This window comes from Oncorhynchus keta, chromosome 20 (assembly GCF_023373465.1).
Source record: "Oncorhynchus keta strain PuntledgeMale-10-30-2019 chromosome 20, Oket_V2, whole genome shotgun sequence".
NCBI classification, from domain to species: domain Eukaryota; kingdom Metazoa; phylum Chordata; class Actinopteri; order Salmoniformes; family Salmonidae; genus Oncorhynchus; species Oncorhynchus keta.
In genome coordinates, this window is record NC_068440.1 from 4,103,643 (window position 1) to 4,175,554 (window position 71,912).

Genomic DNA, 71,912 nt, shown 5'->3' on the forward strand with positions numbered 1-71,912 from the left:
GGTTGAATCTGTGTTTGAAATTCACTGCTCGACTGAAGAACCTTACAGATGTGGGGGGTACAGAGATAAGGGAGTCAGACCCCTTGGCTTTTTCCACATTTGTTACGTTACAGCCTTATCCTAAAATGGATCAAATATTTTTCCCCCTCAATAACCTACACACGATACCCGATAATGACAATGCAAAAACGAAAATATCACATTGACATAAGTATTCAGACCCTTTACTCAGTACTTTGTTGAAGCACCTTTGGCAGCGATTACAGCCTTGAGTCTTATTGGATATGACGCTACAAGCTTGACACACATTTATTTGGGGAGTTTCTCCCATTCTTCTCTGCAGATCCTAACAAGCTCTGTTAGGTTGGATGGGGAGTGTTGCTGCACATCTATTTTCAGGTCTCTACAGAGATGTTCGACTGGGTTCAAGTCCGGGCTCTGGCTGGGCTACTCAAGAACATTCAGAGACTTGTCCCGAAGCCACTCCTGTGTTGTCTTGGCTGTGTGCTTAGGATAGTTGTCTTGTTGGAAGGTGAACCTTCGCCCCTGTCTGAGGTCCTGAGCTCTCTGGAGCAGGTTTTCATCAAGGATCTCTCTGTACTTTGCTTCGTTCGTCTTTCCCTCGATCCTGACTAGTGTCCAAGTCCCACCCACTGAAAAACATCCCCTCAGCATGATGCTGCCACCACCATGCTTCACCGTAGGGATGGTGCCAGGTTTCCTCCAGACGTGACGCTTGGCATCCAGGCCAAACTTGGTTTCATCAGACCAGAAAATCTTGTTTCTCATGGTCTGAGAGTCTTTAGGTGCCTTTTGGAAACCTCCAAGCGAGCTGTCATGTGCCTTTTACTGAGTAGTGGCTTCAGTCTGGATACTCTACCATACAAGGCCTGATTGGTGGAGTGATGCAGAGATGGATGTCCTTCTGGAAGGTTCTTCCATCTCCACAGAGGAACTCTGGAGCTCTGTCAGAGGGACCATCGGGTTCTTGGTCACCTACCTGACCAAGGCTCTTCTCCTCTAATTGCTCAGTTTGGCCAGGCTGCCAGATCTAGGAAGAGTCTTGGTGGTTCCAAACTTCTTCCATTTAAGAATGATGGAGGCCAATGTGTTCTTGTGGACCTTCAATGCTGCAGACATTTTTTGGTACACTTCCCCAGATTAGTGCCTTCACACAAACCTGTCTCGGAGCTCTATGGACAATTCCTTCGACCTCATGGCTTGGTTTTTGCTCTGCACTGTCAATGGTGGGACCTTATGTAGACAGGTGTGTGCCTTTCCAAATCATGTCCAATCAATTGAATTTACCAGGTGGACGCAACAGGATGCACCTGAGCTCAATTTCGAGTCTCATAGCAAAGGGTCTGAGTACAAGTATTTCTGTTTTTATTTTGTATAAATTTAAAAACATTTCCAAAAACCTGTTTTCGCCTTGTGATTATGGGGTATTGTATGTAGATTGATGAGGGGGAAAAAACAATTTAATCAATTTTAGAATATGGCTGTAACGTAACAGACTGTGAAAAAAAGTCAAGTGGTCTGAATACTTGGGCGCCGACAGACAGCTCTGCTTCTAGCTCCTAAGTAACTTTGCAGTATTATATTTTTTGTGTGTTATTTCTTACATTATTAGCCCAGAACGTTTTTTATTTTATTACATACAGCCTTAATGAACTTTTGGATATCAGAGCGGCAGTAACTTTGTTTGAACTCCCCAGGGCAATTGAACTTCCAGATGCTGCTCCAAGATGCCGCAGGCGAAGAAGAGGTATTCGGTGTGGACTTGAAGTCTGACTCAGGAGGCACACCATCCACAGCTTCCGAGTACATTACTCGCTAAATAAAGTAGAGTCTCTGAATAAAGTAGACGAGCTCAGGGCGAGGATCTCCATACAGAGAGACATCAGGGACTGTAGCCTACTCTGTTTCACGGAATCATGGCTCTCTCGGGATATACTGTCCCTGTCCATACAGCCAGCTGGGTTTGCAGTACATAGACATGAATAAAGAACTCTCCGGGAAGAAGAAGGGCGGTGGTGTAACTTTCATGATTAACTACTCATGGTGTGATTGTAATTACATACAGAAACTCAAGTCCTTCTGTTCATCTGACCTAGAATATCTCACAATCAAATCCCGACTGTATGACCTCCCAAGATAATTATCTTATAGTTATAGTCACAACTGTGCATATTCCCCCTCATGCCGATACCACGACGGCCCTCAAGGGACTAACCTGGACTTTGTGCAAACTGGAAACTACATATCCTGAGGCTTCATTTATTGTAGCTGGGGATTTTAACAAAGCAAATTCGAGGAAAACGCTACCAAAGTCCTATCAACACATTGACTGTAGTACTCGCTCTGATAAAACACCCGACCACTACTACTCCCCCTTTTGAAATGCCTACAAGGCCATCCCCCACCCTCCCTTTGGCAATTCCTATCACGACTCCATTTTGCTCCTCCATTCCTACAGGCAGAAACTCAAACAGAAAGTACACGTGCTAAGGTCAACTCTGGTCTGACAAATCTGAATCCATGCTTTAAGATTGTTTTGATCACGCAGACTGGGATATGTTCCGGTAGCCTCTGAGAATAACATTGATATACACACGGACACGGTAACTGAGTTAATCAGGAAGTGTATAGGGAATGTTGTTCCCACTGTGACTATTAAAACCTAACCAAACCAGAAACCGTGGATAGATGGCAGCATTCGAGCAAGACTGAAAGCGCAAATCATCGCATTTAACCATGGCAAGGTGACTGGTAATATGGTTGAATACAAACAGTGTAGTTATTCCCTCCATAAGGCAATCAAACAGTCAAAACGTCATTTCAGAGACATAGTGGAGACGCAATTCAACGGCTCAGACACAAGGCGTATTTGGCAGGGTCTACAGACAATCACGGATTACAAAGGGAAAACCAGCCATGTCGCAGAGACCAACGTCTTGCTCATGGACAGGCTAAACACCTTCTTCGCCAGCTTTGAGGATAACACAGTGCCACCGACGTGACCGGTCCCACGGACAGTGTGCTCTCCTTCTCCGTGGCCGACATGGGTAAGACATTTAAACGTGTTAACCCTCGCAAGTCTGCCTGCCCAGACGGCATCCCTAGCCGCATCCTCAGAGCATGCGCAGACCGGCTGGCTGGAGTGTTTACGGACATATTCAATCACTCCTTATCCCAGTCTGCAGTCCCCACTTTCTTCAAGATGTCCACCATTGCTCTTGTACTCAAGAAAGCAAGGTATATGAACTAAATTACTATCGCCACGAGGCATTCACTTCTGTCGTCAGTGCTTTAAGAGGCTAGTTAGGGATCACCTCACCTTACCTGACATCTTAGACCCACTTCAATTTGATTACCGTCCCAATATATCCAGATGATGCAATCGCCATCAACTGCACACTGCCCTATCCCATCTGGATAAGAGGAATATATAAGTAAGAATGCTGTTCATTGACTATAGCTCAGCATTCAACACCATAGTACCCTCCAAGCTCATCATTAAGCTTGGGGCCCTGGGTCTGAAACAGGCCCTGTGCAACTGGGTCCTGGACTTCCTGACTGGCCGCCCCCAGGTGTTGAGGTAGGAAACAACACCTCCTCTTCGCTGATCCTCAAGACAGGGTTCCCACAAGGGTGCGTGTTCATTCCCCTCCTGTTCACCCATGACTGTGTGGCCACGCACGCCTCCAATTCAATAATCAAGTTTGCAGACAACACAACAGTCGTAGGCCTGATTACCAACAATGACGAGACAGCCTACAGGGAGGAGGTGAGTGCACTGGAGTAGTGGTGCCAGGAAAATAACCTCTCACTCAACGTCAACAAAATGAAGGACCTGATCATGGACTTTAGGAAACAGCAGAGGGAGCACCCCCATCCACATCGACGGGACCGCAGTGGAGAAGGTGGAAAGCTTCAAGTTCCTCGGCGTACACATCACTGACAATATGAAATGCTCCATCCACACATTCAGTGTGGTGAAGAAGAAGAACCTCAGGAGCCTGAAGAAATTTGGCTTGGTCCCTAAGACCCTCACAAACTTTTACAGATGCACAATTGAGAGCATCCTGTCGGGCTGTATCACCGCCTGGTATGGCAAGTGCACCGCCCACAACCGCAGGGCTCTCCAGAGGGTGGTGCAGTCTGCCCAACGCATCACCGGGGGTACACTGCCTGCCCTCCAGAACACATACAGCACCCGATGACACAGGAAGACCAAAAAGATCATCAAAGCCATCAACCACCCAAGCAACGGCCTGTTCAGTCCGCCATCATGCAGAAGGCGAGGTCAGTACAGTTGCATCAAAGCTGGGACCGAGAGACTGAAAAACAGCTTCTATCTCAAGGCCATCAGACTGTTAAATATCCATCACTAGCCAGCCTCCACCCGGTTTCTCAACCCTGCACCTTAGATTCTGCTGCCCTATATACATAGACATGGAATCACTGGTCACTTTAATATTGGAACACTAGGCACTTTAATAATGTTAACATTCTGCTTTACTCATCTTGTATGTATATACTGTATTCTTTTCTGCTGTAGATTAGTCAATGCCACTCTGACATTGCTCATTCTAATATGTATATATTTCTAAATTCCATTCTTTTACTTTTAGATTTGTGTGTGTGTGTTGTTGTGAATTGTTAGATAGTACTGCACTGTTGGAACTAGGAACACAAGCATTTCGCTACACCTGCAATAACATCTGCTAAAAATGTAAATGTGACCAATAAAATGTTATATGATTTATTGCAGTGTGAGTTTTTTTTACCCATCTACCAATAGGTGCCCTTATTTTCGAGGCATTGGAAAAGCTCCCTGGTCTTTGTGGTTGAAATTCACTGGCCGACTGAGGGACCTTACAGATAATTGTATCTGTGGAGTAGTCATTCAAAAATCTTGTTCAACACTATTATTGCACACAGAGTGTGCATGCAACTTATTACGTGACTTGTTACGCACATTTTTACCCCTGAACTTATTTAGGCTTGCCATAACAAAGGGGTTGAATATTTATTGACTCAAGACATTTCAGCTTTCCATTTGTTCTTAATTTGTAAAATATTCTAAAAACATAATTCCACTTTGACATTATATGGTACTGTGTGTGTAGGCCAGTGACAACATCCCAATTGAATCCATTTTGAATTCAGGCTGTAACACAACAACATGTGGAAAAAGTCAAGGGGTGTGAATGCTTTCTGAAGGTGCTGTATATGCATCAGCTAATACCAACTCGGAAAGTCATTGTAGGATCGTGTAGGGGTCTTCTTTTTCCCAATATTGCATGTCCCTTTGGAGTGGAAATCTCTATATCCCCTGGTATAAACTGTACACCTGAACACATCAAAACCCTATCAGTCCATAATCTCCATCTCTTACTGACTCAATGTCTAGTATTTAAGCTCAAGGCTTTCTTGGCATAGTGCCCTTGTACAGGCTTTGATCAACTCTGTTTATACTATGTACGCATCCCAAATGGCACCTTTTCCCCTATAATAGTGTACTACTTTTGACCAGATGGTGCACAACCTGCACTATATAATGAATAGGGTGACATTTGGGATGAAGCCTATGTGTGTGTTTGATCATGAAAACAATTTTAGCAGCAAACTATGAGGATCACAAGACATCACCCTTGCTGCATTTAGCAAGACACTCGCTGTGTTCCCTGACTTCTACTACTCATAATTATTGTAGAACTGCATTTAGCCGGCATATACTCAATGGTCTAAAGTACTTAAATAAAAATATTTTCGGGGTATTTGTACTTTGCTATTTATATTACTCTTTTTTTAATTTTCCTATTTTTCACCCCAATTTCATGGTAGGTATCCAATTGGTAGTTACAGTCTTGTCTCATCGCTGCAACTCCCGTATGGAGAGGTGAAGGTCAAGGAACCCTCCCCTAACCCGGACGGGTCAGCTGCGACAGAGCCTGGACTCGAACCAGGATCTCTAGCGGCACAGCTAGCACTGCGATGCAGTGCCTTAGACCACTGTGACACTATTTATATTTTTGACAACTTTTACTTCACAACATTCCTAAAGAAAATATTGTACTTTTTACTCCATACATTTCCCCTGACAACCCAAAGTACTCGTTACATTTTGTATGCTTAGCAGGACAGGAAAATGGTCCAATTCACACACTTATCAAGAGAACATCCCTGGTCATCTCTACTGCCTCTGATGTGGCGGACTCACTAAACAATAATGCGTTGGAGTGTGCCCCTGGCTATCTGTACATTTTAAAAACAATAAAATGGTGCTGTCTGCATTGCTTAATATAAGGACATTTAAATGACTCATATTTTTACTTCTACTTTTGATAGTATATTTTAGAAATTACAGTTAATTTTGATACTTAAGTATATTTAAAACCAAATACTTTTTGACTTATACTCAAGTACTATTTTACTGGGTGAATTTCACTTTTACTTGAGAAACTTTCTATTAAGATATCTATAATTTTACTCAAGTATGACAATTGGATACTTTTTCCACCACCGCATAGACTTGCAATGTCATTTCTTCAAAATTCCTGGGAAGCAAAGGACCATACTTGCGGCATTCCGTAAGTTACCCAATTTGACATGAATGAACCTGATAACTTATTGTTCAAACCATATCTGTGCAAACAAGATTTTATTGTCTCAATTACATTCACAGAAGGCTCATGATAAGATCATTTAGCTCATTTTAATATACAAAATATCAGGGACGCAACTTTCATTGGGGAAATTGCATTTTTGTCCACCCCAGTTATCATTGGAATGTGATACAAAAATAGGCAACATTAGGACCATGCGGACACCTCAAAGCAGTCAGGTAGGCTGTTTGGAGTGTTTATCCAACTAGATTAAAAAAAAAATATATATAAAATACAGTTCCAGGCAAGATTTTAGACACACCTACTCATTCAAGGGTATTAATTTATTTTTACAATTTTCTACATTGTAGAATAGTGAAGACATCAAAACTATGAAATAACACACAAGAAATCACGTATTAACCCAAAACCTCATCAAAATATATTTTATATTTGAGATTAATCAAAGTAGCCACCCTTTGCCTTGATGACAGCTTTACACACTCTTGAAGAGTTCAACACTTTTTTGGTTACTACATGGTTCCATATGTGTTATTTCATAGTGATGTCTTCACTATTATTCTACAATGTAGAAAATAGTACAAACAAAGAAAAACCCTTGAATGAGTAGGTTTGTCTAAAATCTTGCCTGGCACTGTATACATACACTACCGATCAAAACTTTGGGGTCACTTAGAGATTTCCTTGTTTTTGAAAGAAAAGCAACATTTTTGTCCATTAACACAACATCAAATTGATCAGAAATACAGTGTAGATATTGTTAATGTTTTAAATGACTATTGTAGCTGGAAACGGCAGATTTTTTATGGAATATCTACATAGGCGTACAGAGGCCCATTATCAGCAACCATCACTCCAGTGTTTCAATGGCACGTTGTGTTAGCCAATCCAAGTGTATCATTTTAAAAGGCTAATTAATCATTAGAAAACCCTTTTGCAATTATGTTAGCACAGCTGAAAACTGTTGATCTGATTAAAGAAGCAATAAAACTGTCCTTCTTCGGACTGAGAATCTGGAGCATCAGCATGTGTGGGTTCGACTACAGGCTCAAAATGGCCAGAAACAAAGCACTTTCTACTGAAACTCGTCAGTCTATTCTTGTTCTGAGAAATGAAGGCAATTACATGAGAGAAATTGGCAAGAAACTGAAGATCTCGTATACAAAATCATATGCAAAATATACACACTCACTGGTGCTCACATCACACTTCAAACTTTTAAAACCACATGATTCACATTGAGCAAATTACATGTTTCTTCCCTCTCTCTCGAGATATCAATGACATGATGGGATAGTCCTTTAAATAAATAATAACGCAGAAATTTGTTTTTCAAACAGGCGTATCAACATTGATCTGAGTTAATGGTTTACACATGGACCATGATGAACATAATTATCACCTTACCTAATACCACTTTCAAGTGCTGCGGGCCCTATATTACACAATATTTCACCATCCTCCTTCCTTTAGCTTCAGCTAAAACTGTTGCTGGCTTCCTCCTTAAAGCTGTGACTAACCACAGTCCTTGACTGAGAGCCTAATTCAGCCCCAACCCCACCCGTTAACAACGCACTCATCCCAGACTCCGCCTCCCCCTGACAGTCTGCCTGCTCCACTTTCACCTGACCGCCCTGTGAAAAAAAAAAAAAAAATCTCCCCCTCCTTGAACCCATAGGCATAACCATCGTCCATGTCAGCAGCCGCTGTGGTGTTACTACTGGCAGCGGCTCCATCGTAGCTTTCGGCCAGTCTCTCACAGCGTGCCTGGTGGCGCAGGAAACTATCCCTCCAGATGACCTTCTTCCCACACAGGCCACACTCATAGGGCCGCAGCCCGCCGTGAGTCTTCAGGTGCTTGGTCAGGTGGTGCTTCATCTTGAAGCTCTTGGCGCACACGGGGCAGGCGAAGGGCCGCAGGTTGAGATGCTGCATCTTGACGTGGCGGTCACGCATACTCTTCAGGGTGTAGGCCTTCCCACAGTGGCAGAAGTGCACTTTTCCTGTGTAAGGGGCCCCGGCAAGGGAGATGGAAGAGGAGGAAGATGGGATGGGGGGTGAGGAGGAAGGGGGGAATGGAGCAGGAGATGGGGACAGTTGGCAGCTGGAGGTGGAGGTTGGGGTACCACCACCATGGGTCATGTTTGCCCCATTGGGCCAGTTCAACCCTGGGGCCCCCAGGATAAAGTCATTGTCATCAGGAGAGGTAGGTACTAAGGGTCTCTGAGAAACTTGTCCGGTGCCATCCTCAATCTCATCATAGGTTTCCCTTCCAAAGGCACCATCCGCAAATCGGTCAAAGTCCACTTCCCCCTCGTCGTTTTCTCTTCTGTAGTCTTCTTCTCCAGGTTGCGGCCTAGCTACTTGCTGAGACCAGGGACTCGCCTGCCACTGCTTTTGGGTAGAGGGTGTAGAAGCTAAGCAGGAGGGTCCAGGAATCACATCATCTGGTTCCCCAGCAAGGGGAGAAGTCGGGGCTGAACTTCTCCCCAACTGGCTCTCCTCTTTCTTCTGCAGCTCCCCTGAGGTCTTTTTCCCCTCTGGCTGTCCTCCCTCCTCACCTTGGTGTACACTAGATTGGAAGTCCACTGGAGAAATACAAACAGAGTGATGTACAATGGACATAGAGAAATATATAAAGATAGTGTATTTAAGGCACTGGGAGGTGTGCTTATCACGGATAAGTGCTTATCCTCTCGTAAATATGAGACACATGTTTAAAGGGACATTCAGCAGTTGAAACAATAACAATGCGAATCCCCGCCCCCGGTTTCGGTAAAAAGCTAAGGGATGGGGCTAGATAAATGTAGCCACTCTCAAAAACATACAGAGCTATGGATGCAAGGACTGACATCATCCATGATATCAAAAATATAGTTGTAACCATGTTTTGAGGCTATATAGTCTTTGTTTACATTACTTTGTGTACAAACATTGCAGTAAAACAAGGTTGTATTTTGGCTTCTGATGGGGTACGTCTTATAAATGAATGACTTATAAAATAATGATATGTTACCCAATGATTATTGAAGAATATAACTTAGAAAGAATATATAATATATGAGCTTTTCTTTAAAAAACATTAAAACATTTAAAATAACATCAATTTGATCAGAACTAAAGTTTAGACATGGTTAATGTTGTAAATGACTATTGTAGCTGTAAACAGCAGATTTTTTTATGGAATATCTACATAGGTGTACAGAGGCCCATTATCAGCAACCATCACTCCTGTGTTCCAATGACACGTTGTGTTAGCTAATCCAAGATTATCATTTTAAAAGGCTAATTGATCATTAGAAAACCCTTTTGCAAGTATGTTAGCAGAGCTGAAAACCGTTTATCTGATTAAAGAATCAATAAAACTGGCCTTCTCAGACTACTTGAGTATCTGGAGCAACCATCAGTAGGTTCGATTACAGGCTCAAAATGGCCAGAAACAAATAACTTTCTTCTGAAACTCGTAAGTCTATTCTTGTTCTGAGAAATGAAGGTTATTCCATGCGAGAAATTGCCAAGAAACTGAATACTACTCCCTTCACATCTCTGCATACTACTCCCTTCACAGAACAGCGCAAACTGGCTCTAACCAGAATAGAAAGAGGAGTGAGAGGCCCCGGTGCACAACTGAGCAAGGGAACAAGTACAATCGAGTGTCTAGTTTAAGAAATAGACACCTCACAAGTCCTGAACTGGCATCTTCATTAAATAGAACCCGCAAAACACCACTCTCAATGTCAACAGTGAAGAGGCGACTCCAGGATGCTGGCCTTCTAGGCAGAGTTCCTCTGTCCAGTGCCTGTGTTCTTTTGCCCATCTTAATCTTTTATTTTTATTGGCCATTCTGAGATATGGCTTTTTCATTGCAACTCTGCCCTTTAATATTATAAACTTGGATTAGCTAACACAACGTGCCATTGGAACACAGGAGTGATGGTTGCTGATAATGGGCCTCTGTACGCCTATGTAGGTATTCCATAACAAAATCTGCCGTTTCCAGCTACAACAGTCATTTACAACATTAACAATGTCTACACTGTATCTCTGATCAATTTGATGTTATTTTAATGGACAAAAAATGTGATTTTCTGTCAACAACAAGGACATTTCTAAGTGACCATATACAGTTGTGACCATACATACACTTAGGTTCGAGTCATGAAACTTGTTTTTCAACCACTCCACAAATTACTTGTTAACAAACTATAGTTTTGGCAAGTCGGTTAGGACATCTACTTTGTGCATAACACAATTAACTTTTCCAACAATTTTTTACAGACAGATTATTTCACTTATAATTAATTCACTGTATCACAATTCCAGTGGGTCAGAGGTTTACATACACTAAGTTGACTGTGCCTTTAAACAGCTTGGAAAATTCCAGAAAATGATGTCATGGCTTTAAAAGTTTATGAAATCAGCCAAGACCTCAGAAAGAAAATTGTAGATCTCCACAAGTCTGGTTCTTCCAAACGCCTGAAGGTACCACATTAATCTTTACAAACAGTAGTACGCAAGTTTAAACACCATGGGACCACGCAGCCATCATATCGCTCAGGAAGGAGACTCATTCTGTATCCTAGATATGAACGTACTTTGGTGCGAAAAGTGCAAATCAATCCCAGAACAACAGCAAAGGACCTTGAGAAGATGCTAGAGGAAACAGGTACAAAAGTATCTATATTTACAGTTAAACGAGTCCTATATCGACATAACCTGAAAGGCCGCTCCGCAAGGAAGAAGCCACTGCTCCAAAACCACCATAAAAAAGCCAGACTACAGTTTGCAACTGCACATGGGGCCAAAGATCGTACTTTTTGGAGAAATGTCCTCTGGTCTGATGAAACAAAAATAGAACTGTTTGGCCATAATGCCCATCATTATGTTTGGAGGAAAAAGGGGGAGGCTTGCAAGCCGAAGAACACCATCCCAACCGTGAAGCACGTGGGTGGCAGCATCATGTTGTGGGGGGTGCTTTGCAGCTGGAGGGGCTGATGCACTTCACAAAATAGATGGCAACATGAGGGTGGAAAATTATGTGGATATATTGAAGCAAAGTCTCAAGACATCAGTCAGGAAGTTAAAGCTTGGTCGCAAATGGGTCTTCCAAATGGTCAATGACCGCAAGCATACTTCCAAAGTTGTGGCAAAATGGCTTAAGGACAACAAAGTCAAGGTATTGGAGTGGCCATCACAAAGCCCTGACCTAAATCCCATAGAAAATGTGTGGGCAGAACTGAAAAAGTGTGTGTGAGCAAGGAGGCCTACAAACCTGACTCAGTTACACCAGCTCTGTCAGGAGGAATGGGCAAAAATTCACCCATAATATTATGGAAAGCTTGGGGAAGGCTACCAGAAACATTTTACCCAAGTTAAATAATTTAAAGGCAATGCTCCCAAATACTAATTGAGTGTATGTAAACTTCTGACCCACTGGGAATGTGATGAAAGAAATAAAACCTGAAATAAATTATTCTCTCTACTATTATTCTGACATTTCACATTCTTAAAATAAAGTGGTGATCCTAACTGACCTAAGACAGGGAATTTGTACTAGGATTAAATGTCAGGAATTGTGAAAAACTGAGTTTAAATTTTTTGGCTAAGGTGTCTAAACTTCCAACTTCAAGTGTGTATATATATATATATATATATATATATATATATATATATATACACACTTGAAGTTGGAAGTTTAGACACCTTAGCCAGGACTTGGACATCGATACGGTGTGTGTATATATATATATTACACACACACACCGTATATTTAAAAAAATATATATACAAATATAAACACTTTATAAACACATCGATGTCCAAGTCCTGTTTACATTTCACATACTAGGACTACTTACCAGAGTGTCCTCTCAGCTCAGGACCCTCCCTCTTCTCCTCTTCCAACTCTTTTCCCATTCCTTCACTTGCTTCAATCACTCTTTCAGTCCCCTTCTTCTCCTGAGGATCTTCCCCATAGCCACTTCCTCTATCCCTGCCATGCAGCTTCTCAGTACTTGGTGGTGCTGCCCTTTGTCTCAGTCTAGCTCGCAGTCTCAATGCCTCACCAGGAAATCCCCCGTGCCTGGTGTGGTTATGGTCCAGTCCTCTCCCATCGTGATGGCTTAGGTGTGCTTTGCTGTGGCTGGACATCCACACCTCCTCACAGCTGGAGTAGTCACTCTCCCCAGCAGGGTGGGAGTCCAGCTGTGAGTCAGCTAGGTGCTGGACAGGCATGGACATGGCTGGCTGGGGTGAGGGCCTGGGGTGGCCCCACCTGGGGAACTGATGGGGCCTCCTCCACGTGGCCAATGGCGGCAGAGCATTCTGCACCTGGCCGTAGGTCCTCGTCTCCTTCTCTTTCCCCTCTCTCTCCATGTATAGGCACTCGGTGCTGCTTGGGGACTGCTGCCTTGAGGAGGCACCATGGCGTGTGGCAGCTGCAACATCCACAGGGTTGCATTCTGTTGGGGGTCGGGGTCTCTTCAGGATCTCTGTGCATTTGTCAACAATATGCCACATCTGGAGAAAGCTGGCTACCGTTACATAGTTGACAATGTCATCACGCACTATGCTCAGTCGGCCGGTGTAGACTGAACTCAGGACACTCTCAAAGGCCACAGGGTCCATGACAGAGGGCAGAGACACTGTCGTCACATTCTTCAGCAACACCTGGTGGAAGTAATGAAAAAAACCTAGGATTTCAAAGCTATTTTTCCAGACAACAATGCACATGACAGAGCAAAGACACAAACTACTATTGTGTAGAGACAGGCAAAGACAGACGTCTCTCTCTAATACACTAGTCACGGAAACCCAGACCTAGGCAACTGCAGTGACTAGCCTATGTTTGGGATCAATAACGGACTCTCTTCAAGGGAGGGTCCTCTTCAGATAGAGGAAAAGGAGGAGTTAGCCTATGTCTATGCTGTTAACGTACAGAGAGACTATTAGTACACATGCTCATAAACACAGACAGACCTGATCGTGAAAGTATGGCGAGGAGGCAGCCAGCACACAGCGGTGGGCCCTGAACACCTGTCCCTGCACCTGGATGGAGAGGTCACAGAGCCGGCCCTCCTCCCGCTGTCCATTCAGGCTGTCCAAAACTGCTGCACGCACACTGGGGAAGCATACTTGGACCACCGGGCCAGCAGGGGCACCAGAGACAATGCAGTCCTGATCCATTGTGCCTAAAGAATAAATAAGAATAAAATCCTGTTAGCTAGCTAGCATTTACGTTTAGTGCTATCTGGGGATCCTTGGGATGTCCAAAAACCATAACCTGAACCCCTACCCTTGTTGGGTTTTGAGAATGTGAAATCTACTTATTCATGTCACTGATGGAATGCTAAGGTTTAGAGGGCCTACACCAGAAGGGTTATAGGAGGAAGGTGTATAGTGTGTGCAACTAAGCTTGGAATGTGTTGAGTGCAGGGAAGCGATTACATGTGGCAGGCATTGATAAGGGGAGACGGGTGGAGATCTTAGAAACTAACAATGTCACTGAGGGAGAGAGGGTCATGTATAACGTTTACATTATGTCAGGATATGTTACTGTTAACCCGCAGGGATCTTATGGGAGGGATCCTCTGGGAGGAGAAGACACACAGTCTGGTATCAATAACCTAGACAGCCTTGAGTTGGGGAGGAGTAAGCACTATGGGGTTGAGGTCAGGTTAGATGAAGTGAGGAAGAACAGATATCACTAAGGTTCTGTCGAACAACAGAGATGCATTGGCTGTTCAGTTGAGGAGGTGGAGACTCAGTACAGTAGGTTCACGTTGGTTGCCACGTTGGTTGCCATCCGCCAATAAACCCCACAGAAGAAAAAGAATTGAGGGTGACAACGGTAGACAGTGTCCTTCGTCTCCTCCTGTCGGGCATTGTTTTCCTGCAGTTTTGTTAACGACGGCGAGGGCAGGTGTTCGGCCGGCGGGAGCAAAGGACATTGTGTGCTAGCTAGCTAGTCCTAGGAAAACTGCGGTACACAGCATGCGGGAGCGACACCGTGAGCTCGCTAACTACTAAGTTAGCGAGCACACAGTGTATTTAACTAGCAAGCTAGCTAGTCAGTTAGCACACAGTGTCGTCCCCACCTCCCGACTGCTGTGTACCGTAGTAGCTAGCGGGAAGTGGGGATGACCGGTAGGCAGTGTCCTTTGCACCCGCTGGTTGGGGCACTGATTTCCCGCTGTTCTGTAAAATATGGTCAGGGCAGGTGTTCTGCCGGCGGAACACCTGCCCTGACCATATTTTACAGAACACTAGTGTCGCCCCCGCTAATGTAAACTCACTCACTTTTGTACATCGCCTTGGTCCGTACAACAAAATCAATTACATGACCTAAACGCTTCCCGTTTCTGCATAATTCAACAAGACAATGAGCTCTGTCGGGTCTTTATAAAAATGGCGGGTGGGGAAGCGAAACTAATGCGTGATAGTGAGAAGGAAAGTTGTCGTGTGGGAAAACAGCTTTTTTTCACTCGATCTGTCCAATTTATCACCTTATCGCCTCTAAAATGTAAATAAAACACTATAAAGAGTTTATATAATGTGTCATTACATACTTATTTGAAGGTTTGTGTCGAATTTGATTCAGGTTTTTAGGGCGGTGCTAAAGTGATCTTCAGAAGTAAACAGCGGCTTTGAGAGTCATGATCGCATGCAATGATGATGCAAAAAATGACTAGGTATCCGTCCTCACTGTCCATTTCTTGTTTTTAAACGATGAGAGAAGTGCTACACCTGGTGGAGAGAGGCTGTAAAACATAATTAGTTTTATGCGTGCTGTACGTTACGGCATGACACATCACAATGTAACTGAGGGTCAGTTTGATCAACTTTTCTCCAATATTATAGAGCCATTACCATGTCGATCAACGCTTGAATAGAAACGTAGCTCACACCCCAGATTTTGAAGTCAACACAGTCGCTAGTTTTCTTTGCAGCCTCGTTTGAATGTCGCGGTCGCGCACATTTGTACGGAATGGGGTGAGTTTACGTTAGCTAGTAAGAAGGACTCCAGTACACAGCAGGTGGGGGTGACACTGTGTGATAACTATCCAGATAGCAACCTAGTAAGGAGAACTCCGGTACACAGGAGGCGGGGGCAAAAAATAAATACTTGCAGTAACTGGTATTTTGGATGCAGTATTTGCAGCATATTGCAGTTATACTGCACTCTGACTGCAATCTTTTTTTTGTAAGGGCGGGCTGGATAAGCTGAAGTGGACTCGGCCCTAGTACCATTAGCCGGAATCCAGAGTAATATGATTCTGATGGATTCGGTGTCACGGTCGTCAAAAAGAGGAGACCAAGGCGTAGCGTGGTAAGTGTACATTCTTCTTTAATTAAAGAACGAACACTGAACAAAACAAACCGTGAAGCTAATATGGCTAATGCCGACAGGCAACTAAACATAGAATAAGAACCCACAAACTACCCAAGGAATATGGCTACCTAAATATGGTCCCCAATCAGAGACAACGATAAACAGCTGAGCTGCCTGTGATTGAGAACCAATCTTGGCAACCACAGACACAAACACCTAGACTTACAAAAAACCCTAGACAATACAAACACTAAACAAACCACCCTCGTCACACCCTGACCTAACCAAAATAATAAAGAAAACAAAGATAACTAAGGTCAGGGCGTGACATTCGGGAAGAGCTCGGCCCACATGAAGCCCACCCCCCTGATTCACGCAAACCCTGCTGAAAAAGAACATTACTCGAATTTGTATAATTGTAAATTGTTAGTGTCTTAAAGTTGGGCAAAAAAGTATTTAGTCAGCCACCAATTGTGCAAGTTCTCCCACTTAAAAAGATGAGAGAGGCCTGTAATTTTCATCATAGGTACACTTCAACTATGACAGACAAAATGAGAAAAAATTAATCCAGGAAAATCACATTGTATGATTTTTAATGAATTTATTTGCAGATTATGGTGGAAAATAAGTATTTGGTCAATAACAAAAGTTTGTCTCAATACTTTGTTATATACCCTTTGTTGGCAATGACAGATGTGAAGACTTACAGAAAACATTTGACAAGGTTTTCACACACTGTTGCTGGTATTTTGGCCCATTCCTCCATGCAGATATCCTCTAAAGCAGTAAACACACCTGTGGAGTGAGGGGCATTCTTCTTACCAAACCACATGACCTTTGTTTTGGAGGTGTTCAGAACAAGGTTAAGCATAGAGAAAGCTTGTTGGACACTAAGAAAGCTTTGTTGTAGAGCATTTAAAACAAAATCCGGGGAGGGGCAAGCTGAGTATAAGACTGTATCATCTGCATATAAATGGATGAGAGAGCTTCCTACTGCCTGAGCTATGTTGTTGACGTAAATTGAGAAGAGCGTGGGGCCTACGATTGAGCCTTGGGGTACTCCCTTGGTGACAGGCAGTGGCTGAGACAGCACATTTTCTGACTTTATACACTTTGTAGCGGGGCAGGGGAAAAAGAGGGAAAAAGAGGGAGAAGCATTGGGGATAATCACATTAAAAGGGGTGGGAGATGAGGAAATTTTGGATGGGCAATGAGGCATGGCTAAGTCAAATAGGAATCCTGACTTAATGAAGTGGTGATTAAAGAGCTCAGCCATGTGCTTCTTGTCAGTAACAACCACATCATCAACTTTAAGGGACATGGGCATATATGAGAAGGAGGGTTTATTCTCCAGGTCTTTAACCTTTTTCCAGTTAGACCCACAGAGAGAGAACTGCTCCTTAAAGTAACTAACTTTGGCCTTCCGGATAGCCTGAGTGCACTTATTTCTCATTTGCCTGAACGAGAGCCAGTCAGCCTGAGTATGCGTGTGCCCGAGCCTTTCGCCAAATGCAACTCTTGAGGTGGAATAACTCTGCAAGATCACGGTCGAACCAGGGGCAGAACCTGTTTTAATTCTCATTTTCTTTATGAGGTGTGTTTGTTGACAATATCACTCGAAATATCAAAAAAGAAGGTGGGGATCGACAGAGGGGATCAAGCTGATTCTATACCATCTTACAGGGACCAGTTCCTCATTAAAGTTTTTTGACAAGCGTCTATGACAAATCAGGACAGGTTATTTCCCTGAGCAGCCATTACGAACACAGGCTGTAAAACATTGATCACTAAGGATATTACAGAAAACACCAGACTGATACATATCAGGATTATTTGTGAGGATAACATCGAGAAGAGTAGCCTTTTCTGGGTGTTTGGAGTCATACTTTATGGGATTGGTAATAATCTGAGATTAAAAAGATTTAGGGAGTTCCATTCCTTTAGCACTTGGTCAGGTGGTTTAAGCATGTCCCAGTTTAGGTTACCTAGCAGGACAAATTCAGACTTGTGTAAGGGGCCAGGGGAGAGCTTAGGGTAGGGTACAGGCTGGTGCTGGTGGAGGACGATAGTACCCAGCAACAGACACCAAAGAGCTATTTGAAAGTTTAATACTTAAAACCGGCAAATCAAATTGTTTGGGGACAGACTTGGTGGAGACAACCGAGCACTGAAGGCGATCCTTGGTAAAGATCGCCACTCCCCCACCTTTGGAAGAGCTGTCTTGCCAAAAAGACCAGAAAGGTTAACATCAGTATTCAAAACATTCGTCCTTAACCACATCTCAATAATGACCAACACATCTGGATTGGAGCTGTAAACCCACACTTTCAATTGATCCATTTTAGGTAATAAGCTTCTAGTGTTAACATTCAGAAAAGACAGTCTTTTACGGGAGCAGAAATCAGTGAAGCAAATATCAGAGCACAAGTCAGAATTGGGGCGAGCAACAGTTGATGAGCCATTTCCATAGTACAGTCGTGGCCAAAGGTTTTGAGAATGACACAAATATACATTTTCACAGTCTGCTGCCTCAGTTTGTATGATGGAAATTTGCATATACTCCAGAATGTTACGAAGAGTGTTCAGATGAATTGCAATTAATTGCAAAGTTCCTCTTTGCCAAGCAATGAACTAAATCCCCCCAAAAAAACATTTCCACTGCATTTCAGCCCTGCCACAAAAGGACCAGCTGACATCATGTCAGTGATTCTCTCTTTAACCTCTTGCTCCTACCTGACACGCAGGCGTCCCATCTAGACATCTGGAAATGCAAATGCGCTACGCTAAATGCTAATAGTACTAGTTAAAACTCAAACGTTCATTAAAATACACATGCAGGGTATTGAATTAAAGCTACACTCGTTGTGAATCCGGGCAACAAGTCAGATTTTTAAAATGCTTTTCGGCGAAAGCATGAGAAGCTATTATCTGATAGCATGTAACACCCCAAAAGACCCGCAGGGGACGTAAACAAAATAATTAGCATAGTCGTCGCTACACAAACCGCACAAATAAAATATAAAACATTCATTACCTTTGACCATCTTCTTTGTTGGCACTCCTAGATGTCCCATAATCACTATTGGGTCTTGTGGTCAATCCTCAAGAGGCGGGTGGACAAACAAAACCCCACAAATTCTGACAAACTCCAAGCATTGATTATGCAAGAATGGGCTGCCATCAGTCAGGATGTGGCCCAGAAGTTAATAGACAGCATGCCAGGGCAGATTGCAGAGGTCTTGAAAAAGAAGGGTCAACACTGCAAATATTGACTCTTTGCATCAACTTCATGTAATTGTCAATAAAAGCCATTGACACTTATGAAATGCTTGTAATTATACTTCAGTATTCCATAGTAACATCTGACAAAAATATCTAAAGACACTGAAGCAGCAGACTTTGTGGAAATTAATATTTGTGTCCTCAAAACTTTTGGCCACGACTGTAGGTTTATAAATTGGGCTGCTATTATTTTATATTCTGGTCCACTTTGTAATGATGGAAGTCTGGGCAGAGAGCTCGTTTGTCAACAAATTCTAGCTCCAAAATAATTCTTGCCCTTTGAACCCTGAGCTCCGGCCATTGTTTTCATATGGAGAGACTGGGCAATGAGCCCAATTTTTTTCCCTACTTACGCAGACATAAGCACAGTTGACACCATCGAAGTGCAGATGTTTACGTTCTACATGAGTTGTTCTTTTTCAGTTTCATGCTAAGAACAGATTGTAGTGGTAAAATAAAAAGGGATACATTTCTTTGTACCATTTAGAGGACATTGAATTCCAAGCATCACTCCAGTTATAAGAGGCACTGCGAAGGATTCGTTTCAATTCATTTGGTAAGGCCTCATTTGCGAAGGCTAGTGTTCTAGCTCAGCCAATGTTCTTTGGCCATTTTTCAGCCTTGGGTGAATATTGACGTGTTATATTGTCCAGCCGAGTGTGAGATAGAGAGGGGGAAGAGAGATGATGATGTCAACATTGTCGTGCTAGCTGTGTGTGTATATGCAAGAGAGGGGGATGGTACATGAATACACAAAACATTAATTGTTTGTGTGTGTAAGACAGTAAACTAGGCTCATTCTTGAAACTTGTACCCCCAATATGGATGTGAACATTTTCCTGATTCATCACAGATTTTCTATTTGAAAATACCGTACATTTTGCCAATCCCTGCTCTCCATCAACACAAATTCCAAGGTTACACCTGTCAACTGGCCTTTTCAATTCTTGATTCTCTGTTTTTGCATGGATCTTCTAGCTTGGATGGAAGGAACAATTGAAAGGACTACAGAAGTTATCCAGCCTGCTGACTAAGAAATGTAAATAGACAGCAAAGCATAGGCTCTCTCTCTCTCTCTCTCTCTCTCTCTCTGTCTGCCTAACTGGCAGATTGCTGAGGGGCAACATAGTCAATGTACTTGCGAGGCTAAGTCTAACTTAGTGAAGACCTTAGGTAATTGTTAATAATGATTAGTCTCGGTCTTTACATTTCCTGAAATATGTCAATGATATGATGCCTCTACAGCAGTTACCAATGTCCTATTCTGTCACGTTCCACATCCTGCCACAGTCATGTAAAGTTTCTCAAATTCTCTCTTGCTCATTCTCCCTGTTGCTCAATCAAACACGTGTGCAGTTGCAGAGAAGAGGAAGAGATTTGCCAATTACACCCATTTCTAGCACTGTTTGTTGCAGCAATGGTATGACGGGACAACCTCTGAACAATATCATATTTTATTGTCTCTTTACACACTACCGTTCAAAAGTTTGGGGTCACTTAGAAATGTCCTTGTTTTTTGAAAGAAAAGCACATTTTTTGCTCATTAAAATAACAGCAAATTGATCAGAAATACAGTGTAGACATTGCTAATGTTGTAAATGACTATTGTAGCTGGAAACGGTGGATTTTTAAAGGAATACCTACATAGGCGTACAGAGGCCCATTGTCAGTAACCATCACTCATGTGTTCCAATGGCACGTAACCATACTATCAAATCCTCACTGCAAGTTCTCTAGCTACAGCTTCACTTGCAACATTGTATCAACTAACCTATTCTGTGCCCTCAGTTTCCTGGGCCAGTGAGCTCCGGACAGACAGCTGTTTTTTTAGGACGTTTCCACTGGATATATGGGATCATCAGATCACGATATTTCACTTTGAGACTTGGTAATTATCGACGCCGAGGGAGCGAAACAACGCCCCTCTTATATGTAGTCCATGTATCTGAAGCTGTATGGCCGGAAATAGTGTCATGTCATACTCTTTTGATCCAGACAGCATCAGATACATGGTCTACAAATATTGAGACAGAGGGGCGCTGTTTCGCTCGCCCGGATACGTCTTTCTGTCGGTGCGCGTCTCAGTCAAATAAATGAACAATATTTCCATATTTGATTTGGACGGGCAAGGAAGGTAAGGGCGGGCCAGACCCCTAAAACGACCCTGAGTTCTGGGAACCATTTCGCTCCATCTTCCCCCACTGTCGGCCGCTGGGCGTGCTCTCATCACCATCTGGTGGTGAGTGGAATGTAAACGCCAACCGGATGCTTCAGATTTATACAACCGGTGAAACATTTGGTTCTATCTGTGGTGTGGCTAGCTAGCTTGTTAACATTATCTAGCTACATTAGCTAGCTAGCTACAACCAGAAAGGGTTGAACGGCCCAACCGTAATCTTCGCAGCCCTAACTGTGCGCAAATTTATTGTCAGTCTAATATAGCCAGGAACAGTGAACATTAGCAAGACCAATAATTGTTTGTCTAGTCCATTCAACCCAGTGCACTCAACTCGTCGTCAGTGGCTAGCTAGTTAGGCTAGCCAAGTTAGCATGAAACAAAAATGTGTGCAATTCTATTAGCTTCAGTTAGCTAATTACCTCTTATCAGGTTCTCCAAACGCGAAACGAGTCTTCAACATATGCCAGTGATTTCAGCTAAAGCACATTCTTTGCAGCGTTGTTCAATCACTCAGTCCTTCTCGTTTGGTAACGCACACTCAACTCGACACAGTTCCATCATGTCAAGTGGGTGTAGGGTGGGAGTGTAGAGCTTGTCTGCGACTGCCCGTCATGTACCAAGTTCCAACCATTGCTAACTCATGTCGTTACAGTAGCGCAGAACTAAAATAATGTAGGTTTGGACAGCTATCTACCCCTCTTTATTTATTGTCAATATACCCAATTCCTAGAGCTATCCATCCATTATCAGAGGCTGATAATCATTAGAGGCATGGTCATTATAGCCTTGGCACTTTTAGTGATGAATTATCTACTTATTCATCTATTTATGAGGAGTTTATGCCTATCATCACAATTAACATAATAAAAAAGACAAGAATACTTGTGACTTGATGATTTTCATTTAAAAGAATGCAGACTACTTAACCTTTATTCGTGATTTTACAATTAGAATATCCATATAAAAAGGCTGGCTGCTACATTCTTGTCCCTTTTTTCATTACCATAAGCAGTTCACTTTGCAGAAAAATTCCTTGAAAGTATAGGGAGCATTACTTTTTCCACCGTAACCAGCGATCAGCGTTTACCCACTTATTGTTTTTACCACTACAGCAATGACCATGTGGTAAAGGGACCAGCACACTGTGTGCTTTGAGTTCCACCCATAGACTTAGATAGACATTGCTTTATTGTATGTCCCATTATGGCATCTCTGAGAGCATGGGAAGTGCCATTGAGGCCATCTCCATTTTGAAGTAGTCCATTTTCTCCTTCTGCTACTTCTATGAGTTGGCAAGCAAACTGAAAGGGTGCATACTGCCACCTGGAGGGTGTTGTTTGAACAGGTATAAAGACACTGCCACCTGCAGTAAATGTGTTTACTGACAACAAAGCCCTGAGAGAGACTACAGGGATTATACTACCAATGTAGCGATATCGTTGGTAACAGCTCCATGGTGTGGCATGAACCAACAACCCTGCTAAGGGTGATCACACTGTCACCTGTGCCATGAAGATTCAGACCTCTTGGCATATAGTGTAGAAGATCCCAATGAGATCTGGAGCAGTTGCAATCATTTTCAATGTATTTCCAATTGTCAGGGGAAAGGGAACAATAGCAGAACACATGGCAGTCTCATCTTGCTTAACAGTTCTTATTCCTGGACAGAGTCACACACAAGAAGAACAATCCCAACATAGGTATGCTAAAACTCCCCATTATGAGTAGTGAGGTAAACTGGGAGTGGTGTGCCTGGGTGCTACTGTGGAGCAATTTCAATACCAACAGAAATTGTATTTGAATTCCATCATTTTTAATTATTGCACAAATGTAATCATTAAATTCAAAAAATGAACATGTGTTGTATAATTTCAAACTGAATTGAATGAGTATTGCATTGTTGTTTTAAAATTAAATTCCTCTTTAATTGAATATTCAAGTTCAATATTTATATATTCAGTTTCAATATCGTAAATATTGCATTCATAGTCTTTGTATCAAGTTTACAAACTATCATTTCAAGTTTATCAAAATGTCATATATTCAACTTCCTCAGATTCAGTTTTGAAATTCTGTTCTCTAAATTCAGATTCAAAACCAGAGAAAACATTATAGCCAGGAAAGGTAGAGGAGACCAGATAGAATCAAATAGAAGCTTCTGGCAGTTTCTCAGTTGTGGAAAAAGGACTCAATTGTCATACTTGAGTAAAAGTAAAGATACTTTAAAAGAAAATTACTCAAGTAAAAGTGAAAGTCCCCCATTAAAATACTACTTGAGTTAAAGTCTAAAAGTATTTGGTTTTAAATATACTTAATCATGAAAAGTAAATGTTATTGCTAAAATATCAAATGTAAAAGTATAAATCATTTCAAATTCCTTATATTATGATTAAAACTAGACGGCACCATTTTATTAATATTTTCTATTTATTTAAGGATAGCCAGGGGCTCACCAACACTCAGACATCATTTACAAACTAAGCATGTGTGTTTCGTGAGTCCACCAGATCAGAGGCAGTACAGATGACCAGGGATGTTCCATTTATAAGTGCGTGAATTGAACCATTTTCCTGTCCTGCTAAGCATTCAACATTTACCAAGTACTTTTGGCTGTCGGGGAAAATGTATGGAGTAAAAAGTACATTATTTTATTTAGGAATGTAGTGAAGTAAAAGTAAAAGTAGCCAAAAAATATAAATGGTAAAGTACAGATGCCCCAAAAAACTGTAATTTAGCAGAGAAAATAAAAAATAAGGCCCACAATGGAAATAAATCCACAACTTTATTAGGGTAATCCCTTTTAAAGATCTTTGTGTATATACAGTACAAGTCAAAAGTTTGGACACACCTACTCGTTCAAATGCTTTTCTTTATTTTACTATGTTCTACATTGTAAAATAATAGTGAAGACATCAAACTATGAAATAACCCAAAAAGTGTTAAACAAATCAAAATATATTTCTATTTGAGATTCTTCAAAGTAGCCACCCTTTGCCCTGATGACAGCACACTCTTGGCATTCTCTCAACCAGCTTCATGGGTTAGTCACCTAGAATGCATTTCAATTAACAGGTGTGCCTTGTTAAAAGTTCATTTGTAGAATTTATTTCCTTCTTAATGCAATCGAGCTAATCCGTTGTGTTGTGACAAGGTAGGGGGGTATACAGAAGATCGTCCTATTTGGCAAAAGACCATGTCCATATTACGTCAGAACAGCTCAAATAAGCAAAGGGAAACGACAGTCAATCATTACTTTAAGAGATGAAGGTCAGTCAATCCGGAAAAATTCAAGAACATTGAACGTTTCTTCAAGAGCAGTCGTAAAAAGCATTAAGCGCTATGATGAAACTGGCTCTCATGAGGATCGCCACAGGAAAGGAAGACCCAGTTACCTCTGTTGCAGAGGAAAAGTGTATTAGAGTTAACTGCACCTCAGATTGCAGCCCAAATAAATGCTTCAACTGTTCAGAGGAAACTGTGAATCAGGCCTTCATGGTTGAATTGCTACAAAAAAACACAACTAAAGGACACAAATAAGAAGAGAATTGCTTGGGCCAAGAAACACAAGCAATGGACATTAGACAGGTGGAAATCATGACCTTTGTTTTGGAGGTGTTCAGAACAAGGTTAAGGTCAGAGAAAGCTTGTTGGACACTTAGAAAGCTTTAACACAAAATCCGGGGAGGGGCCAGCTGAATATAAGACTGTATCATCTGCATATAAATCAATGAGAGAGCTACCTACTGCCTGAGCTATGTTGTCAATGTAAATTGAAAAGAGTGTGGGGCCTAGGTTCAAGCCTTGGGGTACACGCTTGGTAACAGGTAGTGGCTGAGACAGTAGATGTTCTGACTTTATACACTGCACTCTTTGAGAGAGGTTGTTAGAAAATCAGGCCAATGACCCCGCAGAGACACCAATACTCCTTAGCCGGCCCACAAGAATGGAATGGTCTACCGTATCAACAGCTTTGGCCAAGTCAATAAAAATAGCAGCACAAAGGACCTTCCGGGTGGCGCAGTGGTCTAAGGCACTGCATCGTAGTGCTAGCTGTGCCACCAGAGATTCTGGGTTCCAGCCCAGGCTCTGTCGCAGCCGGCCGCGATCAGGAGGCCCATGGGGCGGCACACAATTGGTCCAGTGTCGTCCGGGTTAGGGAGGGTTTGTCCGACAGGGATATCCTCATTGCGCACTAGCGCACATTGGTGCAGCTGGCTTCCGGGTTCGATGTGCATTGTGTCAAGAAGCAGTGCGGCGTGGTTGGGTTGCATTTCGGGAAGATACATGACTCTCGACCTTCGCCTCTCCTGAGTCCGTACAGGAGTTGCAGCGATGAGACAAGACTGTAACTACTACCAATTGGATACCATGAAATTGGGGAGAAAAAAGGGGTAAAAAAATATATATTCTAATAAAAAAAATTTAAACGTAAAAAAAATATCAGAACAACATTGCTTAGAATCAAGGGCAATGGTGACATCATTGAGGACCTTTACGGTGGCAGTGACACATCCATAACCTGCGCGGAAACCAGATTGCATACCAGAGAGAATACTAGAGACATCAAGAAAGCCAGTCAGTTGATTATTGACAAGCTTTTCCAACACTTTTGATAAACAAGGCAAAATAGAAATAGCCTATAACAGTTAGGATCCGCTTGATCTCCCCTTTTAAATAAAGGACGCACCGTGGCTGCCTTCCAAGCAATGGGAACATCCCAGAGAGGAGAGACAGGTTACAAATGTCAGAGATAGGCTTGGCGATGATAGGGGCAGCAACCTTAAAGAAGAAAGGGTCTGAACCATCTGATCCAGATTTTAGGGGGGTGGATCAAGTTTAAGGATGTCCTTTAGCATCTCGGACTCAGTGACAGACTGCAGGGAGAAACTTTGTAGTGGGGCAGGGGAAAAAGAGGGAGGAGTATCGCGGCTAGTCACATTAGAAGTGGTGGGAGATGAGTAAATGTTGGACAGGCAATGAGGCATGGCTGAGTCAAATAGGAATCCTGACTTAATGAAGTGGTGATTAAAGAGCTCAGCTGTGTGCTTCTTGTCAGTAACAACCACATCATCAACTTTAAGGGACATGGGAAATCTATGAGAAGGAGGGTTTATTCTCCAGGTCTTTAACCGTTTTCCAGAACTTCTTGGGGTTAGACCCACAGAGAGAGAACTGCTCCTTAAAGTAACTAACTTTGGCCTTCCCGGATAGCCTGAGTGCACTTATTTCTCATTTGCCTGAACGAGAACCAGTCAGCCTGAGTATGCTTGTGCCGAGCCTTTAGCCAAATGCAACTCTTGAGGTGGAGTAACTCTGCAAGATCACGGTCGAACCAGGGGCAGAACCTGTTTTAATTCTCTTTTTTTTATGGGGTGTGTTTGTTGACAATATCACTCGAAATGTCAAAAAAGGTGGGGATCGACAGAGGGGATCAAGCTGATTCTATACCATCTTACAGAGGCCAGTTGACGAAGGAAGGTTTGCTCATTAAAGTTTTTTATCAAGGAAAATACTCAATTCACACACTTATCAAGATAATTGTAGTTGCTAAAATATACTTAAGTATAAAAATGATTTCAAATGACTTATATTAAGCAAACCAGACAGCACAATTATTTTTTATTTTTTTTTATTTACAGATAGCCAGGGGCACACTAATACACAGACAACATTTACATAACAAAGCATTTGTGTTTAGTCAGTCCACCAAATCAGAGGCAGTAGAGATAACCAGGGATGTTCTCTTGATAAGTGTGTGAATTGGACCATTTTCCTTTCCTGCTAAGCATTCAAATTGTAACAAGTACTTTTGTGTGTCATGGAAAATGTATGGAGTGAAAAGTAAATCATTTTCTTGAAGAATGTATGTAGTGAAGTAAAAGTAAAAGTTTTCAAAAATATGATTAATAAAGTACAGATACCCCCAAAAATGACTTGAGTACTTAGTACTTTAAAGTATTTTTAGGTAAGTGCTTTACACCACTGATGTTAGCTAGCTAGCTATCGCCAATTAGATAATGTGCTTTCACTTATTGCATCTGCATGCTTGTTGCATTCTTTCTCCGCGGTGCCCTCATTCGTTCGTGAGCTATCTGCTCATTCTAAATAGTATAATCTAATCTGTTCAAAACAGTTTAGCAGTGGTCATTCAGTTCTGACATACAAAAGTATGTATGCTTGTTCATTCTATATCTTCTCTAAGAAACTACCGGTAGTTTGAAAACTTGGCATCATATTTCTGTCATGCTGCTATGTTGACAACTCCTACCACCTCGCGCCCCAGGTATTCAGCCAATCAGCGGCCTCCACTGGCTGAATGTCTATACTGCAGTCCCAGGCACATCAATGGTATCAAAGAAGGCCACTGTAGATGTCCTTATTTAGGCTACCAGTGGTGTAATCCATATAATTACAACACATGGTCTGCATTACGCTTATGGTCATATCATATGCTTATATACTGTACAGTATGCCATATAGTACTGACACCTTGATAGGCAGTACATAATAAATGAACTTTTCAACCACATTTTAGTTTTATTCTTTTTGTACATTCACTTGTCACTGGCCTAGATTTATAGGCTATGTTCCTATGATCATTATGGTATCTAGCAGTAGGCTACCCCACCAACCAAACATGCACACACCCACCCACCCCTTTACTCTTCACAGCCATCACACCCAACCCGGCCCACAGAGAACTGATACTATATACATGTTGTTGGGGTGGGATTGGTGTGGGGGATCCGTGGATGGCATTTCAACATTTCTTTGGATTCCTCATGTCTAACTCATTGTTAGAAAAAAAAGTTGAGTCCAAACCGAATTATATTTCAACAAAATAATGTTGCAGGGAGGCTAATCTTATCTGTTTCAAGCTACAGAAACAATTTAATAACCATCTGAGATGGTAAGTGTCAAAGTCCTCTGTCTTGTGCCTTTTGGCTCCATCCTGGACCTGCTGAAGAAGACCACTGTACCCATAGGGGCGGCAGGTAGCCTCGTGGTTAGAGCATTGGGCCAGTTACCAAAAGGTTACTGGATTGAATCCCTGAGCTGACAAGGTAAAAATCTGTCGTTCTGCCCCTGAACAACGTAGTTAACCCACAGTTCCCCGGTAGGTCGTCATTGCAAATAAAAATGTGTTCTTAACTGACTTGCCTAGTTAAATAAAGGTTCAATTTAAATGCTAGAATCGACATCCCCTCACATAGGTGGGCCCCTCCCTGACCAAGCCATGAGGTAAAAGGAATTGTCCAAAGAGTGCCGAGACAGGATTGTGTCGAGGCACAGATCTGGGGAAGGGCCTTGGTCAGGGAGGTGACCAAGATCCTGATGGGTCACTCTGGTTCCTCTGTGGAGATGGGAACACCATCCACAAGGACAACCATCTCTGCAGGACTCCACCAATCAGGCCTTTATGGTAGAGTGGCCAGATGGAAACAACTCCTCAGGGAAAGGTGGATGAAAGTCCGCTTGGAGTTTGCCGAAAGGCACCTAAAGACTCTCAGACACTGAGAAACAAGATGCTCTGGTCTGATTAAACCAATATTGAACTCTTTGGCCTAAATGCCAAGCGTCACATCTGGAGGAAACCTGGCACCATCCCTTCGGTGAAGCATGGTGGTAGCAGCAGCATCATGCTGTGGGGATGTTTTTCAGGGACTGGGAGACTAGTCAAAATCAAGGGAAAGATGAACGGAGCAATGTACAGAGATCCTTGATGAAAACCTGCTCCAGAGCGGAGAAGGTTCTCCTTCCAACAGGACAATGACCCTAAGCACACAACCATAACGCAGGAGTGGTTTCGGGACAAGTCTCTGAATGTCCTTGAGTGGCCCAGCCAGAGCACATACTTGAACCCGATCGAACATCACTGGAGAGTTCTGAAAATAGCTGTGCAGCGACGCTCCCCCATCCAACCTGACAGAGCTTGAGAGGATCTGCAGAGAATGGGAGAAACTCCCCAAATACAGGTGTGCCAAGAGGACACGAGGCTGTAATCACTGCCAAAGGTAAATGTGATATATGTTTTTTATTTTCAATAAACGTGCCTAATTTCCTAAACCTATTTTCACTTTGTCATCATGGGGTATTGTGTGTAGATTGAAGAGAAAAACCCCAAATATAACAAGGCTGTAACGTAACAAAATGTGGAAAAATCAAGGGGTGTAAATACTTTCCGGATATACTGTACATGTCCTCTTCAGGTTGGGACGTGGAGCAGGGTAGTACAGACGGACTCCAGCCAGGTATGCTAATCACCCTGAGAAGTCAGCAACACACATCCATGGACGCCACCAGTATCTAGGGACGTTTCCTGAGTACCAGCTCAACCCACCTCAGTACCCCAATACTGACTGTGTGTACCAGCTGCAGTAGTGGCAAAAAAAATATTGGAGGGGGTAAACGGTGATTGTCGTTTGTAGTGAGTAACGTAAACGCTCCCAATATTTTGCATTTTACTCCAATTGATAGGCATTTACATGTGTTTAACCTCCACTACATTACTTGTGCCAACTGTATAGGAGAAAGGCTATGTAAGTAAAGTTGGGGTTTGAGAAGTTATCGACATCTATTATGAATTTGGTGAGATTTGCATGTACTGTTCGCAGGAAAGGTTATACTTAAATGAATGGGTCTTTTGCTGATGCAGTTAGCTTGAAATGTTTGGGCGTTCTTGTGAGTTCTTATGAGACAATTAAAAGTTCAATATAAAAACGGGTAAGATCAATCTTCACTTCAATGAGGTTTATTTTTTGATTTATCATCACAACACTGTACATTGTAGACAGTCTATCACAATCAATCACATTCTATTATAAATACCTTTTGAAGTTTAGTACATTTTGTGATGATTGTGCATTATCTAGAAGACATACAACAGGTGGAGTGGATGGATTTATTAATACATAGAGGTCCTATGACATTTCTTGAGCAGGTATGTAATAAACCCTCAAAGTTCAAGAATGCGATGATAATGGCAGTCATTGTAGTAAAATAAAATTGGAATGAATGGCAGTAGAGGCATAGGTGATGCATTTCCTGCTTTTACTTATGCAGGAAAATAAAAGTAAGGCAGGTGATATATCAGAAATTGTGTAATAGAATTATTGTCAACCTAAATATGGTCATAATTAAAAAGTACCAGTCAAAAGTTGACACACCTACTCATTCAAGGGTTTTTCTTTATTTTTTTACTATTTTCTACATTGTAGAATAATAGTGAAGACATAAACTATGAAATAACACATATGTTATCATGTAGTAACCCAAAAAGTGTTAATCTAATCCAAATATATTTGATATTCTTCAAAGTAGCCACCTTTTGCATTGATGACAACTTTGCACACCCTTGGCATTCTCTCAACCAGCTTCACCTGGGCACTTGTTGGCTGCTTTTCCTTCACTCTGTGGTCGAACTCATCCCAAACAACCTCAATTGGTTTGAGGTCTGGTGATTATGGAGACCAGGTCATCTTATGCAGCACTCCATCACTTTCCTTATTGGTCAAATAACCCCTACACAACCTTTAGGTGTGTTGGGTCATTGTCCTGTTGAAAAACAAATGAAAGTCCCACCAAGCGCAAACCAAATGGGATGGCATATTGCTGCAGAATGCTGTGGTAGCCATGCTGGTCTAGTGTGCCTTGAATTCTACATAAATCACGGTCACCAGCAAAGCACCCCCACACCATCACAGTCCTCCTCCATGCTTGATGGTGGGAACCACACATGCGAAGATCATCCATTCACCTACTCTGCGTCTCACAATGAACCAAAAATCTCAAATTTGGACTCATCAGACCAAAGGACAGATTTCCACTGGTCTAATATCCATTGCTCGTGTTTCTTGGCCCAAGCAAGTCTCTTCTTATTATTGGTGTTCTTTAGTGGTGGTTACTTTGCAGCAATTTGACCATGAAGGCCTGATTCACACAGTCTCCTCTGAACAGTTGATGTTGAGATGTGTCTGTTACTTGAACTCTGAATAATTTATTTGGGCTTCAATTTCTGAGGTTGGTAACTCTATTGAACTTAATCTCTGCAGCAGAGGTAACTCTGGGTCTTCCTTTCCTGTGGGGGTCCTCATGAGAGCCAGTTTCATCATAGCGCTTGACGGTTTTTGCAACTGCACTTCGAAGAAACTTTCAACGTTTTTGAAAATGTCCAGATTGACTGACCTTAATTTCTTAAAGTAATGATGGACTGTCGTTTCTCTTTGCTTATTCGAGCTGTTCTTGCCATAATATGGACTTGGTATTTTGTCTATACCACCACTACCTTGTCACAACACAACCGATTGTCTCAAAAGCATTAAGGAAAGAAATTCCACATGTTAACTTTTAACAAGGTACACCTAATTAATTGAAATGTATTCCAGATGACTACCTCATAAAGCTGGTTGAGAGAATGCCAAGAGTGTGCAAAGCTGTCATCAAGGCAAAGGGTGGCTACTTTGAATAATCTAAAATGTAAAACCTATTTTAATTTGTTGGTTACTACATTATTCCATGTGTTAGAAAATAGTAACATTAAAGAACAACCCTGGAATGAGAAGGTTTCCAAACTTTTGACCTGTAAATACAGGTTTTATAGAAATGTTCTGTATAAATTGCCTCAAAAATGTTTTCAATGTTTGTTTTCCTGGAAAGTTGTGAATCTTATAATATAATACAATATCAGTTACTTGTTGCATTTACATTTTGTCTAAGTCATATCACCAACTGATTTCAGCCTGTGTATTGACTACATTGTTTGTTTGGAATGTCGTAACATATTGGCAGTCATTTAGGAAAAAATGATGGAATCATTCTAATTAAACTGGCAGACTAGCTAGCTAATAAACATTACTGTGCATATCATTTTCAAAGTCATTGTTTTAAATTCATTGTTTTAAATAACATCTTCTCACAGCACTCGCTGACCATTGTGGTTGACCCAACTCCTTTACCAAAATGGCTGACCTTTTACTCTATCATAAGAAAGTTCATGTCCATTCAAGTATTCTAATTCCAAGGTGATCTCGCGATAACACTTCAATCAGAATAATTCTCTCACTGTCACACCCTGATCTGTTTCACTTGTCCTTGTGAACGTCTCCACCCCCTCCAGGTGTTGCTTATTATCCCCGGTGTATATATCCGCGTTTCCTGTCTCTCTGTGCCAGTTTGCCTTGTTTGCCAAGTCAACCAGCGGTTTTTCTTGCTCCTATTTTTTCCCAGTCTCTTTTGGTTCTAGTCCCCCTGGTTTTGACCCTTGCCTGTTTGGACTCTGAACCCGCCTGCCTGACCACTCTGCCTGTTCTGTCTTTAAGCCTGCCTATCCCCTTATACTGTTTGGACTCCAATCTGGTTACTGAACACCCTGTCTGAACTGACATCAAGACTGTCCTTCGCCTGGTACTGTTTTGGACTCTGACCCAGTTCGTGAACTCTCGCCTGTCCCTGACCTACATTTTGCCTACCCCTTGGATTAATAAATATTGGAGCTCAACCATCTGCTTCCTGTGCCTGAATTTGGGTCTCGCCTTGTGTCCTTATGCTCACAATACCTCTTATTAATATAAATGTACATACACTTTAAAGGGAGATACCATTACAACTGAAAAATAGGATTCATACACATACTACTCTAAAAGTAATCATGTCATCATATCACATTTATCCATTAACATTGTAACAGGAAAGGTAATAAAGATTCAAAGATACTATACATCTTCCGGGTCATGCAAAACAAGGGGTCGTATCAGTGATGAGGCCAGTATGTAGATGGCACTGCTTGAATTCCTGAAAGCAGAATTAAACATCAATACATTACACATGGTTCATCCTGTGACAAGAGAGAGGTCAAGTACAGTTGAACTCTTGTTAGATGTAAATGTGCATATCCATGACAAGCCTCGATTCTACAATAATTACCTCTCCACTCGCTTGATGCTTGAATCTGGTTGAATTGTGTGCATAGAATAGAGTTACTTTTTTCCCAGAAGGAACTTCAGTTATGTCAAGTCAGATAAGATATATGTATACAAAAGTATGTGGACACCCCTTCAAATTAGTGGATTCAGCTATTTCAGACACACCTGTTGCTGGCGTTTATAAAGTTGAGAATACAACCATGCAATTTCCATAGACAAACATTGGCAGTCGAATGGCCTTACTGAAGAGCTCAGACTTTCAACGTGAAACCGTCATAAGATACCACCTTCCCAACAAGTCAAATTTCTGCTCTGCTAGAGCTACCCCGGTCAACTGTAAGTGCTGTTATTGTGAAGTGTAAACGTCTAGGAGCAACAACGACCCAGCTCACAGAATGGCACCGTCGAGTGCTGAAGAGCGGACCAATCGTCTTTCCTCGGTTGCAACACTCACTACCAAGGTCCAAACTGCCTCTGGAAGCAACGTCAGCACAAAAACTGTTTGTCGGGAGCTTCATGAAATGGGTTTCCATGGCCAAGCAGTCCCACACAAGCCTAAGATCACCATGCACAATGCCAAGCGTCGGCTGTAACGCTCGCTGCCATTGGACTCTGGAGCAGTGGAAACGAGTTCTCTGGAGTGATGCATATATTAATGCTCATGATTTTGGAATGAGATATTCGATAAATAGGTGTCTACATACTTTTGGTATTGTAGTGTATATTGTAAACAAATTAACAGTGACATTCACACATGACAGATACAAATGCTTAGACGGTAAATTAAAGATAAATGTAAGGGACCGTTCGAAAATTATCCAACTCGATATGTCCCCCCCAAAAACGCACCCTCTTCCCCATCATTACATTTTTCCCACATGATCCTCCCCTTGTACTTGAAAAAAATGTATGAAAAAAATTAGAATTAACTCAAAATTATGTGACAATGTAGGCCTGGCTGGGCCTTACTACTACGATTAGTGGCAAAAAAAAAGGCTCCTGAAAAAAAATTCTACTTCAGTTTTAATTTTACGACTAAAGACATTAGGCAGAATGTTTTTTTTTAATACCACAGTTTTTCTCAGCTATTAGTCGGCGGACCAGAACATAAAATAATAGCAGCCCAATTTATAGACCTACAGTACACTATTTTTAACACTGGCATCTGGTAAGTACATTATCAATTCAATGACAATAACATAATAATTTTGATAAAATCAACAATGTCTCTAATAAATGAGTTTGGTCTTTCTTGGTACTCTACTTTTTATTAGCTCAAAACAATCAGCTCGCTTGCAAGAGAAAATGTCGCTCTCAAAACGTCCCAAAAGAAAAGCAGATTTAGAAAATAAACTTTCCGTGGAAGAGATATGCGTTCATCTTACCACATTTCCCCATGTCAAACCAGTGTGACTTGTTTGCAACGAAACTGACGCTGTTTGCAAATCATTTGATCTGAGATGTCATATGATTCTAAGCATTGTAGCCTAAAGTTACCTTTCCAGTCCAGACAGAGGTCTGACGCAGAACAATTTAAGCTTTAACTGATAACTACTCTTCAGTGACTTAACCCAAAAAGAGAACGCCACAAGTGCGTCCCTAAAATTCTGTTTTCTTGTGTTTTGTACCATATTGTACAACAGTTGATGAAACAAACACTGTAAAAGTCTGAAAAAATGTGATCAGTGTAACTTCCTGAAAGTTGCTGGTTGAAAATACAATCTAACCAGGTTTGCATGGGCAGGAGTTTCAGCTTTCCATGGTGACATCACCATGTGGTCAATTGGTTAATAGACCAATAACAACAAAGAGAGTTCCAAACCTTTCTGCCAATAACAGCTAGTTTCCTGTCCTCCCCACGCAGACCACTACTAGACAGTCCTAGCATAAATTCTTACTTAGATTTTTTTGCTATTTTTTTTTTGTTGCCAATTTTAATGGAAAACTACTACAGTAAGGTACCTAATTGTTACCCAGAAATGATATTGATATAAAAACATCTGCATTGAGCATTTAAACATCTCTTTAACAGAAAGCATGTATGTAAATGAAAGCGAATAGCTCAATTGAAAGCGACGGAGTTACACACTGTAGGCCTATCTGATTGAAGGAGACCGGGTAACACCAAGTAACACTTTAAGGGTTGGGCGATATTATGAAAATGTTATTGAGTTAGATGAACAATATTGTTCTACAAACAACTTACGCATCTCAGCTACCATTACACACTGTAACTACAACATACCAGTCCTTTGCAATTCAACCGAAAGTGGAGGGAGTGAAATGTTACAATTAAACCAGTATGTGGGGTTAAATGTAATACTGTCTTCAATGATAAACAATTATGATTTTAAACTGATATTTTGATTTGTATCTTTCAGGCATGTCATATTGACCAAAAACTCAAAAGTTACCAAAATGTATATAGCCTATTTTATATTAGCATTCAAAAGTATGAATTTGACTTTTTAGTGGATTTTTCTAAGGTATTATCTTAGCTGTACTGCTAAACTTGATGTAAAGAAGTGACATTTTATATCATGATGTGAATGTGTCTAAATACAATACACAGTTTTATGTTACATCTAACCCCCCCAACATAAGACCCTCTACTAATCTGAATATTTTGACAAAAATACAACAAGAATTATTGTCATCAAGTATACCAATCAAAAGACCCCATCTTACTATTAAAAATGATGTGTTTGGATACATGTAGAAATGCCCCACAGGTCAATAATTTAAAAAAAGAGAGGCAGCAAGTATATTTACTTGTTTTCATTACAATAAAATACAAAATAATTGAAGGATTTAAACGAACCTTCTTGGACATTTAGACACTAACCAAACATTAGCACATTGAATAACAGATTTCTAAGTGGTTTCTAATTTGAGTTATTAAGCTGTTTACAACTGACCTGTGTTACTTTGTTCCCCGATCTCCCCTACATCCAACTTCCTGGCTCAGCCTCTGAATGCCACAGAGATGAACCAAAGATATCCCCATATGCATCAGACACATCTTTCTTGTGTTGCTTGCTTCTCGCATAGAGCATCGTGGAGGAAAGCGTTGTTATAAATCGCTTTATATAATCAGAACATGTTTTAGTTTCTTATAAATCTTAAACTAACAAGGAGTATGCATTTTGACATGTTCTTTGACAAAAAGTAGGCTATGGCATACCTTCAAAGACCTACCCCCTCGATTCGAGCACTGGTTTTAACTTACCACACCAAGCCCTTCACGGACACAGAGGTTTTTAAGGAGTGGTGACGCTATTGGAGGAATTGGCTGGCAAATCTACGGATAGCCTACAAGACTGTTGAAATTAATTACTTGAATTAGCCTAATTTCAGCACCATGTGCTGTCTACCGCCCGACAGGTTACACGCCTCTCCCCTATTTTGTAACCCCCCCTCTGTAATTTTTACATTTTCATTTAAAAGCCATACTGATGCTGGTACACAATTGTTAGTGTCTCTCTTGTTTTTATGAGGTAAACACCTGAGTCTGCGCCCTGATGGTAGTACTGCATACTGATTGTTCAGTGGATGTGTTAGATCCTAAATTAGATCCAAGATCCAAAAAGCTGTGCCATCTTTGTAAAGGTCTCTGAGAGCTTTTTAGTTTCTCCTTACAATCTTCCCACTGACAGTAAGGCATCACTCTTTCTAAGCTATTCTAACTTGCCCATGTGTCAAACAAGATAAATACACTATGCTTCCTTTGGCTTGCTGATTACGTTTTGTTCTCATGACAAACCTGGGTTATTCTGCCACTTGCACACCACAGTTATCTTTACTCTCCGAGGCAATAGCTAAATATTCTGCATTCCTGGAAAGAAAGGAGAAAGAGAAGTGGTTAGAATACCATCACCTGCTTATTATCCTTCCATTCACATTTTATTCATCCATCTATCCATCTACAGTATAACCATTCGAGCCACTCATCACTTAAAGCATTTCAATCATTTCAACTACACTGCATATCTCCTACGTTTATTCCAATCTTTCAACCTCTCTTCACCTATTCATTAATCCCTTTAACCTCTCTTTATCCATCCACGTACCCCTCTAAATGTTCTTTATCCATCCAACAACCCCTCTAACCTTCATTCATCACTCCAGCCTTTTTTCATCCATCCATAACTTCCTTTACCCTTCCATCAAGCAATCATCCATCCAACTTAAGTAACCAGACCTATTGCTTTAATGTAGAGACGCAAAGCAAGCAGTATCAGCTGAGCTAACATCCAATCAGAGACTGAACATAATTGGTTTTAACACTTCACGACTGCTGAGGCAAGCACACACATTTTCTTTAGGAAATATACCTTCTTTGGCTTTTCTAGAGTGGCAAATGTGACGACACAAGGATGTAAAGATTGAGAGAGAGTGGGAGTGGAAAGGAAAACAAATAGAGAGAAAGACAGATAATATTGAACAAATGGGAACAGAGTAATTGTACGACTCAGCACTTTGAAAGACAGTAGAGAATTCAAATCAACAGGATGGACAGGTACAGAGCATACAAGGAAGGGAGGACAGTGAGATTACTGTATACGGAGGGAGACAATAGAGGAGGACCTAAAATGAAAGGATACAGCTGCATGAGAGGAAGTAGGGTGACTCACGCGCTTTCTCGTAATGCTTCCTCTCCTGCAGCAGAGATCTTTCTGTAGCAGTATACCATCTCTATGTAGAGCCAAGCCTGTAGCCCGATGATGGACACGTACATCATCACCTCAGAGACTATGGAGGCAGTCCCTCTGGTGGCTGTAGAGACAGCGAGGGGGGGGAGGGGGGTCAAAGCACTCAAAAGGCACCACAGAGTCTCTCACTAAGCACTTACAAAGCACTTTGAATTTAACCACAGGTCATAAATGTTTCCTAACAATTGGGATAATTGGCATCGGAATTCCAATTGCATGCAAAGCCATGAGTCTGTATAGTAGTACTGAACCTTTAGCCACCACTGTCAGGTGCACAAGCTTGCTGACAACGGTCTGGTATTCGTAGAACTCGTACGTCAGGAGCCGGTGGAAGAAGCAACGGTAGGTGCCCGAGTCATTGAAGGTGACATTGAAGAGGTAGATGGACGCATCCTGTATGTCATTGCTCTGCTTACTGCCGCTCCAGTCCACGCGGTCCTCAAAGCGCTCATCCACAATGTGCTGGCCCTCCTCATCGTAATTATATATCTAATGACACAATGACATCTGGGTCATTCACCTGGCACTGAAAATGTCTCCAGTTTCACTTCCTAGATCGCGACCCGTAGCTGGCAACATCCAAGAAAATGGACTCGACAGGAAGCAACTGTGTTTTGAAAAGGCTTCCAGTAGGAAAGTATACTCAAGGTTACATAGCTGTGAGCTATGCACTATCTGCCCATCTGCTGTCCCAGTGGCTCTTATGCTCTCTGAGGGCTAAAATGGCATCCAGGTTGAGTCAATAGTAACTGCATGCAGCACTCTGCCATATCATGTGGTTGGACATTGTGTGCGTGTGCATACCTTTGTGCGTTGTGCCTTGTGGTTGTGTGCTTAGGGATGGGCTCTGGGCCATGTGGCGTAAGACAGGTTTGTCTAGAGCGGCGTTTCCCAAACTCGGTCCTGGGGCCCCCTGGATGCACGTTTTGGTTTTTGCCCTTGCACTACACAGCTGATTGAAATAATCAAAGCTTCATGATGAGTTGGATATTTTAATCAGCAGTGTAGAGCTGGGGCAAAAAACAAAATGTGCATCCAGGGGGCCCCAGCACCCAGTTTGGGAAACCCTGGTGTAGAGGACTATGTAAACCTAACCCATTTTTAAAAGCACTGGCATAGTCTAAACAGACTGTAGACTACCGTGGCAGCATGATTTATGTGGGCACCAGAGCAAACAAAACCCCAACCCTAATCCTACAATCTACTACCATGGCAGTAATTTGGAATACTATAGCAATCATAATCAGTCTCAGATACTCACATGAGCAAAGTCAGCTTCCCCTTTGGCCTTGAAATACCAGTCGACCGTGGCAGAAGCTTCCACCTCGGGCCTCATCTTACAGGAGATGCAGCCCAGTTTGAACCCTTTGCCTGCAACGGCCTCAGTGTCCGAGTCCACCTCTGCACAGGCCCCATGGCACAGGGATACTTGTTTACAGGAGAGAAGAGTTGTTATTAGTGCAATATTTTGTTTGTAGAAATGGGTAGCTTCATAATTCAACAGTATACAGACAAATATCCATATGTTGAAAGATGTTGTGACTATCCACAAACGTTCAGTCTACACATCTACACTCACATACCAAAGAGGGCACAAAGCAGAGACAGGAGCAGCAGCCGCACAGCAGACATGTCCTCGGGTGTAATGTGGCACGATAGTACAGATCCTAGGGCTGAGAAGCCTCAAAAGCTATCAAAAAATATCCCAACAGTCTCTTTGAACACTTGAGAGTATGATATTCCTTTGAGACGTTATCCAGAAAGACTTTGTTTGAGCAAAGTAAGAAATGGTAGGGACTGAAGTTGCTTCCCCCGAAATTACCTTGGAAATAACAAAAATAGTACATTTGATGTGGGTTTAATTCCTTCAACCAACACTTAGTTTCTAATGGAAGAAATATTCTCAGACTATTGCATTAATTAATTGATTTGTTACATAAGCTACTGTTTTTATAGGCTTTTTCATTCACAATATGCTTTTTCCATTCACTTTTAGGATGCATGCAAGTATTTACCATGCACATTTGTTTAAAATGTTAATGTTTTAGGAAGACTGGAGCTTGATCATTTCAATTAAATATAATGTGCCTTAAAGTGGATGCTTCATCACGCTATTAAAGTGCAAACGAATAAATGCCAATTGTCCAAGGAGAGACTTTCTAGAGAACAAGCAGAATACAGGGTAAGAGTGGTAATCTAATATCCAGGTAGGCCTATTTAAAAGCCTCCCTTATTTAAAAAGATAGCTGCAGCGAACATACTATTTTTCTTGATTACATTTACTGATATTTCTGATTTATATGTCCCCCCTAGGATATAATAATGAATCATTTTAGGTTTCAACTTCCATGGGGTGACGGCAGAGTTGGACGTCCCAAGGTATCCCGAATAGCAAGGTCAAATAGCTATTATCTTTATAGGCTATTTATAACAACTGTAGCCTAATTTTGTATAGCAATAATAGGCCTACTTCTAAATGATATTAACACTGTTATGCAATGCACCACAGAATAGGGCATCGACTGTAAATGCGTTCAAATAGCGTACTCGTCATGATGCTTATTTGAATGTGTCGACACTGTAATGGTTTAAATACAGCAAAATCGCATGCCACTTGCATACATTAATAATACATTGCATGCCAATAATTTTATTTGAACACTGTAAGAGTGTTATTGCTCTATTTATATTAGGCTAAATGATCATAATTTGCAATGTCTCACATTTGACTGTCCTGACGATGTCCCTTCTGAAAAATAGCCTCCTTATCCCGATTTGTCCTTTCTCCGGGGAAAAAAATGTAGGCTACCCTTCCCTTCTGATGGATCAACACATTTATCTACACAGCGCAGTTCTTTTATGGAGCAACACCGTAGGCTAGGCTACTTGTTGAAGAGATGTTTCGCCAGGGCTGGCATTGAGGATTCAAATAATATAGCATTACCTCACACAACCAGCGCACAGGCCCACACATTTTTACGAAATCAACTAAATCTGATAATTCTAATCAGCGTCTCGTCAGCAGCACTAAAAAAACACTTCCGGTTCGCGAAATGTTGAATCATTTCTAAATAAAAGTACCCCACGTAAATAGTAGAAAAGTGTCAATATAATAACCTTTATTTATTCATAATTTATGGTAAATTATTGTTTAAACATAAAATAAGGATTGACATTTGTTCATATTTAAGTGACATTTGCATTAAATTTGGGTTTTAAAACTTTTAAAGGTCCCATAAATGCCACCAATGCGAATCACTGCATATCGATTACATGTTGGCTTATAGAGCAAAACCTATTCTGGGTGCCACAGTAAAAGTATTGTAGGGAATAGTCAGTAGCGTCTGTAGAATGTTTATATGGTGTCATTTCATGGGGCTCTGAATAACAGATCCCCATGAATACACTAATATTTGTGTTAACTCTTCAGAATTGTAATCTGTTTATGTCACTGAGTAGGCTGAGATACCATTTCATGGACACAAGACCCATAGGTAAGGCTGTATATTGCAATATGAACGTCAATACATACAATAGGCTATATAGTGAGGTGATTGTCCACAGTTAATGATTTGACCTCATTTTTTGGCTTGCTCCTCAAGAAATGCTGGCGGCTATGACAGAAGCCAAACCTGAGTTGGTTTGTGGTTTGCTGTGGGTGTTTCTTGAGTGTGTCCTTGCCACCACGAAGACACACCCATCTGTTAGAGCCTTTCCTGCAGCTGTTTCCCCTCACTCAATCGCAACAAACAAACCTCCTGCATGTTGAGTTCAATAACTACAGGCAGATGTATCGTTAGATGCTGGAGGAAGCTTTGAGTATGTCAGTAACCTACAGAGTAATATGAGAACGCAATTGTTGAATTTATGTAGATATTCTAAACTAAGTGTTTTGATAACTTTCAAATGTAGTAACTGGTCCATGCAGAATAAACAACCCTTTACATAATACCATAGAAGAAGTGTTCTGTAATATAACAATGTGCAGCTTTCATCTTTCATTGTCCTTCCCAGCCGATACAGATACTGTGCCTATCTACATTTTGTCTGGTGGTAATGGGGCCACCTTGGCTAACACGTCAGAGACTCAGAGTGGTCTAACCTTCTTGTGTGGTAGGTCCCAGCATCCATTCATGACCAGGGGATCGGTCTGGCACCCAGCGGGGCACTTTGTCTAACAGACAAACAGGGTCAACAATTGTAATCATCCATCAATTATAAACATAGCTTTAAGAAATAACATAATCTAATTTGGAAGCTAATTCTATGCTTTACAAACGGACTTTCTCCAGACTGGATTAGATTCAGGCCGGTGATGCCGTTAACCCATGCAACCAACTGTGACATGTTTTGCTATGGCCCTGGGTTGGTCGTTGTTTCAGAGGTGGGTTTTGTATCAGACATTCACCATTATTTTTTATTTATTTAACCTTTATTTAATTAGGCAAGTCAGTTAATACAAATTCTTATTTACAATGACGGCCTACCCCGGCCAAACCCTAACCCGGAAGACGCTGGGCCAATTGTGCGCCGCCCTATGGAACTCCCAATCACGGCCGGTTGTGATTCAGTCTGGAATCAAACCAGGGTCTGTAGTGACGCCTCTAGCACTGAGATGCAGTGCCTTAGACCGCTACACCACTCGGGAGCCCAAATCTCTTGTTCGCAATAACTTTTGCATTGATTGTCATAGAAACATCAAAACAATTGCTAATTATTCTAAAAAAGGTCTGGCCTACTTTTACAACCTTTGATCCTTCATAAAAAGTAAAGTTTTGATTTTATAGATATAATGAAATCATATAAAAATGCATTTATATCTCTTGTTCACAATCCTTTTTCATTGATTGTCATAGAAACATCAAAACAAGTGAAAAATATTCTAAAAACATCTGGGAAAGACACTCAAAGAAGAAACCGATACTTGAATTGGAAAACAGTAAGTATACACTCGCATAGCTAATTTTCAAAGCTTTGTGGCAAAGGAAGAGGACACCAGTGTGATTTTGAATTGGAAAACAGTAAGTATACACTCGCATAGCTAATTTTCAAAGCTTTGTGGCAAAGGAAGAGGACACCAGTGTGATTTTGAATTGGAAAACAGTAAGTATACACTCGCATAGCTAATTTTCAAAGCTTTGTGGAAAAGGAAGAGGACACCAGTGTGACTTTTGACAATGAGCATCACAGTCCACAACATTAGGTATACAGCTGAGGGATGGGCCAGAGAAATGTCACCCCTAACTAATTAATGAATGTTGAATGTCAACACCAGGTCTTATAATCCACTGACAGGGCAGTTTCTCAATAAACCACTAACTCAATCTGAACTGGAAGAGGTGGTCCATGTTGTGTCCAAAACCGTCTCCAGAATCCCACTGAAGGATCCGGCACCCGACCGCAAGACGCTACAGATGGTAGTGTGTAAATCTCAGTACATCACTGGGGCTGAACTCCCTGCCATCCAGGACCTTTATACCAGGTGGTATTTGTACTTGTATTTATTATGGATCCCCATTAGCTGCTGCCAAGGCAGTAGCTACTCTTCCTTTGGTCCAGCCCTATTAAGGCAGTTATACAATTTAAAAACATTACAATACATTCACAACAGATTTCACAACACATTGAGTGCTCTCAGGTCACCACTCTATGACCACATATCTGTGCCCGTGTTTGAGTTTCCTCACAGTCCCCGCTGTTCCATAATGCATATTGACAAACATATTATGTTAGCTCTCTGTGTACATCCAGGTACAGCCGTGCTGCCCTGTTCTGAGCCAATTGCAATTATCCTAAATCCCTCTTTGTGGCACCTGACCACACGACTGAACAGTAGTCCAGGTGCGACAAAACTAGGGCCTGTAGAACCTGCCTTGTTGATAGTGTTGTTAAGAAAGCAGAGCTGCGGTTTATTATGGACAGACTTCTCCCCATCTTAGCTACTGTTGTATCAATATGTTTGACCGTGACAGTTACAATCCAGGGTTACTCCAAGCAGTTTAGGCACCTCAACTTGCTCAATTACCACATTATTCACTACAAGATTTAGTTGAGGTTTAGGGTTTAGTGAATGATTTGTCCCAAATACAATGCTTTTAGTTTTTGAAATATTTAGGATTAATTTATTCCTTGCCACCCATTCTGAAGCTAACTGCATGTTGGTAGATAGTATGTACTATGTTTAGTTGTTCTTGGTAGCAGCTTTGGTATGTTCTGTGTTTGTTGCTTTGTCAGAGCTTCTTTAATGGCCTGAGTTAGTTTTTTCTCAGTTTTGTTGTGAAGTGGATTGTTTAATAGTCTGTTTCATTTGTTCCCAGGGGGGAAGGGGAAGGCACCTGGGGAGTGCTTAGGCAAGAGGCCCGCGGGCATACATATACCCGTAGTATATACTCTGTCTATGCACACTGGGTAAGACCTGGGCGGACCACCCCCTGTATTTTGGTTAGCGCACCAGGTGGTGCTAAGTTAGATAAGTAGTGGGTAGGCAGGTAAGGTAGGAGAGGGGGCTTTGACATTTACTTTCTTTGCTTTGGTTCCATCTAGCCCCTTTTCCCCATATTACTGTGTGAAGGAATAAATTCCTAATAAACTGTATATTCTCAGCCTTTTGTCATCCTTACTCGCACCTACAGTCCCATACCTCTTTCACTCCACGGGGAGTTGAGTTGTAGCAGGGTGTTGCGTTCCCTCTTCATATCTTCCAATCTTTTTATCATTAATTTCTCTTAGCCAATCATCAGTAATTTGTGTAAATGCTGTGCTTGTTGAATGTCCTTCCCTATAAGCGTACTGAAAGTCTGTTGTCAATTTGTTCACTGTAAAATAGCATTGTATCTGGTCAAAAACCATTTTTCCCAAAAGTTTACAATTCTTGTCTTTCATCATTTGGTGAGATATACTTGGATGTGTAGTGTCAGCATTTGTTGCTGGCATGTCATGCCTAAATTTGCTAATCTTGCCAATTAAAAAATCATTAAAGTAGTTAGCAATATCAGTGGGTTTTGTGATGAATGAGCCATCTGATTCAAGGAATGATGGACTGAATTTGCCTTTTTTTCCTAAACTTAATTTAAGGTGCTCCAAAGATTTTCACTATCATTGTCACGAATCCCGCTTCCTGAGTCTGTGTTTGCCTGTGTTTCTGTCCTGGAGTGTGTTTCCGGTGTCCTGGAACGCACCCTGTCTGGTTGCCGGGCGAATTAGCTTGTTGGGAGATCGATGTTCACCCACACCTGTATCCCATCAGTAATCTGCACACCTGTCCTGAACATCACCTCTCCCCTTCAAAAGCTCTGACCTGACATCCGTTCCCTGCCGGATCGTTAGCCATGAACAGTATGTTGTGCCATAGTATCAGCCTCAAGTTGGATAGAATTTGTTTAGTTGTTTTTTACGTATTGCTTGCCTTAAACTTACCTCCGTTTGTTCTGTCTTCAGTTACTCACCCAGATCATTTACCCCATTCCCGCCTGGTCGTCGGAGGATTCCGCTACCCCATTGGATCCACCTATTTACTCCCATCAACTCACCACCGCTGCCCGCTACGCCACCTGAATATATCTACCCATTCACATTCACTTGTAAATAAATACGGACCTTCTTCCTACTCTCCTTGTCCTAGTCTGCTTCTGGATTCGGCCAAGGATGAACCCAGCGGACCTGGACTCCGTTTGCCATGCCATTACCCAGCAGGGGAAGACATTGGGACAACACCAGACGGCGCTACAGGAGATAGCGGGTTCAATCCAGAACTTATCTGCAAGCTTGACACAAATCCAGGATCAGCTCAGTTTGCCGGCGATTCATTCACCACCTGTTTCACCCATCTCACCTGCCGTGTCTGGTGCGGTTTCCTTCTGTGAACCCAAGGTTCCGACACTGGAGAAGTACGAGGGAGATCTGGGAGGATTCCGTTCATTTCTTTTACAGTGTGGGTTAGTTTTTGATCTGCAGCCCTACTCTTACGCCACAGATAAGGCTAGGATAGCTTTTGTTATTGAGCTGCTGCGTAGTAGAGCTCTGGAATGGGCTTCAGCTGTTTGGGAACGACGGGACACATGCATGACGTCATACCAGGGTTTCACGGCAGAGATGAGAAAGCTTTTTGACCATCCAGTCCGAGGTAAGGACGCAGCTAAACGTTTGTTCTCTCTTCGCCAAGGAGCTCGCAGTGTGGCAGACTTTGTGATAGAATTCAGGACATTGGCTGTGGAGAGTGGTTGGAATGAGGAATCACTACAGGCGTTTTTTTACCAGGGGTTGTCGGAGCAACTCAAGGACGAGCTGATCTCCTATCCAGAGCCTAGTGACCTAGATAGTTTGGTCACCTTAGCTATTCGGGTAGATAATAGAGTCCGAGAGAGAAGGAGGGAGAAGCAGTGGGGTCCATCTAATCAATCTGAGACTCGGTTACCATTCGGGTCAGGAAGTGGACCAGAACGGATTGATCATTTTCCACATTACTCTAATTATCCTGCCGCCAGATCCCGAACCTATGCAAGTGGGGCGGCACGGGTTGACTAAAGACGAGCGCCAACGTAGACGTGAGACCAACAGCTGCCTCTACTGTGGTAGCTCGGGACATTACATCTCCGTTTGTCCTCAGCTCCCATTAAACTGCTCGGCTCGTTAAGTTTGGGAGGTTTGTTAGCGAGCCAGTTTCAACCTCTCAAGAGTCCTGTCAGACCTCGTTTTCCTGCTACCCTCATAAATAAGAATCAGAGTTTAGCGATGAATGCATTCATCGATTCAGGTGCCGATGACAGCTTCATTGATGCCGACTTAGTGGAACAGCTGGGGCTTTCAAAGGAGCAATTGCCGGAAGCCATTGAAGCAACCACTCTGAACGGCAGTAGTCTGGCACGGATCACTATGAGGACTGAACCGGTTAAGATGTTGTTGTCGGGGAATCATTCAGAGGTTATTTATTTTTTCATTTTGCCTTCCCCCCCATGTTCCTCTGGTTCTTGGATACCCCTGGCTAAGAGAACACAATCCTTCGTTCGATAGGGTAGGGTGACTGGTAAGGTAACTAGTTGGAGCATTGAGTGCCATGCTAACTGCCTCAGGACCGCCTGTTCTCATGCAGTCCGCAGTCAGGTCAGTGAGTCTGCTCCTCCTGATTTGTCCCTGGTTCCTGAAACATATCACAAGTTGGGTGAGGTTTTCAGTAAGCAGAAAGCTCAGTCACTTCCTCCCCACCGATGATTGTACAATTAAGCTGTTCCCTGGAGCTGCCTTTCCCAAGGGACGGTTATACAGTATTTCTCGACCTGAGCGGGAAGCCCTGGAGACCTACATAAAGGAGTCTCTTGCTGCAGGTCTCATTCGTCCCTCGTCATCACCCCTGGGAGCTGGATTTTTTTTTGCGAGTAAGAAGGATGGCTCTCTTCGACCGTGTATTGATTATCGGGGGTTGAATGATATTACGGTCAAGAACAAGTACCCCTTGCCCTTGATGAGCTCCGCTTTCGATTCTTTACAGGGTGCTACTGTGTTTATGAAGCTTGATCTACGCAATGCGTATCATCTGGTTCGGATCAAAGAGGGGGACGAGTGGTTGACTGGATTCAATACACCTATGGGACATTTCGAGTGCCGTTTGGAATTTCCAACGCTCCAGCAGTGTTCCAAGGTTTGGTGAATGACGTGCTGAGGGATATGATCGGTCTGTTTGTGTTCGTTTACCTGGATGACATCCTGATTTTCTCCAAGGAGCTTTCCAGCCACATCAAGCACGTTAAGCAGGTCCTGCAGCGGTTATTGGAGAACCGTCTGTTTGTGAAGGCAGAGAAGTGTGATTTTCACAACCACACTACATCCTTCCTCGGGTACATCATCTCCAGGGGTGAGATCAAGATGGACCAAGAGAAGGTTTGGTTGGTTCGGGATTGGGCCCGGCCCGGTACGAGATTGCAGCTCCAGAGATTCCTGGGATTTGCAAACTTCTATCGGAGGTTTATCCGTGATTACAGCCGGGTGGCCGCCCCTTTAACTGCTCTGACGTCTTGCACCAGAATTTTCTGTTGGACTCCTGAGGCAGACCGAGCATTTCTGAACTTGAAGAGCCGATTCACCAACGCGCCGATTATCTCTCAACGTGACACTTCCCGTCAGTTTGTTGAGGTGGACGCGTCTGATGTGGGGGTGGGCGCCATCCTGTCCCAGCGTAGCTCCACTGACGGTAAACTCCATCCCTGCGCCTTCTACTCTTGTCGTCTTTCACCAGCTGAGAGAAACTACAATGTGGGTAACCGGGAGCTTCTCGCTGTAAAGCTTGCCTTGGAGGAGTGGCGTCACTGGTTGGAGGGAGCGGAGCAACCGTTTGTGGTCTGGACTGACCACAAGAATCTGGCTTACGTGCAATCGGCTAAACATCTCAACTCCCGTCAGGCCAGGTGGGCTTTGTTTTTTGGACGCTTCAATTTTTCCCTGACGTTCCGACCAGGGTCGAAGAACGGCAAAGCGGACTCCTTGTCCCGGATGTTCTCCAAGACGGATGAGAGTGGGGCCAAGACTGAGACGATTCTTCCCCAGAACCTTGTCGTGGGAGCCGTTACATGGAGGATTGAGGAGGATGTGATGGCGGCCCTTCGGACGCAGCCCGGCCCGGTAACGGTCCACCCGGTCGGTTGTTCATGCCTGAGTCGGTCCGTTCTGCTGTTCTTCAGTGGTCCCACGCCAGCAAGATAGCTTGTCACCCTGGCGTTGCTCGGACTATGGCGCTACTGCGCAGACGATTTTGGTGGCCTGCCATGGGTGAAGATACCCGGAGGTTTGTTGCCGCATGTCCTGTTTGTGCTCAGAACAAAAGTACCAATCGGCCCAGCTCTGGGCTTCTTCACCCCCTACCTATTCCTCGGCGACCTTGGTCGCATCTGGCCCTGGATTTTGTCACGGGATTGCCCCCTTCTGTTGGGAACACTGTCATTCTGACCATTGTGGACAGATTCAGCAAGTTTGCTCATTTTGTCCCTCTCTCCAAGCTTCCATCTGCCACGGAGACGTCCAAGATCCTCGTTAGGGAGGTTTTCAGGGTCCACGGATTGCCCAGTGACATTGTTTCTGACCGTGGTCCTCAGTTTACCTCTGCTGTCTGGAGATCCTTCTGTTTGGCCATTGGAGCTACAGTCAGTCTCACTTCTGGATTTCACCCACAATCTAATGGTCAGGCAGAGAGAGCCAACCAGAAGATGGAGTCCACGCTGCGTTGTCTTGTCTCCTCTGATCCCACTTCTTGGTCATCTCAATTACCCTGGGTCGAGTATGCCCATAATACCCTTCCTTCATCTGCCACTGGGATGTCCCCCCCACGCAGTCATGGGTGAACAGGGAGTAAAGGAGGGGGCTGAGCCTGCACCCTTGTGAAGTGTGTTTTGAGGATCAGCGGAGTGGAGGTGATGTTTCCTACCTTCCTACTATGGTGTTTAATTCTGAGCTATAGTCAATAAACAGCATTCTTACATAGGTATTCCTCTTGTCCAGATGGGATAGGGCAGTGTGCAGAGTGATGGCGATTGCATCGTCTGGGGATCTATTGGGGCTGTAAGCAAATGTGGGTCTAGTGGGTCTAGGGTGTCAGGTAAGGTGGAAGTGATATGATCCTTGACTAGTCTCTCAAAGCAATTCATGATGACAGAGGTGAGTGCTATGGGGCAATAGTAATTACATTCAGTTACCTTTGCCTTCTTGGGTATAGGAACAATGGTGGCCATCTTGAAGCATGTGGGGACAGCAGACTGGGATAGGGAGAGATTGAATATGCCCGAAACACACGAGCCAGCTGGTCTGCGCATGATCTGAGGATGCGGCTAGGGATGCCATCTGGGCCGGCAGCCTTGCGAGGGTTAACATGTTTAAATGTTTTACTGACGTCAGCCACAGAGAATGAGAGCCCACAGTCCTAGGTAGCGGGCCGCGTCGTGGCACTGTGTTATCCTCAAAGTGTGCAAAGAATGTGTAAAGCCAGTCCGGAAGCAAGATGTCGGTCTCGGCAATGTGGCTGGTATTCCTTTTGTAGTCCGTGATTGTCTGTAGTCCCTGCCACTGTCTGTATCTGAGTCGTTGAATTGCGACTCCACTTCATCTCTATACTGACATTTAGCATGTTTGATTGCCTTGCGGAGTGAATAACTACACTGTTTATATTCTGCTATATTACCAGTCACCTTGCTATTGTTAAATGCGGTGGTTCACGCTTTCAGTTTCGCGCAAATGCTACCATCTATCCACGGCTTCTGGTTAGGGTAGGTTTTATTAATAGTCACAGTGGGAACTACATCTTCTATACACTTCCTGATAAACTCACTCACTGTATCCGTGTATGCATCCAGATTATTTTCACAAGCTACCCATAACATATCCCAGTCCACGTGATCAAAAAAATACTGAAGCGTGGATTCCGATTGGTAAGACCAGCATTGAATTGTTCGAAGCACGGGTACTTCCTGTTTGAGTTTCTGCCTATAGGACGGGAGGAGCAAGATGGAGTCATGGTCAGATTTGCCAAAAGTAGGGCGGGTGAGGGCCTTGTAAGCATTCTGGAAGTTTGAAAAGCAATGGTCGACAGTCTTAGCAGCGCGAGTAGTACAATCGATTTGTTGATAGAACTTTGGCAGCCTAATCCTCAGATTTGCTTTGTTAAAATCCCCAGCTACAATAAATGAACATCGGGATACGTGGTTTCCAGTTTGCATAAAGTCCAGTGAAGCTCTTTGAGAGCCGTTGAGTGATCGGCTTCAGGTGGGATGTAAACCGCCATGGCAATGACGGAGGAGAATTCTCTTGGGAGATAATATGGTCGGCATTTAATTGTGAGGTATTCTAGGTCGGGTGAACAAAAGGACTTGAGTTACTATATGTTCCTAGAATTGCACCATGAGTCGTTAATTATGAAACACACCCCTCTGCCTTTCTGCTTCCCGGAGAAATATTTATTCCTGTCTGCGCGATGTACTGAGACTCCTGCTGGCTTTACCGACTCTGACAGAGTATCCCGAGAGCCATGTTTCTGTGAAACAAAGTATGTTACAGGCCCCGATGTCTCTCTGGAAAGAAATCTTTGCTCTAAGCTCATCAACTTTGGTATCCAAGGACTGAACATTAGCGAGTAATATACTCGGAAGCGGTGGGTGGTATGCGCCCCTCCTAAGTCGAACCAGCAGGCCGCCTCGAGTGCCTCTCCTCCACCGGCAATGTTTTGGGTCGGCCTCTGGAATAACTTTAATTGCTCTGGGGGGAGTGAACAAAGGATCTGCTCCAGGGAAGTCATATCCCTGGTCGTAATGCTGGTAGTTCTGGTGAGTTACCGCTGCTCTAATATCCAATAGTTATTTCCGGCTGTATGTAATGACACAAAACATTTCCTGAGCTAATAATGTCAAAAATTGTACATAAAAAAGCTAAATACTGCAAAGTTTCCTAAGAGCTAGTCGCGATGCTGCCATCTCTGTCGACGCCATCTTCAGTGTAGTAAGCGCACATATGATGAGTTTGCAAATCAACTGCCCACTTGTGGTGCCACTGGACAGTGAAAAACTGTGTAATAGTTAAGTGTTAAGTTAGATTGCATAGCTACCGCAATCGTTATTTCAATCAAATGTAGCTAGCTAACAGGCTCAGCTAAATAAAAATCCTCCTAGATACAGCCACGTCTCATAGTCATGTCAATCAATCAATCAAATGTATTTATAAAGTCCTTTTTACATCAGCAGATGTCACAAAGTGCTTATACAGAAACCCAGCCTAAAACCCCAAACAGCACGCAATCCAGATGTAGAAGCACAGTGGCTAGGAAAAACTCACAAGAAAAGGCAGGAACATGTTTAAATCATATTCGACATAATGGGTGATTATTTCACTGTGTTATGCCACGTTTATGAACCCTTTAAAGCATGAAATATGGTAATAGATGCTTTGTAACACATTTATGTAGTGCTAATTTAAAGTGGGAGATGTTTTTGGATGATGCAACTAGCTGCCTTGTTGACATCATGACCGAGTGGCGCAGATTAGCCTAATGTGAGAGAGCGCTCCTCACTCCCTGCTTGCTCCAAATGACATGACGGGCCATTTCCCGGTGCATCCCGGGCCAGTGTAATAGAACTCCCCCAATGAAGGGAAGCGAGTGGGCAGAGGGGCGATTTGCACGTGGAGTTTGGCAAAAGGGGGCAGGATTTGTTGACATAATTGTAATCCAATCCCAATCTGAATTTTCTTGTTGTGACTCAATGAGGTTCAAAACTCTGTTTAGATAAGACTGACTTTATGACCAAAATTATCCTATTTACACGTGGTAGTCAATTTTGACCCTAGAATAATGTTTTCTGACTCAAGTCAATGCTACATAGAACTTTTTCAAAGGGATTAGTTGGTTTCAAGGGACAGTTGCTCTTTAACGTTCCCTAATAGTTGTGTTCTGTGTGTGTCACTGAGTAGGCTGTGGGTGTTACAAAGCATCTATAACCATTTGTCATGCTTTAAAGGGTTCATGTGGAACCCAAGATCCCAAGATCCATAGGTAAGGCTGTACATTGCAATATGATTGTCAATACGCACAATACGCTGTATTGTGAGGTGATTTACCACAGTTAAAGTTCCCTAATATAATATTTGTGTAAACTCTTCAGAATTGTAATCTGTCAGTGTCACCAAGTAATGCAATTCTAAAGTCTAATACATCCACAGTGTGATTTCTACAGATTCTTTATAACATTGTGTCAAATTCACTAATTATTGTCTTTTGTTGAATTTATAAAACAGCATTCCAACCTTATTTAGCATTAGGCCTATCTAGTCCAAATATGGCATGATTCCAGTATTTGGATCCATTTGAATCACTTCTAATGGAGGTCCTTTATTCTGAAGGAGAAGCTCATTCCGCTATTGTGGCTAATCCTTATTGTGGCTAGCTTCACACAGGTGTCCTGTTTGGAGGATGCTGCAACCAAATGCACTGCGGTAAAAAAATATATAACGACAGACAGGGGGCGAGAAGTCTATTATTCGCAATGCAACCCTGGGAGAAACAGCTCTTCTAGGCCTACAAATCCAGGATCATTTGATGGGTGGAATAATTTTTGCCACTCAAAAGAATCAATAATAATAATCCATCAGAAGGAACAGATAGCCTACATTTCCCCGGAAAAAGGACAGATCGGCATAAGGAGGCAATTTTGTTCAGAAGGGACAACGTGAGGACAGTAAAATGTGAGACAACGCAAATGATGATTATTTAAACCAAATAGCGCAATACCACATTTACAGTGTTCCTAAAAAAAAAAATATATAATCGGTATGTTGCTTATGTAGCCTAGGCCTTCTTTCTTCTGGCATGCAATTAATTATTAATTTAGCCTATGCAGTGGCTTGCGATTTTACAGTAGCCTATTAAAATAACCGAAGACCTATAATGTCGACAGATTATTCAAATAACTGTCATATATAACCGTGTCAATGTAATTTAGAAGTAGGCCTATTATTCGAATAGAACATCAGACTACAGTTGGTATAAATAGCCTGTAAAGATAATAATAGCTCAGTGTATTTGATATTAGGACTTCAGGGAACTGATAATCCCAGGCCAGGGTATAGATTTGTAAACACTGTATCAACAAAGATCTGGAACAATAGAAAAAACGAACCATAATCATAGCTATAGTTTAGGGATGTGTAGGCTCTTTTGTAACAGCAGTAATCAGATCAATGTTGCATTAAACAGTGTAACCCATGTTTAACTTGTTGATTCAAGCCAAAGAAGTGAAGCACTTTTATTTGCTAGATTTAAATTGGGGGGGAAAAAAACGTGTATATTGGCTGCAGTCATCTTTTTAAGGGAGGCTTTTAAATAGGCCGACTGTATATTAGATTAGCACTCTTAGCCTGTATTGTGTATTATGTTTGTTCTCTAGAAAGTCTCTCCTTGGCCTATTGGCCTTATATTTGCACTTTATTGAATTGAAATCATCAAGCGCCAGTTTTCCTAAAAAACATGAATTGTAAACCAATATTAATGGTTAAACTTGCATGTATCCTGCATGAAAAAGCATATGAGAACGGTAGTAACAATGTCAATTCATTAATGCAATAGTCTTTGATAAGAAGATTGTTTCCATTTAAAGAGAAGTGCATGGCACTAAGAGCATGGCACAACGAGCATGGCGCCTGCAACACCAAGATTGTGGGTTCTATTCCCGGGAACACCAGTGAGTAAAATGTTTGCATGCATGACTAAGTTGCTTTGGATAATAGCATCTGCCAAATGGCATATATTATTATAATATCAAGTGTTGGTTGAAGGAATTTAACACACGTCAATTGTATTATTGAAGATGTTGGGACTCCTATTTTTGTTATTTCTAAGGTCATTTCGGAGGAAGCAACTTCAGTCCCTACCATTTCTTACTTTGCTCAAACAAAGTCTTTCTGGATAACGTCTCAAAGGAATATCATACTCTCAAGTGTTCAAAGAGACTGTTGGGATATTTTTTGATAGCTTTTGGGGCTTCTCAGCCCTAGGATCTGTACTATCATTGCTACATTACACCCGAGGACATGTCTGCTGTGCGGCTGCTGCTCCTGTCTCTGCTTTGTGCCCTCTTTGGTACGTGGAGTTGACCACCTTAGTGGAGTTGACCATTAATAGACAATATCTTTCAATATATGGATATTCTTCTGTGTACTGTTGAATTGTGAAGCTACCCATTTATAATATCAAAATATTAAGTATAAATAGCATCTCTCCTCTCAACAACAGTGTCCCTGTGCCATGGGGCCTGTTCAGAGGTGGACTCGGACACTGAGGCCGTTGCAGGCAAAGGGTTCAAACTGGGCTGCATCTCCTGTAAGATGAGGCCCGAGGTGGAGGCTTCTGCCACGGTCGACTGGTATTTCAAGGCCAAAGGGGAAGCTGACTATGCACATGTGAGTATCTGAGACTGATTATGATTGCTATAGTATTCCAAATTACTACAAACTGCAGTAGATTGTAGGATTAGGGTCGAGGTTTTGTTTGCTCTGGTGCCCACACAAAACATGCTGCCACTATAGTCTGCAGTCGGTTTAGAGTATGCCAGCAGTAGTCCTCTAGACAATACTGTCTTACGCCACATGGCCCAGAGCCCATCCCTGAGCACACAATCACAAGGCACAACACACAAAAGGTATGCACGCACATATGCACACACCACAATGCTCAACTACATTATATGGCAGAGTTTTGAGTGCGGTTCCATTGGAATTAATCTGGATGCCATTTTAGATCTCAGAGATCACAAGGGCAACTGAGACAGCTGATGGGCAGATAGGATCATAGCTACTTTATGGAACTTTGAGTATACTTTCCTACTCAAAGAACCTCTCTCAAAACACAGTTGTATCCTTTTGAGTCTATCAACTTGGATGTTGCCAGATACGGGTGGCGATCTAGGAAGTGAAACCGGAGAGATTTTCAATGCCAGGTAAACAACCCAGATGTCATTGTGTCATTAGATATATAATTACAATGAGGAGGGCCCCCACATTGTGGATGAGCGCTTTGAGGACCGCGTGGACTGGAACGGCAGTAAGAGGAGCCAAGACATACAGGATGCGTCCATCTACGTCTTCAATGTCACCTTCAATGACTCGGGCACCTACCGTTGCTTCTTCCACCGGCTCCTGACGTACGAGTTCTACGAATACCAGACCGTTGTCAGCAAGCTTGTGCACCTGAAAGTGGTGGCTAAAGGTTCAGTATTACTATACAGACTAATGTTTTGTATGCAATTTAAAGCTTTTAAGGCCTTTGTAAGTGCTGAGAGCCTATGTGGTTGCATTTTTGAGTGCTTTGACTCCCACCCTCTCTCTCGCCATCTCTCTCTCTAGCCACCAGAGGGACAGCCTCCATAGTCTCTGAGGTGATGATGTACGTGTCCATCATCGGGCTACAGGCTTGGCTCTACATAGAGATGGTATACTGCTTCAGAAAGATCTCAGCTGCAGGAGAGGAAGCAATAAGAGAAAGCGCGTAAGTAACACTGTAACCCTACTTCCTCTCCTGCAGCTGTATCCTTTTGTTTTTGGTCCTCTATTGTCTCCCTTTACATAATCTCACTGTCCTTGTCTGTTCTGTACCTGTTCATCCTGTTGTTTTGTGTTCTCTCCTCTCTTCCATAGTGCTGAGTAGTGCAATTCCTTGTTGTTCCTTGTTCAATATTCTCTTCCTGTACTCAGTCTTTCTCTCTATCTTCGTCTTCTTTGCCACTCCCTTTTCTCACTCTTCCCATCCCTCTGTCCCTCAATCGTCACATTTGCCCCTCTAGAAAAGCCAAAGAAGGTACAACATTTTGCTTGCTTCAGCAGTCTAGAACTGTTTTGTAGTTGTGTAAAATGTTTAAATTGCTTAAAGCTGAATAGAAGGTAAAGGAGTGAAATATATTTGTGTCAGGAGGAAACTCATGTATTCCATTGACATTATATTTCACGGAACATAAAAATGTTTATGATAATAGATATGGCCTTGGTGTTCAGGCTGTTCTCCGTGGGGTGCAAAACTTGGGGAAAGTTCTGAGTGAATTTAAATGATCAAAACCAAGCTATAGGTAGGGTTCTAGAAGGACAGAACCAAAGCAGGTGGAGGCAGGGGGGCTGGTTGGCAAGCGCGCTGCAGTTTGAAGCGATGATGTCTGCTGAATGGCCAAACTGAATAAGCTGCCATTAAAATAAATGATGGTCAGTCTTTGATTGAATGTTAGCTCAGCTGACACTGCTTGCTTCGCTTTGCTACATTAAAGCAATAAGTCTGTTTACTTAAGTTCTATGGATGGTTGCTTCATGGAAGGATAAAGGAAGTTATGGATGGATGAATGAAAAAAGGATGGCGTGTTGAATGAAGGTTAGAGGGGTTGTTGGATGGATAGAGAGGTTAGAGGGCTAAGTGGATTGATAAAGAGGTTATGAAGGAATAGACGTAGGAATAGTAGGAGATATGCTGTGTAGTTGAATTTATTACTGGTCACTTTAATAATGTTTCATACTGTTTATATAGGCTCATCCTATATGCACTGTAACTACTGCTGTCCACACCTGTTCATATACTGTCCATAATGTATACACATCATATACATTACAGTACTTTTATATTCTGGAATCTAACATTGCTTGTTCTGATATTTCTTAATTTCTTTCTTTTTGGGGGGTATTATTATTTTGTATTGTTTTGTATTACTGCATTGTTGGAGCTAGATACATAAGCATTTCGCTGCATCTGCGATCACATCTGCATAATATATGTTATATATATATATATATATATGCTACCAATAAAATGTATTTGATTTATTGAAATTCTTTAAGTAATGACAGTGATTAGAATGGTTATAGATAGACGAATAAAGCATGAATGGAGAGATGAATGATTGAGGATAGGATGAAACATAGAGATAGTTAGAGGAAGCAACATTGTATCTGTCCCACTATGGCATCTGTCAGAGCATGGATGGTGCCATTTGGGCCATTTCCATTTTGAAGTAGTCAATCTTCTTCTTCTGCTACTTCTATGAGTTGATAAAGAAACTGAAAGGGTGCATAGTGCCCCCTGGAGGGTGTTGTTTGAACAGGTATAAAGACAAGGCATCTGCAGTTATGGAATGTTTGCTCACAAGTATAATTAATCCTCCTGTTGGAATTATGTGATCCTTCCTTAACCCATAGGAAGTCCCACCCATTTGACTACATCAAAAGGGTGAACGCTCTTAATGGCTCTGCCCATGCTAAAATGGGCTTTTGGGCACTAAAATCCTCTATCTATGTCTATGGGATGCTATCGCTCAGGTTTTGAGATAACAAGCAGACAATATTCTAACCACTTCTCTTTCTCTTTTCTTTCCAGGAATGCAGAATATTTAGCTATTGCCTCGGAGAGTAAAGATAACTGTGCAGGAGTGCAAGTGGCAGAATAAAACAGTTATATCATGAAAAAAACTGTTATCAGCAAGTTAAAGGATACGTAAACTCAAAGCATAAACAATGGAAATGCAGCACAGCACATAGTAGCCTACAAAATTCAAGTATCGGAGAGTGATATTTGCAATGGGCACACAGCCAAACAATGTATGTGATGGATTCGACTTCCACTTTATATCCCTACTGCAGCGTGCTGGTGGCAAACTTTCCAGAGTCAATTATTTGAAAGAGTCAATTCATAGAGTATAAAAGTCAAGTAAACAGTTTTAAGTAAGTGTATAAGTATTTTATTTTTATTTGATTCAAGTGCTCTAATGTTAGCTAGATCTTCTAGTAGGCTGGTTCTGTTGTGGTAGAGTTAACTAAGGCCTGGGCCATCCACCAAGCCAATAACTCTAATGTTGACTACAATGATAAACTATTGGCTACATAACTATAAAACATTGGTGAGCTTCCTTCCATCCTAGAGGAAAGCTGATCGTTTATCATTCTACAGTCCTACACCTGTCAATCAACTGATCAAAGCAGTCTACTGCAGGCTGCCTATTGATAAGGTGGTAACACAAGACCATTCACGAGGTCTCTAACACACAGACAGGCTGCTGGTTCAGTGACCATTCAGTACTTTTAGGGTGTGTTCATTGTCAGCTGCAAATAATAGGCTACTTCAATGTACATGTAGGCCTAGTGTAAAATGATATAGTAACTTGTGTTTAAATGTAGCAATTCAACAACAAATGCCATTTAGCCTGCACATATTGTACTGCATGCCATTGCCTTTTTGCTCCAGTGGTTTGCAAGTGATTTCCATTTTTGTAATGGTTGTCAATTCCTTTGGGTCTTCTTTTTCACTGTGCTCGTCTCTGTATGTTCTGTGCAACTATTTGCAATGCATCAGTGCAACAATCGTATCATAACTGGCCAAAAGTAATCACACCAATGCACTTTCCCTCAATTTTCCTCGACATGAATTTTCTATGCTGTTGTATGGCCTGTTTTACATTCAGCGATTAGCAAGAACAATCATGCTTCTTTCCCCGAATAAACTATTAGGCCTAGTATTAAAAAAATCAAAATGTCTATAGCTTTTATAGACTAACTTTCACTGGGATTTCACACGAAGAGGAATGGCCTATTTCGGAGAGGCTTGCAGCCTGTTGCGCACGGGAACAACTGGAAGAGAGAGGCTATTGATGTTTAGCCGGAATAAAGAAGCGAAATATTAGCTAGATATTAGGCCATTCACTAGCTAAATATTAAACTATAGGCTAAATAGTTACCTGTCAAAGTCCGAGAAAAATAAATTAACAAATTATGATATGGCAGATCTGTAGTGCGTTCCAGCAGGCTGCGCTCCGTTGTCCCCAGGCACGCAAAGCTCCACTATTGATTAGTCCCAGGCCTACGTTTTTAAGACAAGAAAATCATTATACCTGGCCTACAACAACGCAGTGCAATGAGGGATGAATTATTGTTATTCAGTGAATACGAAACTATTGTCCGTGGGCTGTAAACTGCAGTGATGTGGGCTAATCTGAATAACTGCGCACACATGCCGAAATAACTGCATAGGTCAACAGCGTGGGCCTGATTATACAACCATTTTGGATCAATTTGGGTCTATCCTCAACAGTGTATAAGGTCCAGAAAGATACATTAGCAGGCCACTCATATGGTGTAGACCTATTTTGTCAGGATGTAGCCCGGTGTTAAAATAGGAGTAGCCTACTATAAATATGGACTGCTCTTTTCCATCTCCCCGCCCGTTAATGCTGTAGCATATTTGACATTCAGCAAGCAAGAGCAAGCATGCATCTAAACTCCAATGGGCTATTAGTAGGCTAATGAAAATACGTTTAAACAAGTGTCCAACAAGCTTTTGGCTTTTACTGGGACTCCACAACATTTAAAAGGAATAGCCGTGACAGCGGAGAGGCCAGATGCATAATTTCGCAACAGAACAATGAAGACAGACTGGCTCGACATGTACCATATAGCTTAAGTTAGAAGCGTGTGCATATTAGACCATAATTCACAAGACCAATGTTAGGCTTAATACTGCAGTGCATATATCCAGTCAAAGGGGGAAAAAAGTGTATCATTAAAATAAAGCCTTGGTAGTTTACACTATGTGTGCGCTCCCTCCCAGTACCCAGGTACGATGCTCGAAAAGATACCCTATTGTTTCAGTTTTGTAGGGACAAGCAATGTATCCTGTATAGGCTACAACAACACAATGTAATGAAGAATGTTATTGTTTTCAAGTGAGTAAAAACTCTAGTCTACGCTGTAAACGGCAGTGAATAGCCTGCCATTTGAATAACCATTAAAAACCTGGCATTTAGAATGTATATTCATTTTGAAATAAGCGCATCCAGGTTGTCTGATTGGGCAACCATCTGGATCAGTTATGCTTTTTTCCAAGGCAGTTTAGCCTAAAAAGTCCAGGCACATTAGCAGGACAGTAATATGGTGTATTTTGTCATTATGTATCAGCTAACAGAAACCTACTATTAAATGCAGGGATTTCTAGTGGTGCACATATGAATTGTGATCATGCATGAATGAGCATGGAGGAAGTTGTATCCATAGTTTCGGCATTTGGTTTCTGTGTTTTTAAAAAGTTTTCAAAAATGAGGTGGATATCGTCAGCTAATACACACTACTTTTGTGAGAAACATATATATACTTTTTTTTAAATTTATTTTTTTGATTATGGTTTTTCAGGGGTGCTTACACACAAAAGCATGTTTCTAATTCAAATAATTAATCATTGTGTGTCTTGCATCAAGGTATTTTTTTTCAGTTGTAATGATCGGTCTCTAATGTACATTTATATTAAGAGGTATTGTTAGAGAATTAATCTGATTGAATGGCTATCAAGATAACTTTATCACACACTGTATTTCAGGTTTTTTTTCTCCCAATGACTTGGGTGCAATTTTCACAAGTATGTGGTACATTTTCACAACTCTAATCACAAAAATCATGTTTCAAAACTCTAAGCACATTTCCCATTGACTGAGTACAACAAACAAATTCAAAGTCACTAGTTCACTGCACCAAATCACTCTTTCAATTTGTATACATGTTCAATCTAAGTAACTGTTTTTCAAAATGCAATATTCACTTTGCTGTTGATATGATTTTCTTGTTATTTGTAAACAACACAATTCACTTAATCATACTGCTCAAAACTGCTAAATACTGAACCACATTTTGTATATAATTTTTCAGTGTTCAGCAGTTATCAAACTACATACGTTAACTAGGCACTACATAATTATTGCCTAGTTAACGTATGTAGTTTGATAACTGCTGAACACTGAAAAATGATATACAAAATGTATCAATTTGACATCAATTTATGGTGGAAGGTAAAACAAATCATATGGATACTACATCATCATTTTTGCCCATCAGCCAGTGTGCTTCAATAGGACAACATCGAAAAGAGTCAGTCTACATGTACACCACCGTTCAAAAGTTTGGGGTCACTTGTGTTAGCTAATCCAGGTTTATAATTTTAAAGGGCTATTTGATCATTAGAAAACCCTTTTGCAACTATGTTAGCACAGCTGAAAACTGTTGTTCTGTTTAAAGAAGCAATAAAAAAACGGTCCTTCTTTAGACTAGTTGAGTATCTGGAGCATCAGCATTTGTAGGTTCTATTACAGGCTCAAAATGGCCAGAAACAAATAACTTTCTTCTGAAATCCGTCAGTCTATTCTTGTTCTGAGAAATGAAGGCTATTCCATGGGAGAAATTGCCAAGAAACTGAAGATCTTGTTGTGCTGTGTACTACTCCGTTCACAGAACAGCGCAAACTGGCCCTAACCCGAATAGAAAGAGGAGTGGGAGGCCCCGGTGCACAACTGAGCAAGAGGGCAAGTACATTAGAGTGTCTAGTTTGAGAAGCAGATGCCTCACAAGTCCTCGACTGGCAGCTTCATAAAATAGTCCCCACAAAACACCAGTCTCAACATCAACAGTGAAGAGGCGACTCGGGAATTCTGGCCTTCTAGGCAGAATTCCTCTGACCAGTGTCTGTGTTCTTTTGCCCATCTTAATCTTTTATTTTTACTGGCCAGTCTGAGATATTACTTTTTTCCTTGCAACTCTGCCTAGAAGGCCAGCATCCCGGAATCGCCTCTTCACTCTTCACTTTTGAACCTGTAATCGAACCCGCAAAGGCTGATGCTCCAGATACTCAACTCGTCTAAAGAAGGCCAGTTTTATTGCTTCTTTAATCAGTACAGTTTTCAGCTGTAATACCATTATTGCAAAAGGGTTTTCTAATGACCAATTAGCCTTTTAAAAAGATAAACTTGGATTAGCTAACAACGTGCCGTTGGAACACAGGAGTGATGGTGGCTGATAATGGGCCTCTGGTTCGCCTATGTAGATATTCCAACTACAATAGTAATTTACAACATTAACAATGTCTACACTGTATTTCTGATCAATTTGATGTTATTTTAATGGACAAAAAAATGTGCTTTTCTTTCAAAAACAAGGACATTTCTAAGTGACCCCAAACTTTTGAACGGTAGTGTATGTGCTACCATTTGGAATTATACTGCTGTGTACAATGCACTGCTGAAATACATAGGTCTAGGTTGTATATAACAATAGATTCCACTCATTATCTGAATTTCATTGAGACACTGTAAGCTGATGAATTTCAAGCAGAGAGAGAGGTGATACTGTATCAGTTGACAAGTCCCGTAGAAAAGGTGATCTTGTGCAATGTTGCATGGGGTAGTGCTATGTTTTTACAACAGCCAACTGCTTTACAATATCCCTATTTCTGATGATTTGTCCTACGTACATTATCTATACAAAAGTATGTGGACACCCCTTCAAATGAGTGGATTCTGACATTTCAGCCACACCCTATGCTGCCAGGTGTATTACATCAGGCACACAGCCATGAAATCTCCATAGACAAACAATGGCAGTAGAATAGCCTTACTGAAGAGCTTAGTGACTTTCAACATGGCACCACCATAGGATGCCACCTTTCCACCAAGTCAGTTCGTTAAATTTCTGTCCTGCTAGAGCTGAATCCTGTCAATTGTAAGTGCTGTTGTTGTAAAGAGGAAACGTCTAGGAGCAACAACGGCTCAGCCACGAAGTGGTAGGCCTCAAGCTCACAGAATGGGACCAGCAAGTGCTGAAGCGCGTAGTGCGTAGAAATTGTCTGTCCTTGTTTGCAACACTCACTACCAATTTCCAAACTGCCTCTTAAAGCAACGTCAGCACAATAACTGTTTGTCGGGAGCTTCATGAAAAGGGTTTCCATGGCTAAGCAGCCACACACAAGCCTAAGATCACCATGCGCAATGCCAAGCGACGGCTGGAGTGGTGTAAAGCTCGCCGCCATTGGACTCTGGAGCAGTGGAAAAGCTTTCTCTGGAGTGATGAATCACGCTTCCCCATCTGACTGTCCGACGGACTAATCTGGGTTTGGCGGATGCCAGGAGAACTCTACCTGCTCCAATGCATAGTGCCAACTGTAAAGTTTGGTGGAGGAGGATGGTCTGGGGCTGTTTTTCATGGTTCGGGCTAGGCCCCTTAGTTCCAGTGAAGGGAAATCTTAGCGCTACAGCATACAATGTCATTCTAGACCATTCTGTGCTTCCAACTTTGTGGCAACAGTTTGGGGAAGGCCCTTTCCTCTTTTAGCATGACAATGCCCCTGTGCACAAAGCGAGATCCATACAGAAATGGTTTGTTGAGATTGGTGTGGAAGAACTTCACTGAACTGCACAAAGCCCTGACCTCAACCCCATCGAACATCTTTTGGATGAATTGGAACGCTGACTGCGAGCCAGGCCTAATCGCCCAACATCAGTGCCAGACCTCACTAGTGGAGGCTGTTATAGCAGCAAAGTGGGTACCAACTTCATATTTATGCACATGCTTTTGCAATGAGATGTTTGACGAGCGAGCAGGTGTCCACATACCTTTGGTCATGTAGTGTATGTATGTAATGAAACTGTAAGACTGACATAGTTCTCAACATGCTCACAACGTGCCATTGAATACAAATAATTTAAAAATGTTACATGTCAAGTTATAGTCAAACTGCATGGAAAATCATATTTACCATTTCACTCTATTCATCACCTTAAAAACAACTGTTTTGACATTTGTATCTTGTATTATTTGCTAATGGATTTAATAGTAGTTAAAATGACTAAATAGTGAACATTATCTGAGGTATTGCTGACTAAGCAAGTATTAGTATTTCATAGAACTTTTTGCATGAATGACTCAGGGGCGAAAGACCCCAATGAATGCACAATCAAAGGTTCTGAACATAAGATAGGGGGTAGTACAAGTGTTGTCAATTTAGAGTCTTGTACTTAAGTTTGGAAAATTCACCACATGCTTATGAAAATAGTACCAAAGCGATTAAAGAAAACGTAAATCAATCCATCCACTCCACCTGTTGTATGTCTTATAAATTATGCACAATCATCATGAAATGTACTAAGCTTCAAAAGGTATTTATAATAGAATGTGATCGACTATGATGTCTTCTCAGTTAATTTGGTCTTGCTAAATGTAAATGTAATGAATACATAGGCCTACAATGTACAATGTTATGTGATTATAATGACAAATAAAATCATAAAATCAATTATGTGAATATTGGCCATTTTTAATATTGAACTTTTAATTTTCATTATTTAAATATCATAGTGCAATTACAGCTGTCTATAAGAACGCCAAAACATTTCAATCAAACTGCTACAGCAAAATACCCATCAATTTAGGTATAACGTTTCCTGTAAACAGTATATACAGTGGTAAGAAAAAGTATGTGAACCTTTTGGAATTACCTGGATTTCTGCATAAATTGGACATAAAATTTGATCTGATTTTCATCTAATCAAAACAATAGGCAAACTAATAACACACAAATTATTGTATTTTTTTTGTCTATATTGAATACATCATTTAAACCAGGGGTGTCAAAGTCAAATGGACGGAGGGCCAAATAAAAAATTTAGCTACAAGCCGAGGGCCGGACTGTTCGAATGTTCATTGAAAATTTTTTAAATGACGCATATAGTCTAGTGAACCTAATTGAACCTACTGAAAACCTAACAAATATATTCCAATATGATCAGATAAATAAAGCAATATTTTCTTATGGCTCTGTCAGTAATCTTTAATTTTCAACAGACACAAAAGACAAATTTCCTTTATATAAAAATCCCCATAACATGAACATTAAATGAAAGAAACCGGTATTCAAGGCACCATCAGTAGCCTATATTTTCTATTTTAGCAAAAGTGGGCTAAATTTACTTCAAAGAAAAAAACAATAATAGCAATTTTCTATCATCCACTCAACTGAAATATTTTTAAAATATAATTGGATTGAAATACAATAAAATAAAGTGCAAAAATCTATTAATCAAAAACAACACTTTGTTTAAGGAGAAGTAACATGCAGTGAAAACAAATATTAAACTTGAACTTTTAAACTTGAACTGAGTAAAAACTCTAAATATGTGATTGCACAGTAATGTTCACTTGTTTGAGGTTGAGGGTGATACTTGGTGGTGTCCCATCTTTTCCACAAGTTCATCAATGTTCGGGGTAAGGCTCTGAGCTGAGGAAATCCTCAGAATTGAGTGGAGGTGTTCAGCAGTAAGTCGACTTCTGTGTGATGTTTTGTTCAAGTTCATCAAAGAAAACAGTTGTTCACACAGGTATGTGCTGCCAAACATAGACAACGTTTGAGCAGCCTGGATGCGCAGCTGGGGCATTGTGTCGGGAGGAAACGGGCGAACTCCGCAGCACCCACTGCCGCATATTTTGCCCTCAGTGCATCATTGCATTGGAGGTCAATCAACTCCATTTGGAGGTTTGGTGGTGAGCTTTCCACGTCAACAGCAAATGGGTTACCGAGCAGTTCCAACCTGCTTTTTTGTGCTTCAAAGTCAGCAAATCGGCGTCGAAAGTCAGCGGCAAGCATACCTATTTTATCAGCCAACTGTGCGCTCGGGAACGCACTGGTAGAGAGCTTCTCTTTCATGGTCTGGCAGCTGGGAAAGTGGCTCAAATTTTCTTTCCGCATCTGCGTCTCCCACAGAGTCAGTTTGGTTTTAAATGCCTTCACTGTACTGTACATATCAGAGATGACACGATCCCGACCCTGCAGCTGCAAGTTCATTGCATTCAGATGACTCGTAATGTCACACAGAAAAGCCATTTCACACAGAAACATTTCGTCTCGGAGTTGTGTTGTGTCTTTCCCTTTGCTGTCCAAGAACAGACAAATCTCCTCACGAAGCTCGAAACATCTTTGAAGCACCTTTCCCTGGCTTAGCCATCGCACCTCTGTGTGATAAGGCAAATCACCATGCTCCGTTTCTAACTCCGTCAGAAATGCCTTGAACTGGCGGTGATTCAAACCTTTGGCTCTGATAAAGTTAACTGTGCGCGTGATGATGCTCATTACATGCTCCATTTTCAAGGCTTTACCGCACAACGCTTCCTGGTGTATGATACAATGATAAGCTGTCAGCTCACCTGTCGCGTTTTCCTCTTGCATCTTTTCCCGTATCTTCGCCACCAGTCCGCTCCTGTGTCCACACATCGCAGGTGCTCCGTCGGTTGTCAAACCCACGAGTTTTTCCCAAGGCAGCTCCATCTCATTTACACATCTTGACACCTCTTCATACAAATCATGCCCCGTAGTTGTGCCATGCATAGGACGTAAAGCCAAAAACTCCTCTGTCACGCTTAGGCTGGAGTCCACTCCGCGGATGAAAATTGACAACTGGGCAATGTCAGAAATGTCGGTGCTCTCATCCACAGCCAAGGAATATGCAATGAAATCTTTTCCCTTTTTCACAAGCTGCTCTTTTAGATTGATGGACAACTGGTCTACTCTCTCGGCAATGGTGTTTCTGCTCAGACTCACATTTAAAAAGAGTTGCCTTTTTTCTGGGCAAACTTCGTCACAAACTTTAATCATGCAGTTTTTGATGAAATCCCCTCCGTAAATGGCCGGGCTGATTTAGCGATCTCTTCTGCCAAAATAAAACTGGCCTTGACAGCAGCCTGGCCTTGTGATTTGGCTTTTTGAACAGAGCCTGTCGAGATTTGAGGCCTCGTTTTAATTCCTCTGCCTTTTGTAGCCTTTGTTCCATGTCCATATTCTTGTTTTTGTCCGCGTGTTTCGTTTCATAATGTCGTCTCAGATTATACTCTTTCAGTACCGCCACACTTTCTCCACACAGAAGACACACAGGTTTTCCAGCTACCTCCGTGAACAAATACTCCGACTCCCACCTTGTTTGAAACCCCGGTTCTCAGTGTCCACCTTCCGTTTTGCCATTTTTGATGGGTATCTGAAAGTTAATTTTACTGTGATGCTGACAACTGCTGTGCCAATAAATATTGAAATGAAGCAGCCTACTGCTCGGTGCGTCACCGTTGCATTGTGGGAAATGTAGTATTGGTGCGTGTAAAAGATCTGCGGGCTGCCGGCTTGCTGCGGTCTGCGGGCCGGTTCTAATAATAAATCAAGATCATCCCAGGGGCCGTAAAAAACCTTCTCGCGGGCCGGATGTGGCCCGCGGGCCTTGACTCTGACATATGTGATTTAAACAATCACTGTGTAGGTTGGAAAAAAATATGTGAACCTTAACTAAGCTAATAACTTCTCCAAAAGCTAATTGGAATCAGGAGTCCGCTAACCTGGAGTTCAATCAATGAGACAAGATTGGAGATGGTGGTTAGAGCTGCCCTGCCAAATAAAAAACACTCACAAAATTAGTGTTCTATTCACAAGAAGCATTGCCTGATGTGAACAATGCCTCGAACTAAAGAGATCTTCGAAGACCTAAAATGAATAAAATGTTGACTTGCATAAAGCTGGAAAGGGTTACAAAAGTATCTCTAAAAGCCTTGATGTTCATCAGTCCAGGGTAAGACAAATTGTCTATACTTGGAGAAAGTGCAGCACTGTTGCTACTCTCCCTAGGAGAGGCCGCCCTGCAAAGATGACTACAAGAGCACAGCGCAGAATTCTCAGTGAGGTTAAGAAGAATCCTAGAGTATCAGCTAAAGATTTACAGAAATCTCTGGATATCTCTATGGAACATATCTGTTGACAAGTCTACAATACGTAAAACACTAAACAAGAATGGTGTTCATGGGAGGACACCACGGAAGAAGCCACTGCTGTCCAAAATAAACATTGCTGCACATCTGAAGTTCGCAAAAGAGCACCTGGATGTTCCATAGCGCTACTGGCAAAATATTCTGTGGACAGATGAAACTACAGTTGCGTTGTTTGGAAGGAACACCCAACACTGTGTGGAGGAGGGAACATCATGGTTTGGGCTGCTTTGCTGCCTCAGGGCTGGACAGCTTGCTATCATCGACGGAAAAAATGAATTCCCAAGTTTATCAAGACATTTTGCAGGAGAATGTTAGGCTATCTGTCCGCCAACTGAAGCTCAACAGAAGTTGGGTGATGCAACAGGACAACGACCCAAAACACAGTAGTAAATCAACGACAGAATGGCTTCAACAGTAGAACATACACCTTCTGGAGTGGCTCAGAGTCCTGACCTCAACCCAATTGAGATGCTGTGGCATGACCTCAAGAGAGCGGTTCACACCAGACATCCCAAGAATATTGCTTAACTGAAACAGTTTTGTAAAGAGGAATGGTCCAAAATTCCTCCTGACCGTTGTGCAGATCTGATCCGCCACTACAGAAAATGTTTAGTTGAGGTTATTGCTGCCAAAGGAGGGTCAACCAGTTATTAAATCCAAGGGTTCACATACTTTTCCAACCCTGCACTGTGAGTAAAGTAACGCTCCCACCGTGTGTTCAATAAAGACATGAAAACATATCATTGTTTGTGTGTTGTTAGTTTAAGCAGACTGTGTTTGTCTATTGTTGTGACTTAGATGAAGATCAGATCAATTTAATGATCAGTTTATACAGAAATCCTGTTAATTTCAATGGGTTCACATACTTTATCTTGCCATTGTAAACATCTCACCAAATTCATAATAGATCCACTGATGTTGATAACCTCTCAAAACCAAGTGTACTTACCCAGCCCTTTCTAAACGGTTGGCACCAGTGGTTTTAGCGGAGGGTAAACGCGTAAATGGGAGTGTTACTTTCATCACTTTTCACGATTAGTCACGAGTAGTGTTTTTTTCCACCACTGTATATCACTGGGCACCACATGCAGCTGGTACACACAGTCAGTATTGGGGTACTGAGGTAGGTTGAGCTGGTACTTCTTATCCGTGGCAAGAGGCACAAAACGTCCCCGCAGATAGTGTTAGCGTCCACGGAAGTATGTTGCTGACTTCTTAGGGGCAGTCAGGGAGACCATCTGTGCTGCTCTGCTCCTCATCCCAACCTGAAAAGGACATATAGAATGTGCGGATATCACTATCCCAAATGGAAACATTTTGGTCCAGCTAATAGCCATAAGGCACACTGGATTCAAAAAATAATGTTCCTTATGTTTTCTCAACAAAATACTGCCCAAAATGTTGTTTTTATCAAGCCAAGGACAGTACCTTTTGCAATTGAGATATAAACTCAGACAAAAAGAAACGGCCCTTTTTCAGGACCCTCTCTTTCAAAGATAATTCGTACAAATCCATATAACTTCACAGACCTTCATTGTAAAGGGTTTAAACACTGTTTCCCATGCTTGTTCAATAAACCATAAACAATTAATGAACATGCACCTGTGGAACGGCTTTCAGACGGTAGGCAATAAACCAAGATGGCATAGCAGTCAAACGTCCTTTGTCCTCGTCTTGTCGTGTCCCGTGTATATATATATTTACATATTTTCTTCGCATATCTTTTTATATATTTTCTTTTCTAAAAACTCAACTTCAAAAGACTCTCCTGCAATCCGCCTCACCAATTAACAAAAAAAAAGTATTATTCACCTCAAATCTGAAATCCACAATAGAAGCTAGCCAGTTTACTAGCTAACGTTAGTATTCAGCTAACGTTGAATAGGATAAGTAATCCTTCTCACCCCCCTTTTAAGATTTAGATGCACTATTGTAAAGTGACTGTTCTACTGGATGTCATAAGGTGAATGCACCAATTTGTAAGTCGCTCTGGACAAGAGCGTCTGCTAAATGACTTAAATGTAAATGTAAATGTCTAACCACGGTTGGTGGTCATCAGCTATCCTTTAGCTCGAAAAGCTATCGGCAGTTTTGTACAACGCAAGTCAGACCAGAGCATACCGGACCTATTTTCTCTCCATATCCCTGGATTTCGACCGCAAGCTCTGGACATTTACACCTGGATCTTGCAGCTAGCTAGCTGCTATCCGAGTGACTATTGGCTTACGTCGGGTCCCGGAGCAAACATCAATTATTCCGGAGCTAGCCAGCTGACGAGTTCCATCAGCCACTCCTGGGCTACAATCACCTATCCGGACCCCTTTTACTGCCGATGCGAGCCCCACCGGGCCTTCACAACTGGACTACTGACGTTATCTGCCTGAGGGAGTTATCCAACAGGCCCCTCACGACATTACCTGAACGCCAATCTGCGTCCCGCTAATCGTTAGCTGTCTTATTGGCTGCTATCTGAATAGGTCTTTCGGACAATTTTCTTGGGTCACTATCAAATCAAATCAAATGTATTTATATAGCCCTTCGTACATCAGCTGATATCTCAAAGTGCTGTACAGAAACCCAGCCTAAAACCCCAAACAGCAAGCAATGCAGGTGTAGAAGCACGGTGGCTAGTAAAAACTCCCTAGAAAGGCCAAAACCTAGGAAGAAACCTAGAGAGGAACCAGGCTATGTGGGGTGGCCAGTCCTCTTCTGGCATTCCGGGTGGAGATTATAACAGAACATGGCCAAGATGTTCAAATGTTCATAAATGCCCAGCATGGTTGAATAATAATAAGGCAGAACAGTTGAAACTGGAGCAGCAGCACGGTCAGGTGGACTGGGGACAGCAAGGAGTCATCATGTCAGGTAGTCCTGAGTCATGGTCCTAGGGCTCAGGTCCTCTGAGAGAAAGAGAGAATTAGAGAGAGCACACTTAAATTCACACAGGACACCGGATAGGACAGGAGAAGTACTCCAGATATAACAAACTGACCCTAGCCCCCCGACACAAACTACTGCAGCATAAATACCGGAGGCTGAGACAGGAGGGGTCAGGAGACACTGTGGCCCTATCCGATGATACCCCCGGACAGGGCTAAACAGGAAGGATATAACCCCACCCACTTTGCCAAGCACAGCCCCCACACCACTAGAGTGATATCTTCAACCACCAATTTACCATCCTGAGACAAGGCCGAGTATAGCCCACAAAGATCTCCGCCACGGCACAACCCATGGGGGGGCGCCAACCCAGACAGGAAGATCACGTCAGTGACTCAACCCACTCAAGTGACGCACCCCTCCTAGGGACGGTATGAAAGAGCCCCAGTAAGCCAGTGACTCAGCCCCTGTAATAGGGTTAGAGGCAGAGAATCCCAGTGGAAGGAGGGGAACCGGCCAGGCAGAGACGCACTGTATGTGTGTATGTATGTATGTTTGTATGTATGTAAATAATAATATATTTTTTAATGTATTTTTGTTGTTGTTGGTGGGGCAGCTAACTTGCTGAATTATTTAATTTTTGCAGTTTTAGAATGCTATTTTACACACTTTGTCACGAGGCTATGAGAAAATGTTGCGGTATTAAAACTAATTGTCTGTAATTCTACTCTTTTTGCCATGGGTCAGAGAGAGCAATGTGCTCTTTTATAGCTCATCTCATGCCATTGTTCACATTCAGCAGAATCAAGAATAATCGCGTGTTTCGAGTACACTCCACTCAATATTTTATCATCCACGGCTACTGCCGCAGCCTTGCGG

The 71,912-nt window shown here is 42.1% G+C and overlaps 3 protein-coding genes across 6 annotated transcripts; 1 reads left to right on the forward strand and 2 right to left on the reverse strand.

The window, feature by feature from the left end:
* Positions 1–6,653: 6,653 nt before the first annotated feature.
* Positions 6,654–22,200, reverse strand: LOC118399174 (hypermethylated in cancer 2 protein-like). 2 transcript variants are annotated; one of them, XM_035795035.2, is made up of 4 exons: positions 21,847–22,200; positions 13,614–13,825; positions 12,494–13,304; positions 6,654–9,223 (listed from the first exon to the last, which is right to left on the reverse strand). In XM_035795035.2, the coding sequence occupies exons 2-4, from the start codon at positions 13,818–13,820 to the stop codon at positions 8,181–8,183; spliced, it is 2,061 nt and encodes a 686-aa protein (XP_035650928.2). In that variant the 5' UTR covers positions 13,821–13,825; positions 21,847–22,200; the 3' UTR covers positions 6,654–8,180. The 2 variants fall into 2 exon arrangements, with proteins under 2 accessions (XP_035650928.2, XP_035650929.2); XM_035795036.2 differs by lacking the exon at positions 21,847–22,200 and adding an exon at positions 21,020–21,179.
* A 7,963-nt stretch (positions 22,201–30,163) lies between these two features.
* LOC118399176 (sodium channel subunit beta-1-like) lies at positions 30,164–41,079 on the reverse strand. The gene is made up of 7 exons (XM_035795037.2): positions 40,784–41,079; positions 39,644–39,882; positions 39,322–39,488; positions 38,312–38,549; positions 37,983–38,124; positions 37,112–37,183; positions 30,164–33,217 (listed from the first exon to the last, which is right to left on the reverse strand). Exons 2-6 carry the CDS (start codon positions 39,690–39,692, stop codon positions 37,117–37,119), a joined length of 663 nt encoding a protein of 220 aa, XP_035650930.1. The 5' UTR covers positions 39,693–39,882; positions 40,784–41,079; the 3' UTR covers positions 30,164–33,217; positions 37,112–37,116.
* Positions 41,080–53,010: 11,931 nt separating this feature from the next.
* On the forward strand, positions 53,011–64,650 carry LOC118399177 (sodium channel subunit beta-1-like). Of its 3 annotated transcripts, XM_035795040.2 has the most exons (7): positions 53,011–53,267; positions 54,179–54,262; positions 54,421–54,660; positions 54,814–54,980; positions 55,548–55,785; positions 55,923–56,064; positions 57,928–64,650. In XM_035795040.2, the coding sequence occupies exons 3-7, from the start codon at positions 54,612–54,614 to the stop codon at positions 57,995–57,997; spliced, it is 666 nt and encodes a 221-aa protein (XP_035650933.1). In that variant the 5' UTR covers positions 53,011–53,267; positions 54,179–54,262; positions 54,421–54,611; the 3' UTR covers positions 57,998–64,650. The 3 variants fall into 3 exon arrangements, with proteins under 3 accessions (XP_035650933.1, XP_035650931.1, XP_035650932.1); XM_035795038.2 differs by lacking the exon at positions 54,179–54,262 and having other exon boundaries at positions 53,011–53,352; XM_035795039.2 differs by lacking the exon at positions 54,179–54,262.
* The last annotated feature ends 7,262 nt before the right edge of the window (positions 64,651–71,912 follow it).

Coding starts and splice junctions, on each gene's coding strand:
- LOC118399174 (XM_035795035.2), bottom strand. CDS start 13,820: ATGGATCAGGACTGCATTGTCTCTGGTGCCCCTGCTGGCCCGGTGGTC. Junction 13,305..13,613: donor CGCCATACTTTCACGATCAG/GTCTGTCTGTGT, acceptor TACTTCCACCAG/GTGTTGCTGAAGAATGTGAC. Junction 9,224..12,493: donor TGAGCTGAGAGGACACTCTG/GTAAGTAGTCCT, acceptor GTATTTCTCCAG/TGGACTTCCAATCTAGTGTA.
- LOC118399176 (XM_035795037.2), bottom strand. CDS start 39,692: ATGTCTGCTGTGCGGCTGCTGCTCCTGTCTCTGCTTTGTGCCCTCTTT. Junction 39,489..39,643: donor TCTGCTTTGTGCCCTCTTTG/GTATGTGAGTGT, acceptor CCTGTAAACAAG/TATCCCTGTGCCATGGGGCC. Junction 37,184..37,982: donor GAAGCATTACGAGAAAGCGC/GTGAGTCACCCT, acceptor CTTTCTTTCCAG/GAATGCAGAATATTTAGCTA.
- LOC118399177 (XM_035795038.2), top strand. CDS start 54,612: ATGTCTGCTGTGCGGCTGCTGCTCCTGTCTCTGCTTTGTGCCCTCTTT. Junction 54,981..55,547: donor GGGAAGCTGACTATGCACAT/GTGAGTATCTGA, acceptor TTGTGTCATTAG/ATATATAATTACAATGAGGA. Junction 56,065..57,927: donor GAAGCAATAAGAGAAAGCGC/GTAAGTAACACT, acceptor TTTTCTTTCCAG/GAATGCAGAATATTTAGCTA.